Here is a 61,556-nt window from a genome sequence, read left to right as displayed (position 1 = left end):
GGCCCCCCCCCCCGCAAGGTCCGATTTAGACCCACCTCCCCAAAAATGAAAAATGTGTTGTTTTATTGCTAATCTCATGCTATTCTACACTATTTGCCATTTTGCCATGGCAACATGAGGTCGCCTAGGCAGAGAACTCCTGTACAGTACATTTTGTAAATATTTATTTTTATTATAATGTTTTGGGGGGGGGGGGGGGTAGCTAAGTGAGCATAGACTAAGTCTGGGTTCCATCTATTTGTTTGGGTTGGCGCCCCCCCCTTGGGTTGTGCCGTAGAGGAGATCTTCATGGGCTATGCTCGGCCTTGTCTCAGGATGGTAAGTTGGTGGTTGGAGATATCCCTCTAGTTGTGTGGGGGCTGTGCTTTGGCAAAGTGGGTGGGGTTATATCCTGCCTGTTTGGTCCTGTCCAGGGGTATCGTCAGATGGGGCCACAGTGTCTCCCGACTCCTCCTGTCTCAGCCTCCAGTATTTATGCTGCAATAGTTTGTGTCAGGGGGCTAGGGTCAGTCTGTTATTTCTGGAGTATTTCTCCTGTCTTATCTGGTGTCCTGTGTGAATTTAAGTATGCTCTCTCTAATTCTCTCTCTTTTTCTTTCTTTCTTACTTTCTTTCTTTCTCGGAGGACCTGAGCCCTAGGACCATGCCTCAGGACTACCTGGCCTGACTAGAGACAGCAGGAGCGGTAGAGCTACTCTGAATGATCGGCTATGAAAATCCAACTGACATTTACTCCTGATGTGGTGACCTGTTGCACCCTCTACAACCACTGTGATTATTTTTATTTGACCCTGCTGGTCATCTATGAACATTTGAACATCTTGGCCATGTTCTGTTATAATCTCCACCCGGCACAGCCAGAAGAGGACTGGCCACCCCTCATAGCCTGGTTCCTCTCTAGGTTTCTTCCTAGGTTCTGGCCTTTCTAGGGAGTTTTTCCTAGCCACCGTGCTTCTACACCTGCATTGCTTGCTGTTTGGGGTTTTAGGCTGGGTTTCTTTACATCACTTTGTGACATCAGCTGATGTAAGAAGGACTTTATAAATAAATTTGTTTCCTACCCGTGAATCTGATGGCGAATCAGAAAACAAGATGAGACACGGTCACCCTTTTTCTAGCTCCTAGCCAACTTTGTCGTATTTTTGGTTGTTGGAATTTCTTACATTAGTTGCTCAGAACATTTCTTGTATTATTACCTACATGTGCAAACTGGTAAACGCATATCCTGGGGCCGCATTTATTGTAGCTGAGAACTTACAGGAAATCTGAAAAAGCTAACGAAATTCTATCAACACATCTCCTTTGCTACACGTGCAAAATGGACCCTGGATCATTGCTACTCTCCCTTCTGGGACGAGTACAAGGCCCTCCCCCGCCCTCCCTTCAACAAGTCAGATCCCACCTCCTTTCTGCTCCTTCCCACCTATAAGTAGGAACTTAAACAGGAAGCTCCCGTGGTAAAGACTGTTCAACATTGGTCTGACCAATTGGAATCTATGTGTCAAGATTGTTTTGATCACGCAGACTGGGAAATGTTCCGACGTATAGATGTATACACTGACTCGGTGACTGGGTTCATCAGGAAGTGCATTGTTGATATTGTTCCCACTGTGAAGATTAGAACTTATTCAAACCAAAAACCGTGGATAGATGACAGCATTCGCACAAAACTGAAGGCATTTAACCATGGCAAGGTGACTGGGAACATGGACGTGTATATATAGACCAGCTATGACCTCCGTAAGGCAATCAAAGAGGCAAAACGACAGTACAGCGGCAAAGTGGAGTCGCAACTCAACGGTTCAGACAAGCGACGTATGTGGCAGGGACTCCAGACATTCACAGATTATAAAGGGAAAGACAGCCACGTCGCGGGACACCAAAGCCTCGTTCCCGGACGAGCTAAACACGTTATTTTCCCACTTAGAGGAAAACAACATTGAGTCGCCAATGCGGCCCCACGACGCTCATGAGGACTGTGTGCTCCCGATCTCCGTGGCCAACGTGAGTGTGTTAACCCTCGCAAGGCTGCCAGACCAGAAGGCATCCCAAACCACGTCTTCAGAGCATGTGCAGACCAGCTGGCTGGAGTGTTTACGGACATATTAAATCTCTCCATATCCCAGTCTGTTGTCCCCACTTGCTTCAAGATGTCCACCATTGTTTCTGTACACAAGAAAGCAAAGGCAACTGAACTAAATGACTATCGCCCCGTAGCACTCACATCTGTCATCATGAAGTGCTTTGAGAGGCTATATCATATCACCTCCACCTTACCAGACACCCTAGACCCACTACAATCCGCAACAGATCCACGAACGACGCAATCGCCATTGAACTGCACACTGCCCTATCCCACCTGGACAAGAGAAATACTTAAGTAAGAATGCTGTTCATCGACTACAGCTCAACCTTCAACACCATAGTGCCCTACAAGCTCATTACTAAGCTCAGGGCCCTGTGTCTGAACCCCTCCCAGTGCAACTGGACCAGGACTTTCTGATGGGCCGACCCCAAGTGGTAAAGGTAAGCAACAACACCTCTGCCATTCTGATCCTCAATACGGGGGCCCCACAGGGTGTGTACTCAGCCCCCTCCTGTACTCCCTGATCACCCATGACTGCATGGCCACGCACGTCTCCAACTCAATCATCTGGCTGTATCACCGCCTGGTACGGCAATTGCATCGTCCGCACCCACAAGGCACTCCAGAGGGTGGTGCGGTCAGCCCAACGCATCAGGGGCAGACACAATCACTCAATAATTTTTAGGGGGGGGTTGGTTCTTTCTGTAATGAAAAGTGCTATGGAAGCTGAATACATTTTTATTATTATTATTACGAGAGTGAGACTCAAAACAAAAATAATGTAAGCTAATTTCCTGTAATTACATTTTTTTTAGCATGGCTTATGATGTGTTCATATGCTATCTGGGGGGCCAGACCCCCGGGGGACCCCACCCATACTTAAAAAAAATGTTTTTGTTGGGGGGTTGGGGGCCCCAAATCCCACCTTGCAGCGGCTGTGGGGATGTGTGCTACGCCAGTGGGCATGTGTTCCTCTTGTAATCTTATAACATAATATGGTTGTTTTAAATTCAGACAAACAATGCATGCTGTTTGTATTTCCAATCAAGGGAACACTGTGGATAGTTTCTATGTATCATTTCCACATGAAACCCTTCCACACTTACAGACTGAAGCTGAGGTGTGCTTTACTACTAATCATAGAGATCCCTTATCTTGGAAGGGACTGATGGGATTAGGTGACCAATTAAATCAAATCAAATCAAATGTTATTTGTCACATGCCGAATACCTAGTGTAGACTTTAGCGTGAAATGCTTACTTACAAGCCCTTTCGCAACAATGCAGTTAAAAGCTTTACAAATAGATACAAATAAAATAGTAACACAATACAATAACGAGGCTATATACAGGCTATATACAAGGAGTACCGGTACTGAGTAAACTAACTATTGCAACCAGGGGTCAATTCGAATTGAAGGCAGTCAATTCAGGAAGTAAACTTAAATAACAATTCAATGTTTGAAAAAACGTTTTTTAAATGACTTCTCAATAAACTGAAGAGTAGAAGCTATTTATTTCCAAAGTTTAACATATTTTTATTAAAATCACTTCCTGATTGTACTACCCTCAATTTGAACCCAGCCCTGATTGCAACACATTATTTTCAAAGTATTTCTCCTCTTTATGAGGTGCGCACTCACAACGACAACAACAATGCACTACATGAATGTCATATGTGCTATTTAATGGATGAAATAGATACACCGTTAGGGCAGCACGTGTCTCATTAACACTGCAGTGTTTTGTGGCTGTGGGTTTTATGAGTGGAGGGGCTGTTCCTATGGGATGTTGGTACTGAAGACCGGCAGGTTGGTTAGGGGGGGTGGTAACTTTAACCTCAGTGCCTCCTGGGGGCATTGAAGTGGCCGCTTTGGATTAGGGCAAGTCACAGGTGGACGCTTGGCATGCTCGTAATGAGAACATTTAATGTGGGGCGGGCTTAAGGCAAGGACGTGGTGAGACAAAGTGAGAGACAGAATCTCCCAAACCCTGTACCTCCTAGACCCAAAACAGCTGCATCTGCATTTGCCCCATTTCTCACTGTGACTTTTAGGGGGGGAACAGTTCCCCAGCAACCAAAGTCACATTAAAGCTAAAAAATCAAAAACCAATGGTCGTAAAAGCATTCAGCAGAGGGGAAAGCCCTCACTAATCCAAAGTGACTGAGAGCAGAGTGTGTGTATGTGTGTGGTGTGTGGTGTGTGGTGTGTGTGTGTGTGTCTTGACTGTGGACATTACAGAAATTGCCTGCTATATTTATTGCCATTTCAGTTTCTCAGTCCTCCCTTACCTCTAAACCAGTACTCATGATGCTGGGAGACCTTGTTCCACTGTTGTCCACTACCCTTTAAATGACATAATCATTAATGGACCATACCGTGCACAATCATTCATATCCTGGGTATCCTGTAGAGTTATTGGAACAAAACGTCATGTAAACCAGGACTTCTTCATGGGGAAATAAGTTGCTCTGAGAGGGCAGGATAAGAAAGAGTGGATCTAAATATATGACATATGTGTGTGTACAAATGTATGCATGAGTCAGTTTGTGCACTGCAGGCATATGTGTCTGTTAGCATGTGTGGGCAGGATAATAAAAACAAGAAACAATGCTCAGAATATAATGCGTGTGTAAGCATGGTTATGTCTGTGAGAGTCAATGCGTCTGTGTCGTAGGCATGTATGTTTGTTAACGTGGGTGGGAAGATCAGCAGTGCTTCAGCTGCATTAGTAAAATAAGTCACTGCCAATAAACCCAAAACCTCTTCAATCAAAACCTTGCTTCTTAAAATTTCCAGTCATTCTTTCTTGCTAAGAATTAATAAAGGATCAAATTAAAGGCATCTGAAGTCTCGACACATGCAAGTGTTTACGAACATAGATTCCCTGGTAGCATGTGCACACACACACACACACACACACACACACACACACAGTGCATTATTACTTTGGCATGTGCCCAAGCGTTCCACAGGGGCCTTGGTTTGTCATCCTGCCTCATCTGGCCTCTATCACCGGCTGGCCTGACAGCTTAATCTGTGTCATTCATTCTCTCAGATCAAAGAACCTCAATTTCAACCCATTACACCCACACGTAAAGACACAGAGACATGCATAGTATACACACATAAAGATACAAACACACACACATGCGCGAGACAACATAAATGTGGAAATACACAGATATACACATTAGAGATACTGAGCAAACACTGAATTCAGATATGTGATGCAGCCCAGCCAGGACAGCAGGAATGATGAGATATTTCTTCTCTGTCTGGTCATGAGCGTCACCATGGAAGAGTATTTCCTTGAAAGAGTAACAGAGTAAACACTCACAAGAGGAGACCCTAAGGATAATGGACCACCATAAAACAGAACATAATTGTACCGGAACTAGACCTTTGGTTGGAAATTACTTCTAACCCAAACTTTAAGAGACTGATACTATTTTAGTGTCAGGTATGAAGAGAAACCCCATCTCTTGTTGTTGGTATACTGTATAGCCCACCTTGGTGAACTACCTCACTGCCTGGCTTGATGTCCACGGGTTTAGGGTGTACAGTAGGGTTTCACTCTGGTGCAGTGTTTTAAGTATCAAAGCATGATGATAATGAATGCACATGAACCTTTCTGACCAACCTTGGCTCTTGGTGACACCACGAGCAGTACCCATGTAAGAAAATTAGTCTAAGAGCCTTTGCACCAGATATCCACTATGTTTTGTTGGTTACCCATAGCCACACAGAACCGAAACATTTCAGCAAGATGATTGAACTCTGACATCAGTGGTCACCCAAGCACAGTCCACAACAACCATGGTCTTCAACGTTAGGCCAGGAGACATTATTATGTGACCACCCATCCAGGTTGCCCTCAACCCATAGGCCCTACTTCAAAATTTCAGACTTGATTTTCCCTTACAAAAAATGTATCAACACCTTACAAAAAATGTCCTTAATTATAATCCACATTTCCTGTTGCTGCAGGATTATTTTCCCGCTGTAGCAAACTGGCTCAAATTAAGATCCTGCATCTGTAAACGAGCAGCCAAATATAGGGTGGACTTACATTAGTAAAATATGTCTAGTAATAGCTCAATCTTCAACATCCGATTTATAACTTTCTGCTTACAATAGCCTTGAATATGGTGTGGCCAAAACCATATTCCTGCTTCATGTGTGAGTGCAGCTATTAGCATACTGTAAATAGCATAATATATAGACAAACAAAATAAGGACATCAATTCAAGCTATGTAGGAGCTTCTCATCTAAACAATATTGTACATAGTGTTGCGTACTTGATTAGTACAATGATTCACAAATGTATGGATATTTTAAAAGCCTTTAAATTTAAATTTTTCTAACAGAGCAAAAATGTGGTCTACTGGTATTAAGATAATTAAGGTAATTCTTGCAGGGACAAGTGTTGTGGGAGAGCCTTTGTCTTTACACGGTACCACTCAGAGAGGGGGTATGTGGTGTAGATGTCTCCAACACTACCTCCGGAAGTAGAGTGGGAGACATCTCAAAGAGAAATTTGAATCTTGCTCCGTCTCTTTACACTACACAAGAATGTCTCCTAGACCAAGTTTGTGTCTGTGAATGTAGTGTAAAGAGGCTCTATAGATGGCTTTTATAGTGCAGCTTTCAACATGGTTTATAGCTCTCTCACCTATCTGGATCCAAACCATTATTAGATTTACAACAAAACTAGCAGAATTCTGAACTAATTAATAAACAATCCACATTTGCCAAAACACATCCCAAAATATGTCTGGTGTCATAGCGATGTTTGTTTACATTGCAGTAACACCAAAAAAACAACCTAGTCTGATTAATTTGCATATTGCGTCCACTCTCCATTCTCATTCAATTTCTTGATCTGAATCCATATCTGTCCATATCATCCAATTTTGCACACAAAAACTGATTACAGATAGCACACACACACATGCGTGCCTTCAGAAAGTATTCCCTTGACTTAATCAAGATTTTGTTGTGTTACAGCCTGAATTCAAAATTGATTAAATATAATTTTTTCAACCTCACCCATATACACACACAATACCCCATAATGACAAAGTGAAAACACATTTTAAGAAATGTTTGCAAATGTATTGAAAATACAGAAATATCTAATTTACATAACTATTTACACCCCTGAGTCAATACCTTAGAATGACCTTTGGCAGCAATTACAGCTGTGAGTCTTTCTCTAACAGCTTTGCACACCTGGATTGTACAATATTTGCATATTATTATTTTTTAAATTCTTCAAGCTCTGTCAAGTTGGTTGTTGATCATTGCTAGACAGCCATTTTCAAGTCTTGCATTAGATTTTCAATCCGATTTAAGTCAAAACTGTAATTAGGCCACTCAGGAACATTCAATGTCATCTTGGTAAGCAACTCCAGTGTATATTTGGCCATTTGTTTTAGGTTATTGTCCTGCTGAAAGGTGAATTTGTCTCCCAGTGTCTGATTGGAAAGCAAAATGAACCAAGTTTTCCTCTAGGATTTAGCCTGTGCTTAGCTCTACTCCATTTCACAAGCACAGAGGCATTCGAAAAAACTCCTTAGTCCTTGCTGATGACAAGCATACCCATAACATGATGCAGCCACCACCATGCTTGAAAATATGAAGAGTGTGTCACGTTCCTGACCTTGTTTTCCTTTTGTATAGTTGTGTTTAGTGGGTCAGGACGTGAGCTGGGTGGGCAGTCTGTGTTGTTTGTTCTATGTTAAGTGTCAGGTTTAATTGACCTTGTATGGCTCTCAATCAGAGGCAGGTGTTTTACGTTTTCCTCTGATTGAGAACCATATATAGGTAGGTTGTTTCACATTGTTTGTGGTGGGTGGTTGTCTTCCGTGTCTGTATGTCTACCACACGGGACTGTTTCGTTTGTCGTTTCATATATGTAGTCTGTTCCTGTTCGTGCGTTCTTCGTAATTTGTAAGTTCTCAAGTTCAGGTCTGTCTACATCGTTTATTTGTTTTTTTAGTTTGTTGAAGTATTTTCGTGTTTTCGTCTTTACTTTAATAAACATCATTATGTCCACATTCCACGCTGCGCTTTGGTCCAATCCCTACTCCTCCTCTTCGGACGAAGAGGAGGAGGACAGCCGTTACAGAATCACCCACCAACCTAGGACCAAGCGGCGTGGGAGAGCGCAACAGCGATCGCAGGATTCATGGACATGGGAGGAAATATTGGACGGAAAAGGTCCATGGGCACAGCCAGGAGAATATCGCCGCCCTCGTGAAGAGCTGGAGGCAGCTAAAGCCGAGAGGCGGTGGTATGAGGAGGCAGCACGGAAGCGAGGCTGGAAACCGGAGAGTCAAGCCCAAAAATTTCTTGGGAGGGGGCTACAAGGGAGTGTGGCGAAGTCAGGTAGGAGACCTGCGCCAACTCCCCGAGCTTACCGTGGAGAGCGAGAGTACGGGCAGACACCGTGTTACACAGTAGAGCGCATGGTGTCTCCTGTACGTGTGCATAGCCCGGTGCGGGTTATTCCACCTCCCCGCACTGGCAGGGCTAGATTGAGTATTGAGCCAGGTGCCATGAAGCCGGCTCAACGCGTCTGGTCTCCAGTGCGTCTCCTCGGGCCGGCATACATGGCACCAGCCTTACGCATGGTGTCCCCGGTTCGCATACACAGCCCAGTGCGGGTTATTCCACCTCCCCGCATTGGGCGGGCTAAGGGGAGCATACAACCAGCTAAGGTTGGGCAGGCTCAGTGCTCAAGGGAGCCAGTACGCCTGCATGGTCCGGTATATCCGGCGCCACGTCCCCGCCCTAGCCCAGTACCACCAGTGCCGGCACCACGCACCAAGCCTCCTGTGCGTCTCCAGAGCCCTGTTCCTCCTCCACGCACTAGCCCTATGGTGCGTGTCTCCTGCCCATTACCACCAGTGCCTACACCACGCACTAAGCCTCCTGTGCGCCTCCAGAGTCCTGTGCGTCCTGTTGCTGCTCCCCGCACTAGCCTGAAGGTGCGTGTCCTTAGCCCGGTACCTCCAGTTCCGGCACCACGCACCAGGCCTACAGTGCGTATCAGCCGGCCAGAGTCTGCCGTCTGCCCAGCGGCGCTTGAACTGCCCGTCTGCCCAGCGGCGCCTGAACTGCCCGTCTGCCCAACGCCGTCTGAACTGCCCGTCTGCCCAACGGCGCCTGAACTGCCCGTCTGCCCAACGCCGTCTGAACTGCCCGTCTGCCCAACGGCGCCTGAGCCGCCCGTCTGTACTGAGCCTTCAAAGCCGCCCGTCTGTACTGAGCCTGCAAAGCCGCCCGTCTGCCATGAGCCTTCAGAGCCGTCCGCCAGACAGGAGCCGCTAGAGCCGTCCGCCAGACAGGAGCCGCTAGAGCCTTCCGCCAGACAGGATCAGCCAGAGCCTTCCGCCAGACAGGATCAGCCAGAGCCTTCCGCCAGACAGGATCAGCCAGAGCGTTCCGCCAGACAGGATCAGCCAGAGCCTTCCGCCAGACAGGATCAGCCAGAGCCTTCCGCCAGACAGGACCAGCCAGAGCCGTCCAGCCAGGACCAGCCAGAGCCGTCCAGCCAGGACCAGCCAGAGCCGTCCAGCCAGGACCAGCCAGAGCCGTCCAGCCAGGAGCTGCCAGAGCCGTCCAGCCAGGAGCCGCCAGAGCCGTCAGCCAGCCATGACCAGCCAGAGCCGTCAGCCAGCCATGACCAGCCAGAGCCGTCAGTCAGTCCGGAGCTGCCGTCCCTCAGTCCGGAGCTGCCGTCCCTCAGTCCGGAGCTGCCGTCCCTCAGCCCGGAGCTGCCGTCCCTCAGCCCGGAGCTGCCGTCCCTCAGCCCGGAGCTGCCGTCCCTCAGCCCGGAGCTGCCGTCCCTCAGCCCGGAGCTGCCGTCCCTCAGCCCGGAGCTGCTGCCCCTTATCCCGGTGATGCCCCTTAACCCGGTGATGCCCCTTAATTTAGGTGGGTTTAGTTGGAGGGTGGTCATTGGGAGGGGGATACGGAAGCGGGGAGTGACTATGGTGGTGTGGGGACAGCGTCCGGAGCCGGAGCCGCCACCGTGGACAGATGCCCACCCAAACCCTCCCCTTGAGGTTGAGTTTTGCGGCCGGAGTCCGCATCTTGGGGGGGGGGGGGTAATGTCACGTTCCTGACCTTGTTTTCCTTTTGTATAGTTGTGTTTAGTGGGTCAGGACGTGAGCTGGGTGGGCAGTCTGTGTTGTTTGTTCTATGTTAAGTGTCAGGTTTAATTGACCTTGTATGGCTCTCAATCAGAGGCAGGTGTTTTACGTTTTCCTCTGATTGAGAACCATATATAGGTAGGTTGTTTCACATTGTTTGTGGTGGGTGGTTGTCTTCCGTGTCTGTATGTCTACCACACGGGACTGTTTCGTTTGTCGTTTCATATATGTAGTCTGTTCCTGTTCGTGCGTTCTTCGTAATTTGTAAGTTCTCAAGTTCAGGTCTGTCTACATCGTTTATTTGTTTTTTTAGTTTGTTGAAGTATTTTCGTGTTTTCGTCTTTACTTTAATAAACATCATTATGTCCACATTCCACGCTGCGCTTTGGTCCAATCCCTACTCCTCCTCTTCGGACGAAGAGGAGGAGGACAGCCGTTACAGAGTGGTACTCAGAGATGTGTTGTATTGGATTTGCCCTAAGCATAATGCTTTGTAGTCAGGACATAAAGTTAATTTCTTTGCCAATTTTTTTTGCAGTTTTACTTTAGTGCCTTATAGCAAACAGGATGCATGTTTTGGAATATTTGTATTACGTACAGGCTTACTTCTTTTCACTCTGTCATTTCGGTTAGTATTGTGGAGTAACTACAATGTTGTTGATCCATCCTCAGTTTTCTCCTATCACTCCATTAAACTCTAACTGTTTTAAAGTCACAATTGGCCTCATGGTGAAATCCCTGAGCGGTTTCCTTCCTCTCCGGCAACTGAGTTAATAAGGACACATGTATCTTTGTAGTGACTAGGTGTATTGATATACCATCCAAATTGTAGTTAATAACTTCACCATGCTCAAAGGGATATTCAGTGTCTGCTTTTTTACATTTTTACCCATCTACCAATAGATGCCATTCTTTGCGAGACATTGGAAAACCTGCCTGAATCTGTGTTTGAAATCCATTGCTCGTCTAAGGGACCTTACAGATAATTGTATGTGTGTGGCACAGAGATGAGGTAGCCATTCAAAAATCATGTTAAACACTGTTATTGCACACAGAACGAGCACATTTTTACTCTTGAGCTTATTTAGGCTTTCCATAGCAAAGTGATTGAATACTTATTGACTTAAAAAAAAACATTAAAGGGCCTCCCGAGTGGCACGGCGGTCTAAGGCACTGCAGCGCAGTGCTAGAGCCGTCACTACAGATCCGGGTTCAATCCGCGGCTGTGTCGTAGCCGGCCGTGAGCTGGAGACCAATGAGGCAGCGCACAATTGGCCCAGCATAGTCTGGGTTAGGGGAGAGTTTGACCGGCCGAAATGTCCTTGTCCCATCACACTCTAGCAACTCCTGTGGTTGGCAGGGTGCATGCATGCTGACACGGTCTCCAGTTCCACCGACACATTGGTGCGGCTGGCTTTCGGGTTAAGCGAGCAGTGTGACAAGAAGCAGTGAGGCTTGGCAGGGTCGTGTTTCGGAGTACGCATGGCTCTCTACCTTCGCCTCTCCAGAGTCTGTACAGGAGTTGCAGCGATGGGACAGGGCTGTAACTACCAATTGAATATCACGAAATTGAAAATAAATTCGAATAAAAATACAAATGAAAACTTTGACATTATGGGGTATTGTGTGTATGCAAGTGACAAAACAATCTAAATTTAATCCATTTAAAATTCAGGCTTTAACACAACAAAATCTGGAAAAAGTTGAGGTGTGTAAATATTTTATGAAGGCACTGTACATACATACACACACACACACACTCTCTCTCTCTCTTTCTCACGCTCTGTGAGACAATCTGAATCTCTTTTTTTACAACATAAGCCTCTCTAATAGGCTGTCTAAAAACTGACAGTCTCTAAATCTTTCTTTAACAATGACACAATCATCCAGATCCTACATCTGTATGTCACTAATGTTAACAGCTAATCCCTCAATCAGGATGAATACATTCTCTCAAAGAGATATATATGACAAATACTGCAGCTTTGGAGAGGGACCAAAGGAGAAACAATGAGATGTTTGAAGATGAGAGAATTCAGCTTTTTACTGCCTGGAGGTCTGCCAGGCCCTAGAGTGGGTGTTAGAGTGGAGAGGAGGATGAGGATGAAGTGTGAGATTGAAAGAGTTGGGTGGAGGAAGAGAACACAAATGGAGAACAGCTAAAGCTAACTAAAAATCAGCATTCAACAAGAGAGGATGGCTTTCACTTCAGCAGTGATGAATTCATGAACTTCTTCAATGAATAGATAATGATCATTAGAAAGCAAATTACGGACTCCTCTTTGAACCTGTGTATTTTTCAAAAGCTCAGTTGTCCTGAGTCTGCACAGAACTGCCAGGACCAATGGAGACACTCTCGAGCTGCATACTGGACCCTATTTCAACTAAACTACTGAAAGAGCTACTTCCTGTGCTTGGCCCTCCAATGTTGAACATAATAAATGTCTCCCTGTCCCCCGGATGTGTACCAAACTCACTAGAAATGGCAGTAATAAAGCCAAACATTCACCCGGAAAATGTAAAAAATCTCCCATTTCTCTCTCAAAAAATTTTAAAAAGTCACTGCCTTCCTGAAGACAAATAATGTATATGAAATGCTTCAGTCTGGTTTTAGACCCCATCAACCCGGTGATGCCCCTTAATTTAGGTGGGTTTAGTTGGAGGGTGGTCATTGGGAGGGGGATACGGAAGCGGGGAGTGACTATGGCGGTGTGGGGACAGCGTCCGGAGCCGGAGCCGCCACCGTGGACAGATGCCCACCCAAACCCTCCCCTTGAGGTTGAGTTTTGCGGCCGGAGTCCGCATCTTGGGGGGGGGGGGTAATGTCACGTTCCTGACCTTGTTTTCCTTTTGTATAGTTGTGTTTAGTGGGTCAGGACGTGAGCTGGGTGGGCAGTCTGTGTTGTTTGTTCTATGTTAAGTGTCAGGTTTAATTGACCTTGTATGGCTCTCAATCAGAGGCAGGTGTTTTACGTTTTCCTCTGATTGAGAACCATATATAGGTAGGTTGTTTCACATTGTTTGTGGTGGGTGGTTGTCTTCCGTGTCTGTATGTCTACCACACGGGACTGTTTCGTTTGTCGTTTCATATATGTAGTCTGTTCCTGTTCGTGCGTTCTTCGTAATTTGTAAGTTCTCAAGTTCAGGTCTGTCTACATCGTTTATTTGTTTTTTTAGTTTGTTGAAGTATTTTCGTGTTTTCGTCTTTACTTTAATAAACATCATTATGTCCACATTCCACGCTGCGCTTTGGTCCAATCCCTACTCCTCCTCTTCGGACGAAGAGGAGGAGGACAGCCGTTACAGAGTGGTACTCAGAGATGTGTTGTATTGGATTTGCCCTAAGCATAATGCTTTGTAGTCAGGACATAAAGTTAATTTCTTTGCCAATTTTTTTTGCAGTTTTACTTTAGTGCCTTATAGCAAACAGGATGCATGTTTTGGAATATTTGTATTACGTACAGGCTTACTTCTTTTCACTCTGTCATTTCGGTTAGTATTGTGGAGTAACTACAATGTTGTTGATCCATCCTCAGTTTTCTCCTATCACTCCATTAAACTCTAACTGTTTTAAAGTCACAATTGGCCTCATGGTGAAATCCCTGAGCGGTTTCCTTCCTCTCCGGCAACTGAGTTAATAAGGACACATGTATCTTTGTAGTGACTAGGTGTATTGATATACCATCCAAATTGTAGTTAATAACTTCACCATGCTCAAAGGGATATTCAGTGTCTGCTTTTTTACATTTTTACCCATCTACCAATAGATGCCATTCTTTGCGAGACATTGGAAAACCTGCCTGAATCTGTGTTTGAAATCCATTGCTCGTCTAAGGGACCTTACAGATAATTGTATGTGTGTGGCACAGAGATGAGGTAGCCATTCAAAAATCATGTTAAACACTGTTATTGCACACAGAACGAGCACATTTTTACTCTTGAGCTTATTTAGGCTTTCCATAGCAAAGTGATTGAATACTTATTGACTTAAAAAAAAACATTAAAGGGCCTCCCGAGTGGCACGGCGGTCTAAGGCACTGCAGCGCAGTGCTAGAGCCGTCACTACAGATCCGGGTTCAATCCGCGGCTGTGTCGTAGCCGGCCGTGAGCTGGAGACCAATGAGGCAGCGCACAATTGGCCCAGCATAGTCTGGGTTAGGGGAGAGTTTGACCGGCCGAAATGTCCTTGTCCCATCACACTCTAGCAACTCCTGTGGTTGGCAGGGTGCATGCATGCTGACACGGTCTCCAGTTCCACCGACACATTGGTGCGGCTGGCTTTCGGGTTAAGCGAGCAGTGTGACAAGAAGCAGTGAGGCTTGGCAGGGTCGTGTTTCGGAGTACGCATGGCTCTCTACCTTCGCCTCTCCAGAGTCTGTACAGGAGTTGCAGCGATGGGACAGGGCTGTAACTACCAATTGAATATCACGAAATTGAAAATAAATTCGAATAAAAATACAAATGAAAACTTTGACATTATGGGGTATTGTGTGTATGCAAGTGACAAAACAATCTAAATTTAATCCATTTAAAATTCAGGCTTTAACACAACAAAATCTGGAAAAAGTTGAGGTGTGTAAATATTTTATGAAGGCACTGTACATACATACACACACACACACACTCTCTCTCTCTCTTTCTCACGCTCTGTGAGACAATCTGAATCTCTTTTTTTACAACATAAGCCTCTCTAATAGGCTGTCTAAAAACTGACAGTCTCTAAATCTTTCTTTAACAATGACACAATCATCCAGATCCTACATCTGTATGTCACTAATGTTAACAGCTAATCCCTCAATCAGGATGAATACATTCTCTCAAAGAGATATATATGACAAATACTGCAGCTTTGGAGAGGGACCAAAGGAGAAACAATGAGATGTTTGAAGATGAGAGAATTCAGCTTTTTACTGCCTGGAGGTCTGCCAGGCCCTAGAGTGGGTGTTAGAGTGGAGAGGAGGATGAGGATGAAGTGTGAGATTGAAAGAGTTGGGTGGAGGAAGAGAACACAAATGGAGAACAGCTAAAGCTAACTAAAAATCAGCATTCAACAAGAGAGGATGGCTTTCACTTCAGCAGTGATGAATTCATGAACTTCTTCAATGAATAGATAATGATCATTAGAAAGCAAATTACGGACTCCTCTTTGAACCTGTGTATTTTTCAAAAGCTCAGTTGTCCTGAGTCTGCACAGAACTGCCAGGACCAATGGAGACACTCTCGAGCTGCATACTGGACCCTATTTCAACTAAACTACTGAAAGAGCTACTTCCTGTGCTTGGCCCTCCAATGTTGAACATAATAAATGTCTCCCTGTCCCCCGGATGTGTACCAAACTCACTAGAAATGGCAGTAATAAAGCCAAACATTCACCCGGAAAATGTAAAAAATCTCCCATTTCTCTCTCAAAAAATTTTAAAAAGTCACTGCCTTCCTGAAGACAAATAATGTATATGAAATGCTTCAGTCTGGTTTTAGACCCCATCAAAGCACTGAGACTGCACATGTGAAGGTGGTAAATTACCTTTTAATGGCATCAGACCAAGTGCTCCTAGACCTTAGTCCTGCTTTTGACACCATCAATAACCACATTATTTTGGAGAGATTAGAAACTCTCTCTCTCGACCTCTGACATTTACTCCTGAGGTACTGACTTGTTGCACACTCTACAACCACTGTGATGATTATTTGACCCTGCTGGTCATCTATGAACATTTGAACATCTTGAAGAACAATCTGGCCTTAATGGCCATGTACTCTTATAATCTCCACCCGGCTCAACCAGAAGAGGACTGGCCAGCCCTCATAGCCTGGTTCCTCTCTACGTTTCATCCTAGATTCCTGCCTTTCTAGGGAGTTTTTCCTAGCCACCGTGCTTCTACTACTGCATTGCTTGCTGTTTGGGGTTTTAGGCTGGGTTTCTGTACAGTACTTTGTGAAATCTGCAGATGTAAAGAGGGCCTTATGAATAAATGTGATTGATTGATTGATAAAGAAATGGTGATGCAGCAACTACTCTTCCTGGGATCCACATAAAGCATACAGCTACATGACAAACTACAGAACAGTTATAGACAAGAACAACATATATTACATTAAGTAAAATAAAAAAAGTTATAGGCCTATTTGGAATGAAGAATTTGGGGAAAATTTGCTGTCTTTGAAAACCCAAAGTCATAACGAACCCATGCACTGCACATCCACTTTCCGAGGATTCCTCACGAAAATAGATTTTCACAAAATGTAATACATAGAAGGATCCTTTGGAGGAAGGATTGTTGACATATATTTTACATTTATATCTTAAAGCCTAATTGATAATTAATTGAAGTTAGAATATTTGTGACATTTTGACCTTACCCAGGCCTCCTTTAAGACTCCATGTTGTTTCATCTGTAGGGGCTACAAAGCAAAAATTGGTGTCATATGAAGCTTTACCGTTTGCTCTGTAATATGAGTAGTATTTTGATTTTAATAACAATTTTCTTACATTCATTTATGAATATTTAAAAATATAAACATACCATTTTAGATTTGGCAAATTTTTTAACACAATATAGTCTACGGGCATATCAAAGTTCAAGAGTGGGATCTTTGCTGGTTTTAGAGTTATGATCCAATGTGTAAGCATTACCAACAGAGTGAATATGAACATTTATTTAAAAAATGGTTGCCCTCTGTCAACAATCCTTTCTCCAAAGGACCCTTATATACATTACATTTCTTGAAACTGAAAATCCCCAACATGTTAGTATTTTTTTGTGAGGAATCACACTTGTCCACAGCAGCCTCAAAGGCTTGCATGTCATTGTATTAGTTGATTTCTCTCCAATTATGTCTGATTTCCTTCCACTACCCTCAATGATATAAAAAAATCATAGAGGTCCTTATGTACAGCTATTCTGTTTAATATAAATGTCATTATGCCATGCTGCTATTTTTTATACTTAAGAACCGGAATCCCCATCAAAAGCTAATAGCTAGTAGTCAGTTAGCCATTGCTAGGCCCATCTGCTAGGCCCATCTCCCGGCTAGCTGAGGAGGCTCATCAGCCACTCCTTGGGCTACAATACCTATTTTGCCAATTGGCCTGGACCCCCGCCGACCCATCACGACTGGACTACCGACGTAATTCCGCCCGAGAGTTTTTTTTCAACTGGCTCCTCCGTCGCGACGTCCCCTTGAATGCCCACCCGCTAGCCTGCTAGCCACGGCCGGCTAGCTGTCTAGAGCACATCGAACTGTTAGCTTAAGAGGCACATCGGACAAATTCTTTGGCCACTATACCTATTTTGCCAATTGGCCTGGTTTACCACACGGAGCTCTGCTGATCCGTCTGCTGACGTAACAGCACGAGGGGGCCACAACAGACTCTCTTCCATCGCGACATCCCTCAAAGGCCCTTCTGCTAGTCTGCTAGCTTGCTAGCCCCGGCCCGCTAGTTGCCTGAAGCCACTCACCGGACTCCTATGATCACTCGGCTACGCATGCCTCTCCCTAACGTCAATATGCCTTGTCCATTGCTGTTTTGGTGAGTAATTATTGCCTTATTTCACTATAGAGCCACTAGCCCTGCTAAATACGCCGTAATTAACACTTTAGTTCCACCTACCACACATGCGGTGACATCACCTGGTTTAAATGATATTTCTAGAGACAATATCTCTTTCATTGTCACTCTATGCACAGGTTTACCCCCATTGTATTCACATCCTACCATACCCTTGTCTGTACATTATGCCTTGAATCTATTCTACCATGCCAGCATCTACCAGCTCTGCACCCCTCACTGCAACTTGCCCAAGCTTCCCCCATTTCTCCTTCACCCAAATCCAGATAGCTGATGTTCTGAAAGAGCTGCAAAATCTGGACCCCTACAAATCAGCAGGGCTAGACAATCTGGACCCTCTCTTCCTAAAATTATCCGCCGAAATTGTTGCAACCCCTATTACTAGCTTGTTCAACCTCTCTTTCGTATCGTCTGAAATCCCCAAAGATTGGAAAGCTGCCGCGATCATCCCCCTCTTCAAAGGGGGAGACACTCTAGACCCAAACTGCTACAAACCTATATCTATCCTACCCTGCCTTTCTAAGGTCTTCGAAAGCCAAGTTAACAAACAGATCACCGACCATTTCGAATTCCACCATACCTTCTTCGCTATGCAATCTGGTTTCAGAGCTGGTCATGGGTGCACCTCAGCCACGCTCAAGGTCCTAAACGATATCATAACCGCCATCGATGAGAGACAATACTGTGCAGCTGTATTCATCGACCTGGCCAAGGCTTTCGACTCTGTCAATCACCACATTCTTATCTGCAGACTCAACAGCCTTGGTTTCTCAAATGACTGCCTCGCCTGGTTCACCAACTACTTCTCTGACAGAATTCAGTGTGTCAAATCGGAGGGCCTGTTGTCCGGACCTCTGGCAGTCTCTATGGGGGTGCCACAGGGTTCAATCCTCGGGCCGACTCTTTTCTCTGTATACATCAATGATGTCGCTCTTGCTGCTGTGATTCTCTGATCCACCTCTACGCATACGGCACCATTCTGTATACTTCTGGCCCTTCTTTGGACACTGTGTTAACAAACCTCCAGACGAGCTTCAATGCCATACAACTCTCCTTCCGTGGCCTCCAACTGCTCTTAAATGCAAGTTAAGCTAAATGCATGCTCTTCAACCGATCACTGCCCGCACCTGTGTAACAGTATAACTTTAGTACGTCCCCTCGCCCCGACCTCGGGCGCGAACCAGGGACCCTCTGCACACATCAACAACAGTCACCCACGAAGCGTCGTTACCCATCGCTCCACAAAAGCCGCGGCTCATGCAGAGCAAGGGGAAACCCTACTTCAAGTCTCAGAGCAAGTGACGTAACCGATTGAAACGCTATTAGCGCGTACCCGCTAACTAGCTAGCCATTTCACATCCGTTACACTCACCCCCCTTTCGACCTCCTCCTTTTCCGCAGCAACCAGTGATCCGGGTCAACAGCATCAATGTAACAGTATAACTTTACGTTGTCCCCTCACCCCGACACGGGCGCGAACCAGGGACCCTCTGCACACATCAACAACGGTCGCCCACGAAGCATCGTTACCCATCGCTCCACAAAGGCCACGGCCCATGCAGAGCAAGGGGAAACCCTACTTCAAGTCTCAGAGCAAGTGACGTAACCGATTGAAACGCTATTAGCGCGTACCCGCTAACTAGCTAGCCATTTCACATCCGTTACACTTGCACGCCCGTCCAGCATCACTACTCTGGATGGTTCTGACTTAGAATATGTGGACAACTACAAATACCTAGGTGTCTGGTTAGACTGTAAACTCTCCTTCCAGACTCACATTAAGCATCTCCAATCCAAAATTAAATCTACAATCAGCTTCCTATTTTGCAACAAACATACCCTCGTAAAACTGACTATCCTACCGATCCTTGACTTCAGTGATGTCATTTACAAAATAGCCTCCAACAAATTGGATGCAGCTGTAACGTTCGTCATATTCCTCCTCCTCGGACGAGGAGGAGCATGGATCGGACCAACACGCAGCGAGGTATGTAGACATAATGAATATTTATTAAAGCAAAGACGAACATACGAAGAACACTTGAATAGAAACAAAACAACAAAACGACGTAGACAGACCTGAACTTGAGAACTTACATAGACACGAAGAACGCACGAACAGGAAAGACTAGCCAAACGAACGAACAAACGAAACAGTCCCGTGTGGTAGACACAGACACAGGAACAATCACCCACAAACAAACAGTGAGAACAGCCTACCTTAATATGGTTCTCAATCAGAGGAAACGTCAAACACCTGCCCCTAATTGAGAACCATATCAGGCAACACATTTAACCCAACATAGAAACACATACCATAGACTACCCACCCAGCTCACGTCCTGACCAACTAAACAAAGTTAAAAAACAACGGAAAACAGGTCAGGAACGTGACAGAACCCCCCCCCCTCAAGGTGCGAACTCCGGGCGCACCCCTAAAACTCAAGGGGAGGGTCTGGGTGGGCATCTGTCCGCGGTGGCGGCTCCGGCGCAGGACGAGGACACCACTCCACCATTGTCTTTGTCCCCCTCCTTAGCGTCCCTTGAGTGGCGACCCTCGCCCCCGACCCTGGTCCAGGAACCTTCACCAAGGCCCCTCCTAAATAGAGGAGACAACTCAGGACAGAGAGGTAGCTCAGGACAGAGAGGTAGCTCAGGACAGAGAGGTAGCTCAGGACAGAGGGGTAGCTCAGGACAGAGGGGTAGCTCAGGACAGAGGGGTAGCTCAGGACAGAGGGGCAGCTCAGGACTGAGGGGCAGCTCAGGACTGAGGGGCAACTCCGGACAGAGAGGCAGCTCTGGACTGAATGGTTGCTTCGGACTAGATGCAGCTCCGGACTATATGGCAGCTCATGACTGGAGGGCAGCTCATGACTGGAGGGCAGCTCATGACTGGAGGGCAGCTCATGACTGAAGGGCAGCTCATGACTGAAGGGCAGCTCATGACTGGAGGGCAGCTCATGACTGGAGGGCAGCTCCTGACTGGCTGGCGGCTCTGGCAGCTCCTGACTGGCTGGCGGCTCTGGCAGCTCCTGACTGGCTGGCGGCTCTGGCAGCTCCTGACTGGCTGGCGGCTCTGGCAGCTCCTGACTGGCTGGCGGCTCTGGCAGCTCCTGACTGGCTGGCGTCTCTGGCAGCTCCTGACTGGCTGGCGGCTCTGGCAGCTCCTGACTGGCTGGCGGCTCTGGCAGCTACTGACTGGCTGGCAGCTCTGGCAGCTCCTGACTGGCTGGCGGCTCTGGCGGCTCCTGACTGACGGACGGCTCTAGTGGCTCCTGACTGACGGATGGCTCTAACGGCTCGGGACAGACGGGCGGCTCTGACGGCTCGGGACAGACAGACGGCTCAGATGGCGCTGGGCAGACGGATGGCTCAGACGGCGCTGGGCAGACGGATGGCTCAGATGGCGCTAGGCAGACGGATGGCTCAGATGGCACTGGGCAGACGAGCAGTGCAGGCGGCGTTGGGCAGACGGCCGACTCTGACCTGCTGAGGCGCACAGTAGGCCTGGTGCGTGGTGCCGGAACTGGTGGTACCGGACTGGAGACACGCACCTCAAGGCTAGTGCGGGGAGCAGGAACAGGGCACACTGGTTTCTCAAAGCGCACTATAGGCCTGGTGCGTGGTGCCGGAACTGGTGGTACCGGACTGAGGGCACGCACCTCAGGGCGAGTGCGGGGAGAAGGAACAGTGCGTACAGGGCTCTGGAGACGCACAGGAGGCTTGGTGCGTGGTGCCGGAACTGGTGGTACCGGGCTGGAGACACGCACCACAGGGAGAGTGCGTGGAGGAGGAACAGGGCTCTGGAGACGCACTGGAAGCCTGGTGCGTGGTGTAGGCACTGGTGGTACTGGGCTGGGGCGGGAAGGTGGCGCCGGATATACCGGACCATGCAGGCGTACTGGCTCCCTTGAGCACCGAGCCTGCCCAACCTTACCTGGTTGTATGCTCCCCGTAGCCCGACCAGTGCGGGGAGGTGGAATAACCCGCACTGGGCTGTGTAGGCGAACCGGGGACACCATGCGTAAGGCTGGTGCCATGTATGCCGGCCCGAGGAGACGCACTGGAGACCAGACGCGTTGAGCCGGCTTCATGGCACCTGGCTCAATACTCAATCTAGCCCTGCCAGTGCGGGGAGGTGGAATAACCCGCACCGGGCTATGCACACGTACAGGAGACACCATGCGCTCTACCGCGTAACACGGTGTCTGCCCGTACTCTCGCTCTCCACGGTAAGCTCGGGGAGTTGGCGCAGGTCTCCTACCTGACTTCGCCACACTCCCTTTTAGCCCCCCCCCCCCCCCCCCAAGAAATTTTTGGGCTTGACTCTCCGGCTTCCAGCCTCGCTTACGTGCTGCCTCCTCATACCACCGCTCCTGGGTTTTAGCTGCCTCCTTCTCCTCCCGAGAGCGGCGATTCTCTCCAACCTTAGCCCAGGGTCCTTTTCCCTCCAAAATGTCCTCCCATGTCCAGGAGTCCTGTGTAATGGGCCGCTGCTGTCGCTGCTGCCCGTTACCCCGCTGCTTGATCCTTTGTTGGTGGGTGATTCTGTAACGTTCGTCATATTCCTCCTCCTCGGACGAGGAGGAGCATGGATCGGACCAACACGCAGCGAGGTATGTAGACATAATGAATATTTATTAAAGCAAAGACGAACATACGAAGAACACTTGAATAGAAACAAAACAACAAAACGACGTAGACAGACCTGAACTTGAGAACTTACATAGACACGAAGAACGCACGAACAGGAAAGACTAGCCAAACGAACGAACAAACGAAACAGTCCCGTGTGGTAGACACAGACACAGGAACAATCACCCACAAACAAACAGTGAGAACAGCCTACCTTAATATGGTTCTCAATCAGAGGAAACGTCAAACACCTGCACCTAATTGAGAACCATACCAGGCAACACATTTAACCCAACATAGAAACACATAACATAGACTACCCACCCAGCTCACGTCCTGACCAACTAAACAAAGTTCAAAAACAACGGAAAACAGGTCAGGAACGTGACAGCAGCCTATCACAGTTTTGTCCCCAAAGCCCCATATACTACCCACCACTGTGACATGTATGCTCTCGTTGGCTGGCCCTCGCTTCATATTTGTCGCCAAACCCACTGGCTCCAGGCCATCTATATTTCTTTGCTAGGTAAAGCCCCGCCTTATCTCAGCTCACTGGTCACCATAGCAGCACCCACCCGTAGCACGCGCACCAGCAGGTATATTTCACTGGTCACCCCCAAAGCCACTTTGGCCGCCTTTCCTTCCAGTTCTCTGCTGCCAATGACTGGAATGAACTGCAAAAATCACTGAAGCTGGAGACTCATATCTCCCTCACTAGCTTTAAGCACCAGCTGTCAGAGCAGCTCACAGATCACTGCACCTGTACATAGCCAATCTGTAAATAGCCCATCCAACTACCTCATCACCATATTGTTATTTATTTTGCTCCTTTGCACCCCAGTATCTCTACTTGCACACTCATCTTCTGCACATCTATCACCCAGGTGTTTAATTTGCCATACTGTAATAATTTCACCACCATGTCCTATTTATTGCCTTACGCCCCTTATCCTTCCTCATTTGCACACACTGTATATAGACTTTCTCTATTGTATTATTGACTGTATGTTTGTTTATTCCATGTGTAACTGTGTTGTTGTTTGTGTCACACTGCTTTGCTTTATCTTGGCCAGGTCGCAGTTGTAAATGAGAACTTGTTCTCAACTAGCCTACCTGGTTAAATAAAGGTGAAAAATAAATAAATAAATAAATAAAATTGGTTCCAATTTGCCTGGAAATGCCATCAGTGTGGTCTGTAAATTTGCACCTTATTAAAGTAATTTATGCGAATAAAATCTAATTTTGTGGGACTATTCAACAATTCTAAGCCCCTTTCATTTACACTGAGCCACAATCCTAAAGAGACATGGTGTTTATTCCATCTACTGGGTCTGTGTGCCATATTGCCAGGGGTTAGGAATGCATCAACAAGTTCAGCATGGACTGTTCATTTCCTGACATAGGCCTACATGTGGTTGACACAGGGAATTTTGTAGAAGCACTGTGGTATATCAACACTTTGGAGGCCAAGTGTTTAATATCGAGCATCACTTTCTTGTATTAGGCCTATAGAAAGGATTCTGAGGCCAATCGACAAAATCAGACAGGCATGTGGTGAAGTGGATTGAGTAGCCTGCGTATTCAACCATGCATAAAGTCCTGAGAAGTTCTAGCCAACTTAACTCACCTCCACGATTTACGATGGAGTTGAGCAGTGACTAGTGTGGATGGACTGGACCTCCGACATTACATTAAAATATATTTTTATAAAAACGACGGATTTCAGCACCAAAAGAATATCCCTCATTTACACATGAAATCGATCTGTGTAAATGTCAGCTATTAGTTGGCAGCATTAATGAGGGCTATTCTTTGGGTGTTGAAATCTGTAGTTTTTGATAAAAACTATTTTAATGCCCTCACTAGTCGTCATACATCTTCATCATAACTCATGGAGTTGAGTTTAGTCAGCTAGAGCTGATTCCAATAACCAACTCATCATCAAGCTTTGATGATTTGAATCAACTGTGTAGTGCTAGCGCAAAAAAACAAAACGTGCACCCAGGGGGGCAGGAGCAAGTTTGGGAAACCTTATAGGCTAGTATCCACCGTGTGACAATGTGCTATCAAGGCAAGCCCTAAAAATTGAGTGCCCTGGGGCTATTTTCGTCAGCTCTTTTGTAATAGCTCAGGAGTCGGGACTGGGCATCGTCTGACTCTATCGTTGAGAGACATGGACCAGCCGCGTACGGGACACACTTCATTGACTAATGTTAATTGTTAATGCTGATGCTCTGAATGCGAAAACAATCATTTCCCTGTCGTCATTAATAAAGATGTCATACAAAGCATATGGCTGAATCAAACTGCGGCTCTATTGGACTTCAAGCGATAGATTGGGATGTAGGCTATGCGAAATTTTGCGGTTCTCATTGGAATGCGGTCATTTTTGGAATAAACAAACGCATGTGATGCTAAGGCGCATCTGCACTGCTGCCAAGAATAATAAGACTATTTGACTGTGGGGAGTTTTCTTGTCATTGGATTGCTAATAATCCATCCAGTGGGATTATCAAAAATATATGAAACGATTTGAAGGTCGCCTTCGATTTGAGATGCTGGCGATTAACTGCGCTTTAATTGTAGCGTTCATGCACAGCGGGACAGGTGAGTGGCCATCAATTAATTTGATATGATGGTTAGATTGCGGTTAGATTTTTGGCCATAGTATTACTGCCTCTGTTGGCGCTATTGTAACGACGCAGTGGATTATAGGAATGTATCATAACAAATTCCATTGTGGGATGAATTGGGCACACAGTGCCACCAGCTGCGATTCCGTTATCTGCCTTATCTTTACAGTTATGACTGGAAAAGATCGAAACTCGTTCTTGATAACTCAGTAGCCTATCGCCCGATTTTCTCTGATATTATTGGGTTACCTTGGAAGATGCAACCTGAGATACACGTGCGCACATTGCTCCCTTTCCTGCCGGACGATCTGAGTTCATTGACACCCTCCCATGGGAAAATAGCCAATACGCAGTTATGAGATCGCATATTTTATATTTATTCTGCATTAACTCTCTTCCTCCACCCCATCTTCAGCCTCCAGGTGTGTAGACCATGCCTGCAGTCCTCCCATGGGCAACCTGGCCAGTGGCAGGACCCTCACCACCCTCTCAGGCTGCTGTGGGAATGGGTCCCACCACTCCCCATGCCCCACTCCCCTCCACCCCTGTCCAGTTGACCTTCACCCGCCTGCCAACATGGTGGATGATCCCTTCCAGCACCCAGACACCTGGTGGGGCTCGGGCGTGGGCACTGACCAAGCGGAGGAGGTCCGTCTGGACCTGGAGACCCGTTTCTGTCTGACCCACGTGGTGCTGCTGTTCCACTCACCCAGGCCCGCTGCCATGGCCATGGAGCGCTCGCAGGACTTCGGCCGGACGTGGGAAACACTCAAGCTGTTTGCACAGAACTGCAGTCTGGCGTTTGGTCTTCCTGATGACACCAGTCAGCATGGCTCGCGGTGTACGTCCCGGTACTCCAGTGCCAAGCCGTGCAGCAGGGGAGAGGTAAAAGGACAGAGTGTCTCATGCACTTTGTGGGGTAAGACAAAAGCAGAGTTCTAGAAGCACAGTAGACATACAGTATATAGTAGACCCTTATGTTTCTCACAGGTGATATTTCGGACTCTGGGTCCTGGTGGATTAGTTGACCCCTACAGTCCAGAGGGCCTTTCCCAGCTGACCCTCACCAACCTCCGCCTCAGACTTCTCAAGGCTCAGACCTGCCCATTATCTGTGGCGCCTTCCACCACTTCTTCCTCCATCAGACTCTTCAAACCTCCAGCGGACCTGAATCTCCCCCTCCTCCCTTCCCCCCAGCCCAGCTCAGAGGCCCCTGCCTCAGCTCCATTTGCCATTTACACTCTCCTGGCTCGGGGGACCTGTCTCTGTCATGGCCATGCAGAACACTGCTTACCCCACAGAGGTGGACAGGACACACTGAAGGACATGGTGAGTGTGGTCTGCTCAGCCTGTGTGTATCTGTGTGCTTTAGAAACTCTTAAGTAGCTATGCTTGTCCTTTTATTGTGGATGTTTCAAATCAAATTGTATTTGTCACATGCGGCCAATAGACCTGATGTTTATTGCAGGTGGCTGGCAGGTGTGTGTGCACTCACCACACAGCAGGAGAACACTGTGAAAGGTGTGGCCCACTCTACAATGACCAGTCCTGGAAGCCAGCCAATGGCAGCAATGGGGAGCCACACCCGTGCCATAGTGAGTGCCCTACTAAAAGGGACCAGGCCCTGTTGGGTTGCCAGCTCAAATCAAGCTCATGTTGAGAGATTAGAGAAATACTTCAACATTGTTTATATTTCAGTTATTAAAGTTTCATTCAAACATGAACAAAATCTCCTGGAAAAGTTGTAGAACATGCAGGGAGGTCAAGGCTCCAAGCTAAACCAGGAGTGTTGGCAACCCTACCGTTGGGTGTCATTAAATAATCTCTTTCCTCCTTACTAACCGCTCCATCCTCTCCCCTGTCCGGTCGTTGTCTCCCTGTGCTCCAGAGTGTGAGTGTCATGGCCATGCAGAGAGCTGTCATTTCTCCAAGAGGGCGTGGCTGTCCTTGGGGGGCACCAGTGGGGGTGTCTGTGACGACTGCCAACACAATACAGCTGGGCGCAGGTGCCAGCGCTGTCGCCACGGTTACCACCGCCAACCAGCCATGCCTCTCAACTCCCCCCACGTCTGCACACGTAAGTCAGGACAACCTACAGACAAGTCAAGGAACGCTACTTGAAACTGAAAACATGTGTATATTAAAACAGTATCTCCCTCTAGTGGTATGATTTGTAACAACATGTGGGGATAGAGCGAGAGGAAACAAGGGAGAGGGTGTGTGTGTTCTTGCTAAGTCTGTGTGTCTCTGTTTCGCTCTTTCGCTAACAGGTTGTTGGTGTGACCCACTGGGCTCATTACCAGCCATCTCTGGGGAGGAGGGTCGATGGTGCCACCCCAGGAGTGGACAGTGCCATTGCAGACCTGGTGTGGGGGGAACAGGCTGCAACCACTGCCTCCCTGGATACTGGGGCTTTGGGGGAGAGGGGTGCAAACCCTGTGCTTGTCCCCAAAACTGTGACCCCCACACTGGGCTCTGCCTGGACAGGTAAGCCCTAAGCCCTATTTCTCACTACTAAATCTAACACTTCATATGTGGCTTTCTTTCCTATTTCCAGTTTCACTCCACAATAACATCTTACCTCTGTATTCTCGTTGTCACTTCATCAGCTATGCAAATAACCAGGTTTTAAATATACCTATGGGAGGCAAGATTCTTGCCATGGACCATGCCTTGACCAATGAGGGTGAGCCAGTGTGGTCAAAGCAACTGGCAGTCTCTGCCCTGCACTACACAGGTGAATAATATTGCACACTAGCATTAGAGTCATGCATCACCCACTACTTATTGCTTACCTTCATGGGTTTGAGTAAACATATTGTGCTGCTGACACTGTCTATGGCTCCTTCCAGGGAAATGCAGTTGTAAGGAGAGAAAGTTGAGGAGTGTCTCAGATCTCTGCAAGACCAAATATGCCTATGGTAAAATATTTCCCAAGGTTCTCACATACTGTACACATCCTACATTATTTTAAATGTACCCCTCACCTTTTCAGTGATGCATGTCTCCATGTGTGTCTGTGGCAGTGATCAAAGCCAGTGTGTTGTCAGCTTATGACAAGGGGAGCCACGCAGAGGTACAGGTCAAAGTTCGCAAGGTCCTGCGTTCAGGACAGGTCCCTCTCTCCCAGGGCACCCACAGTATCTACCCCCTCTCCTGGACTAGCCGGGGGTGCACCTGCCCCATTCTTAATCCAGGTAGCCCAATTTATACATCACTGAACTGAATATTGTGCGACTATATTCAGTAACATTCTAAATATCATCCCTATTTTCCCACAAGGTTGGTAGCTACTCTGTTCACTCTGATATATGTTCTTCTAAACAAGATGGAGGCTGAACCCTCTCCTCTCCCTCTTCTTCCAGGTGTGGAGTACCTGCTGGCGGGTCCAGAGGAGGTAGAGACAGAGCGGCTGCTGGTCACCATGCAGAGTGTGGTGGTTCCTTGGACCCCTCAACTGGGGACCCACATATCGGAGGGCCTAAGGCAGGGCTGCCCATAACAGAGCAATTTGAATGGAAATTGAGGGTTGTATCACTGGTTCAATAGATAATTCAGGAAAGGGACTGAAAGTCAGTGGAAAAGGCTTGACCGAGTGTCTTGACCAATGACTGCTATGGAAAATCTTGCCCAGAAAAGACTACAACCCTGCCATATGATGCAAAGAGGACTGACTGGAATCTTTTTAGACATTCTTGTGAAGATGATTTAACTTGGGGGAAATACCACACACAAACATAAAAAAAGCATCCTTCTGGAATCCAATGAATGTTTGGGTGGTCATATTTGAGCCATTCTTTTCTGCAAGCCAGTGTTAACTATCGGACACAACAAACCCTGGCATACAAGCTTTACAGACTTTGTGTATGTCAAAAGCCATGCCTTTTATAAATGATAACATCAAAATGCCTACTAGGTTCTATAACAATTTATTACATTCCAGTGCTGTCTCTGCTTTTAGTGTACTATATATTTATCAGTATCCAATTCCAATCATTTAGTGTTCCAATTAAAATGCTAAAAAATACACCTACTTACTTAAATATTGAGGCCCCACAAGAGAGTGCACTGCTCTATTCTGCAGCCTTCTTGGTGGGGGTTTCCCAGGTCAGGCCACACTCCATTTTCTTTTCTATTGTTCTTCTCCATGTTTCTCTTCAGCGTAGTGCAATTGCAGGGTGCAGGTCTGGTAGTAATCTAAGTCTACACGTCCCAGCCATCGGCATCTTTTTTCCCGCAACAAATAGGGCCTACAAAGTACATCAAAAGATAAACCTGAGAAACTTAAGTGTTACGAAAATGTAGCTAATATCTTAATCCAAGGCTGTGTGTGTGGTGCAGTTTTACCAAAGAATAAACTCAGGATCCCTAAGGAAGAATCACTTTCAAAGCATCATGGGCCAGTCGTATATATGAATACATAGCTTAATTTATGTTTGAAGTATTTAAACATAAGATTAGAAAGGTGTGAAAGGAAATGAGACATGGTTCAGTATGAACTTTAATCAGGAGAGGTTAAATGGGAGTAGCAGTCCATTAAGGTTTAAATGACATGTTTTAAAAGCAGGTGAAGGAAGTGCCTTCTTCACTGTGGATGGATACTCAAGCTTTGCACAATTTCATCATTGACTAAATCGTTTTTATACAATGATTGCCTAGCACCTGTCTAGATGCTACTGTATATACTCACCAGCCTTTCTTCATAAGAACAGGAGTTGTTGATAAAAGCAGCCAGCACCAAACATATTTGGCCTTTCAGGACCCTCTAACTAGAAAAGTCATACACTATATACACAAAAGTATGCGTACACCCATTCAAATTAGCGGATTATGCCATTTCAGTCATACCCTTTGCTGACAGGTGTATAAAATTGAGCACACAGCCATGCAATCTCCATAGACAAATATTGGAATTAGAATGGCCTTACTGAAGAGCTCAGTGACTTTCAATGTGGCACCGTCATAGGATGCCACCTTTCCAACAAGTCAGCTCGTCAAATTTCTACCCTGCTACAGCTGTCCCGGTCAACTGTAAGTGCTGTTATTGTGAAGTGGAAACATCTAGGAGCAACAACGGCTCAGCCATGAAGTGGTAGGCCACACAAGCTCACAGAACGGGACCGCCAAGTAATCCATCCTCGGTTGTAACACTCACTACCGAGTTCCAAACTGCCTCTGGAAGCAACGTCAGCAAAATAACTGTTCGTCGGGAGCTTCATGAAATGGTTTTCCATGGCCAAGCAGCCGCACACAAGCCTAAGATCACCATGTACTATGCTAAGAATCAGCTTGAGTGGTGTAAAGCTCGCCGCCATTGGACTCTGGAGCAGTGGAAACGCATTCTCAGTAGTGATGAGTCACACTTCACCTTTTGGCAGTCCGACGGACAAATCTGGGTTTGGCAGATGCCAGGAGATCGCTACCTGCCCCAATGCATAGCACCAACTGTAAAGTTTGGTGGAGGAGGAATAATGGTCTCAGGCTACTTTTCACAATTCGAGCTAGGCCCCTTAGTTCCAGTGAAGAGAAATCTTAACGCAACACCATATAATGACATTCTGGACGATTCTGTTTCCAACATTGTGGTAACAGTTTGGGGAAGTGCTTTCCTGTTTCAGCATGACAATGCACTATTTTGTTTTCTTTTACATTTAATTTAACTAGGCAAGTCAGTTATGAACAAATTCTTATTTTCAATGCCTTTTACTCCAGTGGGTTAAGTGCCTTGTTCAGGGGCAGAACGACAGATTTTTACCTTGTCAGCTCAGGGATTTGATCTTGAAACCTTTCGGTTACTAGTCCAACGCTCTAACCACTAGGCTACCTGCCGCCCCACAAAGCGAGTTCCATGCAGAAATGGTTTGTCGAGCTTGCTGTGGAAGAACTTGACTGGCCTGCACAGAGCCCTGACCACAACCCTATTGAACACCTTTGCCCATGATTTTGGAATAAGATGTTTTATGCGGTGTCCACATACTTTTGGTCATGTAGTGTATCTCAAAAGGCCCAAATCCTGAGATTTACACGCACACTGCATCTCAGATTTTCACATAAATCATGTATTAATGTCATTGTGATTTGCGTAAATGTATGCATTAAACACATCTCCATCTTCCATGGAAACTGCATTATGCACCACATAACAAAACCCCAGTTGGCTCGCAGTGTTTCATTCTCTCAGAGGAAATTATTGCATAGACACAATGGATTTCCACTTTCTTAGGGCGGTCATTTGATGGAAAAATCTATTATATAATAGTAAGGCAATGTAGGCTGTGCTAAAACTCAGATTTAACTGAAAAATACAGGTTGATGGAAAAACTTCCTGCCACCAGCGACGTTCAGGACTTTTGACAGAACTTAAGTGGGAAAAACAGACATGTCACATGATCTTCGACCAGCAACTGAGAACAAGAGTAATCAAGCTTTAATACTAGCTCAATTGCTTACTATGATCCGTCAAGCACAAACATGAAGTCAAGTAATCACAAACGACCAGTAACAGTAACATTGACAGTAGGTTACACACCTCCAGTGTAGCATTAACGTAGAATGGCACAACACATCTGATTTGAAGCTTGATAAGCAGAAAAATATGTTGGTTGCGAGTCTTAACTAAAGTCCCCTGCAGAAAACGACCCCCCCCCTCTCTACAAACTTGGCACTGTAGGAACCTCAGGAGCTCAACAACCACTACAATAAATCCTATGAAATGTATTTTGTATTGTCCTCCTCTCACAGCATTAACTGATATTCCCTGGAAGAGACATAACTCCTCTGCAGTACTAGGCCCCCTTTAAAGTCATTATCCTTTGTGATGAACGTTGAACCAAGAGATAAAGTCTGAGGCACCAGTGAACACACAGCTGATCTCCCATGAAAGTGGCCTGTGCTCAGCAGTGGTTTAAGAGAGACTGGGGGATGCTGGGTGATTTTAGCTGGCAGCCTGGCTGTCTGTGGGTGGTGTATTGTCGGATGACGGGGCAGATTCAGGTGTTGGTGGGGACGGGGTAGAGTTACTAGAGGGCACTGAGGCTGGGGAAGAGTCCTCGGTGGGCACAGGGGCAGTAGAATCAACGAGGGGAGGGGCAGCAGCGTCAGCTCCCTCGTTCTCATCCTCCTGGGGGTAGAGCTCGGGGTACTTCTGCATACACTCCTGCATAGCACGGAAGTTGTCGATACACTCTGAACCCTTCACCTCTTCATTGCTGTAGTGGAAGCAGGAGAAGGCCTCCTTGAACTGTGTCCCACAGGGCCCGCTAGCCATCCCTCCCAGGCATGGACAGTTCCAGTTGATCTCCCCACTGGGCAGGATCAGGCCTAGAGGAATAGGGATATAATCATGTATTGACATGGTTGTAATTGCGACCCTTCATCATTCTTCAGTATACACCTCTTTGGTATCTTTGTAATGACTACACTACTGATGAGTGTTTCATAATCCTTCCACATCCCCAACATGAATTCACAGAATCTACAGCCCACTGACCCTGATCTTCGTAGGGGTCATTGGGGTCATCTGCAATGAGCTCAGCGTTGCTGGGCGCTTCATGGTCTTCCTTGGTAACGAAAATAATGCGATCTTTACCTGGCAAGGAGAAAACATAGGTGAGGTCAGCATGAGAAGATGGCATCTCCAAGGAAACAACAGGCACAGAGTTGTAACCATGAGATACTAAATGCACTTCCCCTCCCCGGTTTCCAGGCTGGTTTTAAATCAAAGTGGGAGACCATAAAAGTTAATATTGTGTATATTGTCTGACCGACCCCCCAAAAACAACAGTGCATTTGTCTATTGGATCATTGCACACTGTAGACTATTAATGTTGGCCATAATAGCTGTTAAGTTACCAATTCAACAGCTGTTTTTCAACAGAGTTCTGCACACATAGTGTTAAGTCAACAGGGTCCTGATATAAAACAAACTGAACCGTCACCTGACATGACCTGCTCTTTGACAGCTCCGAAAGAAAGTCCTCAAGATTCTTTAGCTATCTGGCTCGTTCTACTAATAGCCTATCTAGCTAGCTACCTCTACAAATCGGATTAATACTGACATAATCTGATTGCCCTAGTTATAGACCGCGTTGAACCTATAACTGGCTATCTACATGGAATTACTGCACCAATAACGCAGGAATAAGCAACGCTGACATGCTACTAGTAGCTAGCCAACATGCTAGGCCAGTCAATGACATTGCACGAGCGAAATGAATGAAAATGTGAGGATGTGCGTCATTAACCTTACCCTCTTGCTTGCAGTACGACATGACTGCCAATGGTAATATCTGTCAATCCTCTACTTGTTTTACAAGTAACGACGGTTTATGTCCAACAATTAGCTACTGTGCAGACATTTAATGACCGCCCGGCTATCAGTGTCTTGACAGCAACACTAAAAAAGTACTACCAGGTCACAGAATTTCGAAATTATTCTAAATAAAAGTCCCCCACATGAAAAGCGTAAATGTGGGTTTTAAAACATGTTCCAATGTCAAATAAATGTCCCCAATGTGAATCACTGGATATGAAATATACACTACCGTTCAAAAGTTTGTGGTCACTTAGAAATGTCCTTGTTTATGAAAGAAAACCTTTTTTTTTGTCCATTAAAATAACATCAAATTGATCCGAAATACAGTGTAGACATTGTTGATGTTGTAAATGACTACTGTAGCTGGAAACGGCTGATTTTTTAATGGAATATCTACATAGGTGTACAGAGGCCCATTATCAGCAACCACCACTCCTGTGTTCCAATGGCACGTTGTGTTAGCTAATCCAAGTTTATCAGTTTTAAAAGGCTAACTGATCATTAGAAAACACTTTTGCAATTATGTTAGCACAGCTGAAAACTGTTGTGTTGATTAAAGAAGCAATAAAACTGGCCTTCTTTAGACTAGTTGAGTATCTGGAGCATCCGCATTTGCGGGTTTGATTACAGGCTCAAAATGGCCAGAAACAAAGACTTTCTTCTGAAACTCGTCAGTCTATTCTTGTTCTGAGAAATGAATGGTATTCCATGCGAGAAGTTGCCAAGAAACTGAAGATCTCGTACAACGCTGTGTACTACTCCCTTCACAGAACAGCGCAAACTGGCTCTATCCAGAAGAGAAAGAGGAGTGAGAGGCCCGGTGCGCAACTGAGCAAGAGGACAAGTACATTAGTGTCTAGTTTGAGAAACAGACGCATCACAAGTCCTCAATTGGCAGCTTCATTAAGTAGAACCCGCAAAACACCAGTCTCAACATCAACAGTGAAGAGGCGACTCCGGGTTGCTGGCCTTCTAGGCAGAGTTCCTCTGTCCAGTATCTGTGTTATTTTGCCTTAAGAAAAAAATATCTTAATCTTTTTATTGGCCAGATATGGGATATTTCTTCGCCTCTTCACTGTTGACGTTGAGACTGGTGTTTTGCGGATACAGCAAAGGACCTTGTGAAGATGCTGGAGGAAACAGGTACAAAAGTATCTACATCCACAGTAAAACAAGTCCTATATCGACATAACCTGAAAGGCCGATCAGCAAGGAAGATGCCACTGCTCCAAAACCGCCATAAAAAAGCCAGACTACGGTTCGCAACTGCACATGGGGACAAAGATTGTACTTTTTTGAGAAATGTCCTCTTGTCTGATCAAATAGAACTGTTTGGCCATAATGACCATCGTTATGTTTGGAGGAAAAAGGGGGAGGCTTGCAAGCCGAAGCACACCATCCCAACCGTGAAGGACACCATCCCAACCGTGAAGCACAGGGGTGGCAGCATCATGTTGTGGGGGTGCTTTGCTGCAGGAGGGACTGGTGCACTTCCCAAAATAGATGGCATCATGAGGTAAGAAAATTATGTGGATATATTGAAGCAACATCTCAAGACATCAGTCAGGAAGTTAAAGCTTGGTCGCAAATGGGTCTTCCAAATGGACAATGACCCCAAGCATACTTCCAAAGTTGTGGCAAAATGGCTTACGAACAACAAGTCAAGGTATTGGAGAGGCCATCACAAAGCCCTGACCTCAAACCTATAGAACATTTGTAGGCAGAACTGAAAAAGCGTGTGCGAGCAAGCAGGCCTACAAACCTGACTCAGTTACACCAGCTCTGTCAGGAGGAATGAGCCAAAATTCACCCAACTTACTGTGGGAAGCTTGTGGAAGGCTCCCTGAAATGTTTGACCCAAGTTAAACAATTTAAAGGCAATGCTACCAAATACTTATTGAGTGTATGGTAACTTCTGACCCACTGGGAATGTGATGAAAGAAATAAAAGCTGAAATAAATCATTCTCTCTACTATTATTCTGACATTTCACATTATTAAAATGGATTAAATGTCAGGAATTGTGAAAAACTGAGTTTAAATGTATTTGGCTAAGGTGTATGTAAACTTCCTGACTTCGACAGTATGGTGTCATTTCATGGAGCTCTGAATAATACGGAGTGTTGCTTGCCTTTTACTCCACCCATTCCATTGGCCACAATGGGAATCACTGTATATGGAAAATATATTGACTTATAGAGCAAACACTATTCTAGGTGTGCAGTAAAAGTATTTTAGGGAATAATCATTAGGGTCTGTATAATAAATATATGCTGTCATTTCATGCGGCTCTGAATAACAGAGAGTTTAAATTAAGGATTGTCAACTGCTCAGAGAAGACCTCAGAGTGCCAACGTAACATGCAAAATGTACACACTTAAGTATAAATAACTTGCTTCTTTTAATAATTCTCTAGTTTAGAACTTTAAAAAAATTGCTTTTATTCAGGCAAGTCAGTTAAGAACAAATTCTTATTTACAATGACGGTCTACCCCGTCCAAACCCTTACCCGGGCGACGCTGGGCCAATTGTGCGCCGCCCTATGGGACACCCAATCACGGCCGGTTGTGATACAGCCTGGAATCGAACCAAGGTATGTAGTGACGCCTCTAGCACTGAGATGTAGTGCCTTAGACCACTGCGCCTCTCGGGAGCCCAAAGAAACTTCAAAAGTTCTTGACATTTTCTGGATTGACTGACCTTCATGTCTTCAAGTAATGATGGACTGTCATTTCTCTTTGCTTATTTGAGCTGTTCCTGCCATAATATGGACTTGGATCTTTTACCAAATAGGGCTATCTTCTGTATACCACCCCTACCATGTCACAACACAACTGATTGGCTGAAACGCATTAAGAAGGAAAGAAATTCCACAAATTAACTTTTAACAAGGCACACCTGTTAACTGAAATGCATTCCTGTGCAAAGCTGTCATCAAGGCAAACGGTGGCTAATTTGAAGAATCTCAAATCTCAAATATATTTGTTTAACTCTTTTTTTGGATACTACATAATTCCATATGTGTTATTTCATAGTTTTGATGTCTTCACTATTATTCTAGTGTAGATAATAGTACAAATAAAGAAAAACCCTTTAATGACTAGGCGTGTCCAAACCTTTGACTGGTAATGTATTGTAATGAAACAGCAGGGAGCAGGTCTCGAACCCTCGACCTCCGCGCTATCGACTGTGCCGCAAAAGCATGCTCGAGCGGCAGAGTCGATTTCCGCGCTTATAAACCCAGGGTCGTTACAGTATATATATTTCTTATATTATGCACTACGCAAAGCTGCAAAAAAAATTGATTTCGTATCATAGTGTTTTATATCGGACTTTTAGTTTGAAGACCAAATACAAAAACCGGAAGTCTTCGTGTAGATAGGATCCAGCGAGTGTTGCTATCATGACGCTAATCCCCCTGGCTTCTGTTGCAGTTACATTTGACCGCTCTATCCTTCGACTCTTGGACGCATACTAATGACGTCGTCTGGGCGCAGCTTGAGGTATGTACTCTTATTTATTTTTATTTTTTATTCAACCTTTATTTAACTAGACAAGTTTAACTAAGCAACTCTCTTATAGAAAGTTCTTAGAAACATATAACTTCCCAATACATTATAAAAAATTTAATTCTTTCTGTAAAGCAATACCTTCAGTACTTACTGAATTAATGAAATCTCATTTGTGTTTTGGAGAACGTGTCAAGATGCACAACCTATGTTAGAAGGTTGCCCCCAGCTGGATAAGAAATGTAATAATACATTCATAAAATAACAACACCAAGAAACAAGATCTCGCCTTGAGTGAAATTCTTCTGGAATGCATATATTACTGAAATTTAATGGAAGAAAGCTTGGTTGCTCCCTCACAAATTTTGTAGATGAAATAAAGTAAAAGAAATTCACTTTAAAATCTTGCACAAAATCTATCCTTGCAATAACTTGTCTAAATTCATGGACAATGCCTTTTCTGTGATAAAGAAGAGGAAACTATAATATACATTTTTTGTGTGACTCTGTGAAGTTATTTTGGAGCGAGTTAAGAATTACAATTTTTTATTTCATCAACAAGACCCATGTATATACAATGAAAGATGTAATATGTTACTATTCAAATGAAAACAAAACTACTGAATTAGTCGTTAATTTCTTAATTCTCTCTGCTAAATTGTATATACACAAAAACAAATATTTGAAATCTGTTCCCAAATGCAATATATTTTTACTTGAAATACAATATTTTATAAAATCTCTAAAATTAGACAATAAAATAAAAAACACTGTATTCTTAAAACTCTATCCTAAATTTGTATAACTTATTTTAGGTACTTTAACTTTTGAAAGTAAATTCTTGTGATTTTAATTTTTATACTTTTAATGTTATTTTATCTTTCTTCAGAGAAAATATACATGTTGTGATGTCCTGTTTGTATTGTATTGTAATTAGACATTTTATATTAAATAAATCAAATTTTATTAATCACATGCGCCGAATACAACAGGTGTAGACCTAACAGTGAAATGCTTACTTACGAGCCCCTAACCAACAGTGCAGTTTAAAAAAATACAGATAAGAATAAGAAATAAAAGTAACAAGTAATTAAAAATAAAATAACAATATATACAGGGGGGTGCCGGTACAGAGTCAATGTGCGGGGGCACCGGTTAGTTGAGGAAGTATGTACATGTAGGTAGAGTTAATTAAAGTGACTATAAATAGAGAGTGGCAGTAGTGTGGAGAGGGGAGGGGGGCAATGCAAGTAGTCTGGGTAGCCATTTGACTAGATGTTCAAGGAGTCTTATGGCTTGGTGGAAGAAGCTGTTTAGAAGCCTCTAGAACCTAGACTTGGCGCACCGGTACTGCTTGCCGTGTGGTAGCAGAGAGAACAGTCTATGACTAAGGTGACTGGAGTCTTTGACAATTTTTAGGGCCTTCCTCTGACACTGCCTGGTCTAGAGGTCCTGGATGGCAGGAAGCTTGGCCCTAGTGATGTACTGGGCCGTTCGCACTACTCTCTGTAGTGCCTTGCGGTTGGAGGCTGAGCATTTGCCATACCAGGCGGTGATGCAACCAGTCAGGATGCTCTCGATGGTGCAGCTGTAAAACCTTTCGATGATCTGAGGACCCATGCCAAATCTTGTCAGTCTCCTGAGGGGGAATAGGTTTTGTCGTGCCCGCTTCAAGACTGTCATGGTGTGCTTGGACCATGTTAGTTTGTTGGTGATGTGAACATCAAGGAACTTGAAGCTCTCAACCTGCTCCAGTACAGCCCCATCGATGAGAATGGGTGCATGCTCGGTCCTCTTTTTCCTGTAGTCCACAATCATCTCCTTTGTCTTGATCACGTTGAGGGAGAGGTCGTTGTCCTGGCACCACACAGCCAGGTCTCTGACCTCCCTATAGGCTGTCTCATCGTTGTCGGTGATCAGGCCTACCACTGTTGTGTCATCAGCAAATTTAATGATGGTGTTGGAGTTGTGCCTGGTCGTGTAGTCATGAGTGAACAGGGAGTACAGGAGGGAGTTGAGCACACACCCCTGAGGGGCCCGTGTTGAGGATCGGCGTGGCGGATGTATTGTTACCTACCCTTACCACCTGGGGGCGGCCCGTCAGGAAGTCCAGGACCAGTTGCAGAGGGAGGTGTTTAGTCCCAGGGTCCTTAGCTTATTGATGAGCTTTGAGGGCACTATTGTGTTGAATGCTGAGCTGTAGTCAATGAATAGCATTCTCACATAGGTGTTCCTTTTGTCCAGGTGGGAAAGGGCAGTGTAGAGTGCAACAGAGACTGCATAATCTGTGGATCTGTTGGGGCGATATGCAAATTGGAGTGGGTCTAGGGTTTCTGGGATGATGGTGTTGATGTGAGCCGTGACCAGCCTTTCAAAGCACATCATGGCTACAGACGTGAGTGCTACGGGTCGGTAGTCATTTAGGCAGGTTACCTTTGTGTTCTTGGGCACAGGCACTATGGTGGTCTGCTTAAAACATGTTGGTATTACAGACTCGGACAGTGAGAGGTTGAAAATGTCAGTGAAGACACTTGCTAGTTGGTCAGCGCATGCTCGCAGTACACGTCCTGTTAATCCGTCTAAAGTCTTACTCACATCGGCTGCGGAGAGCGTGATCACACAGTCTTCCGGTACAGCTGCTGCTCTCATGCATGTTTCAGTGTTATTTGCCTCGAAGCGAGCATAGAAGTAGTTTAGCTCATCTGATAGGCTCGTGAGGAAGATCTAGGATTTTAAAAATCGTATCAAATTTTATTGGTCACATACACGTGTTTAGCTGATGTTATTGCGAGTGTAGCGAAATGGATCAGATTACACATCCCCTTGAAGATAAAATAGCAATCAGACCCTGGAGCAGTGGATAGGGGCAACGCCTACCAACCCCTGTGGAGTACCAGAAAATTATTTTCATTTGTATTTATTATGGATCCCCATTAGCTGCTGCTTTGGCAGCAGCTACTTTTCCTGGGGTCCAGCAAAATTAAGGCAGTTTATACAATTTTAAAACATTACAATACATTCACAGATTGCACAACACACTGTGTGCCCTCAGGCCCCTACTCCACCATTACCACATATCTACAGTACTAAATCCATGTGTGTGTGTGTGTGTGTGTGTGTGTGTGTCTGTGCCAATGTTTGTGTTGCTTCACAGTCCCCGCTGTTCCATAAGGTGTTTTTTTATCTGTTTTTTAAATCAAATTTTACTGCTTGCATCAGTCACTTGATGTGGAATAGAGTTCCATGTCATCATGGCCATGTGTAGGACTGTGTGCCTCCCATAGTCTGTTCTGGACTTAGGGACTGTGAAGAGACCTCTTGTGGCATGTCTAGTGGGGTATGCATGGGTGTCCGAGCTGTGTGCCAGTAGTTTAGACAGACAGCTCGGTGCATTCAACATGTCAATACCTCTAATAAATAAAAGTAGTGATATAGTCAATCTCTCCTCCACTTTCAGCCAGGAGAGATTGACATGCATATTATTAATATTAGCTCTCTGTGTACATCCAAGGGCCAGCCGTGCAGCCCTGTTCTGAGCCAATTGCAATTTTCCTAAGTCCTTTTTTGTGGCATTTGACCATACGACTGAACAGTAGTCAAGGTGCGACAAAACTAGGGCCTGTAGGACCTGCCTTGTTGATAGTGTTGTTAAGAAGGCAGAGCATCGCTTTATTATAGACAGACTTCTCCCCATCTTAGCTACTACTGCATCAATATGTTTTGACCATGACAGTTTACAATCTAGTGTTACTCCAAGCAGTTTAGTCATCTCAACTTGCTCAATTTCCACATAATTTTTTACAAGATTTGGTTGAGGTTTTAGTGAGTGTTTTGTCCCAAATACAATGCTTTCAGTTTTAGAAATATTTAGGGCAAACTTATTCCTTGCCACCCACTCTGAAACAAACTCTTTGTTGAGTGTTGCAGTCATTTCAGTCACTGTAGTAGCTGACGTGTATAGTGTTGAGTCATCCGCATATATAGAAACTGGCTTTACTCAAAGTCAGTGGCATGTCGTTAGTAAAATTGAAAAAAGCAAGGGGCCTAAGCAGCTACCCTGGGGAATTCCTGATTCTAACTGGATTATATTTGATAGGCTTCCATTAAAGAACACCCTCTGTGTTCTGTTAGACAAGTAACTCTTTATCCACATTATAGCAGGGGGTGTAAAGCCATAACACATACGTTTTTCCAGCAGCAGACTATGATCAATAATGTTAAAAGCTGCACTGAAGTCTAACAAGACAGCCCCCACAATCATTTTATCATCAATTTCTCTCAGCCAATCATCAGTCATTTGTGTAAGTGCTGTGCTTGTTGAGTGTCCTTCCCTATAAGCATGCCAAACTTCTGTTGTCAATTTGTTCACTGTGAAATAGCATTGTATCTGGTCAAACACAATTTTTTCCAAAAGTTTACTAAGGGTTGGTAACAGGCTGATTGGTCGGCAATTTGAGCCAGTAAAGGGGGCTTTACTATTCTTAGGTAGCGGAATGACTTTAGCTTCCCTCCAAGCCTGAGGGCACACACTTTCTAGTAGGCTTCAATTGAAGATGTGGCAAATAGGAGTGGCAATATTGTCCACTATTATCCTCAGTATTTTTCCATCCAAGTTGTCAAACCCCGGTGGCTTGTCACTGTTGATAGACAACAATCCATTTTTTTCACCTCTTCCACACTAACTTTACGGAATTTAAGATTACAATTCTTGTCTTTCATAATTGGGTCCGATATACTTGGATGTGTAGTGTCAGCGTTTGTTGCTGGCATGTCATCCCTAAGTTTGCTTATCTTGCCAATAAAAAGTAATTAAAGTAGTTTGCAATATCAGTGGGCTTTGTGATGAATGAGCCATCTGATTCAATGAATGAAGGAGCCGAGTTGGCTTTTTTTCCCAAAATGTAATTTAAGGTGCCCCAAAGCTTTTTACTATCATTCTTTATATAATTTATCTTTGTTTCATAATGTAGTTTATTTTTCTTTAGTTTAGTCACATGATTTCTTTATTTGCAGTATGTTTGCCAATCAGTTGGGCTGCCAGACTTAATTGCCATACATTTTGCCTCATCCCTCTCAACTATACCATTTTTAAATTCCTCATCAATCCAAGGGGATTTAACAGTTTTCCAGTCATTTTCTTAATGCGTGCGTGCTTATTAGTAACTGGAATAAGTAGTTTCATAAATGCGTCAAGTGCAGCGTCTGGTTGCTCCTCATTACACACCACAGACCAGCAAATATTCTTTACATCATCAACATTTGAATCCCTACAAAACTTATTGTATGACCTATTATACACTATATTAGGCCCAGCCTTCGGAACTTTGGTTTTCCTAGATATGGCTATTATATTGTGATCACTACATCCTATAGATTTGGATACTGCTTTAAAGCAAATATCTGCATCGTTAGTAAAAATGTGTTCAATACATGTTGATGAATTCATTCCTGTGCTGTTTGTAACTACCCCGGGAGGTTGACTGACAACCTGATCCAGGTTGCAGGCACTGGTTACAGTTTGAAGTTTTTTCCTGAGTGGGCATCTTGATGATAGCCAGTCAATATTTAAATCACCCAGAAAATAAACTTCTCTGTTGATATCACATACATTATCAAGCATTTCACACATATTATCCAGATACTGACTGTTAGCACTTGGTGGTGTATAGCAGCTTCCCACAAGAATGGGCTTTAGGTGAGGCAGATGAACCTGAAGCCATATTACTTCCACAGTATTTAACATAAGATCGTCTCTAAACTTTACAGGAATGTGGTTCTGAATATAGACCGTAATTTGGCAGTACTGTACCAAAGAGAAGTGAAACCTGACTGTACTGAGCTCTGTTGGCAGCAGTGGCAACCCGTCATTTGAGCCCCACAATTGGGGGGGGGGGGGGGGGGGGGGGGGTGCTTGCCTGTTTTGCATGTTATTTTGGCATTAATACGTGTCGGTATATCAGTTTGCAAACAATGTAAAATATATATGTATCATTGAGTTGATAAAGTTAGTCTTGAGTAAGGCAGCTTCAAAATGCAGGTGTTTCAGCCTAGCTCAGTGCTTTCTGTGGTGGTGGGGCAAGCCAACAGAAAATACGGAGAGTTGAGCCGTGATTGGCTCAGTGTTCTGTCACTCATGGGGACACTACTGTACGTCACTGCCAAGTCTAAGGGGAGAGCTAGAACATTCAAACCCCTTGGGTGCTGTCATAGAGTTACATTAGAAGTGCCCATCCAAGAGGTCTCAAGGTCATTAGCCACAGATAAAATTACGTCAAATCACATTATATGTACAGTAGCTTTGATTGGACTGATCATGTCAACATCATACTTTCAAAATCTTAATCCTTGTCATCTGGAGAGAGGACCTGAGCCCTAGGACCATGCCTCAGGACTACCTGGCCTGATGACTCCTTGCTGTCCCCAGTCCACCTGGTCATGCTGCTGCTCCAGTTTCAACTGTTCTGCCTGCGGCTATGGAACCCTGACCTGTTCACCAGACGTGCTATCTTGTCGCAGACCTGCTGTTTTCAACTCTCTAAATACAGCAGGAGCGGTAGAGATACTCTGAATGATCGGCTATGAAAAGCCAACTGACATTTACTCCTGAGGTGCTGACCTGTTTACTCCTGAGGTGCTGACCCCCTGCTGGTCATCTATGAACATTTGAACATCTTGGCCATGTTCTGTTACAACCAGAAAATGACTGGCCACCCCTCATAGCCTGGATCCTCTCTAGGTTTCTTCCTAGGTTCCAGCGTTTCTATGGAGTTTTTCCTAGCCACCGTGCTTCTACACCTGCATTGCTTGCTGTTTGGGGTTTTAGGATGGGTTTCTGTACAGCACTTTGTGCCATCAGCTGATGTAAGAAGGGCTTTATAAATACATTTGATTGACTGATTGATTCAAGAGAAATTATAAAGCGTATCGGTGCTCATCGGGCATAAACATTACACAAGTTGGAAATCGCAAATTCAACAATGAGTGGTTTGGAAGGAATCAGTGACAGTGGCTAACGTTAACTGCAAGCATGGCAAAGAAATCACTAGCTTGCAATTCAGTGGAGTGGCTGTGTGGTCCCACATCTAAGATTAAGGAGCTCTTTTCCAAGTTTAAAATTATAAACATTCAACATTGGCCATGCTGTCAATGAAGCATGATTTGTGCCCCGCTCAAAACAACTGTTAACTGGGAATGGCGAAAACTTGACTTCGGTGAGTTCCAGACAACTGGGAAGTCGGGATTAAACGAGCTCCAACTGGGAAAATACATTTTGAACGGTCATCAAACTGAATTGTAAATCCGGCCTCTTTCTAGAGCTACGACCTGAAGATCAATGACATGATTTAACCTTGTTTTTTTTCAGTTCCCAGTTGTTTTGAAAGCACCATAAATCCAGAGAATGCCAGACTTTGATGATAAAATTTGCACACGAAGGACCACTGCACCACCTTCCTGTTCAAGTGAACACAGCACAAGGTGAGTCCAAAAAACGTATTGTATGCTGCTGCATAAATGATGTAGTATGGCAGGGAGATATGTATAGTGTAGCTAAGAAAGTAATACTAAGTGTATGTTGTGTAGTAAGATGTTAGTAGCCCATGTGCCTCACCCTAATAATTTGGCCTATTAACCCCTCTTAATTTCCCCTACTGTTCTGACTTGGCGGTGCACATGTAGCCTATAACCTTTTTTAGAGAAATGTAGTCATATTGTAAGAGCTTTCATTGTCTGCTTATATGCCCCCTTTATTTATCCTACGGTTCTGACTTGGTGTACAAGGAGAACACTAAGAACTGCCCATGTTCTGAATTCTGTCGCTGTACATTTCAAAAGTGCTAAACAAATAGTTTTGACTACATACATCCTAGCTCACTCCTGTTTTAGTCTAAATTACGGATTGCCTCTTAGCCGCTAGTCATCCCCTTATGCTACAGTTTGAACATCTCAAGTGTCATTGACAATTTTTGTTTAACTTCTTATGGGCAGGTGGGACGATAGCGTCCCACCTGGCCAACATCCGGTGAAATTGTAGAGCGCGAAATTCAAACTACAGAATTATCAATATTTAACTTTCATAAAATCACAAGTGTAAATCATCAAAATAAAGTTTAACTTCTTGTTAATCCAGCCGCTGTGTCAGATTTCAAAAAGGCTTTACGGCAAAAGCACACCATGCGATTATCTGAGGACAGCTCCCCGCATACAAAACCATGAAAACCTATTTCAACCAGGCAGGTGCAACACGAAAGTCAGAAATAACGATATAACAAATGCCTTACCTTTGAAGATCTTCTGTTGGCACTCCAAAAGGTCCCAGTTACATCACAAATGGTCCTTTTGTTCGATAATGTCCTTTATATCCATAAAAACTCAGTTTAGCTGGCGCGCTTCAGTCAATAATCCACCCAGTTTCACTCCATCAAAATGCATACAAAATGAATCCCATACGTTACTAATAAACTTTTCCAAACAAGTCAAACCTTTATAATCAAACCTTAGGTACCCTAATACGTAAATAAACGCTATAATTTAAGACGGAGAATCGTTGTCTTTACCGGAGAAAAATAACAAAGGCGCTCTCTTCCACGTGCTTGGAAACACTACAGCCAAAATGGGAGCCACCTAGAGAAACTACAATTTCTGGCTAATTTTTCCAAAAACCAGCCCGAAACGCTTTCTAAAGACTGTTGACATCTAGTGGAAGCCTTAAGAACTGCAATCTGGGAGGACTTCGCCTTATAAACGTGACAGCCATTGAAAATAGTGGTAGGCTGAATTTTTTTTGGGGGGGGATGGTTTGTCCTCAGGGTTTCGCCTGCCATATCAGTTCTGTTATACTCACATTATTTTAAGTTTTAGAAACTAGTGTTTTATATCCAAATCTACCAATTATATGCATATCCTAGCTTCTGGGCCTGAGTAACAGGCAGTTTACTTTGGGCACGCTTTTCATCCGGATGTGAAAAATACTGCACCCTACCCAAGAGGTTAAACAAGTCAGCCATGTTTTTTTAAAGGCAGTAAATGAGGCTGAATGGACTGTTTCACTGCCAGACAAGGCTCCACTGATAGCCAGGTGTAGCAGTGGTAAGATGTTGGGACAGGTTTACGTAGGCACTTTGCAGGCACCGTTTGTCACCATTCATGTGTAGTGGCTTTGTTGGCATGCATCCCACTTTTTATTCATTTTTTTGCCCCAAGATTTACATGGTAAAATCACCACTGGTTGGGAGTACATACCACAGAATTATACACTGCTCAAAAAAATTAAGGGAACACTTAAACAACACAATGTAACTCCAAGTCAATCACACTTCTGTGAAATCAAACTGTCCACTTAGGAAGCAACACTGATTGACAATAAATTGCACATGCTGTTGTGCAAATGGAATAGACAAAAGGTGGAAATTATAGGCAATTAGCAAGACACCCCCAATAAAGGAGTGGTTCTGCAGGTGGTGACCACAGACCACTTCTCAGTTCCTATGCTTCCTGGCTGATGTTTTGGTCACTTTTAAATGCTGGCGGTGCTCTCACTCTAGTGGTAACATGAGACGGAGTCTACAACCCACACAAGTGGCTCAGGTAGTGCAGCTCATCCAGGATGGCACATCAATGCGAGCTGTGGCAAGAAGGTTTGCCGTGTCTGTCAGCGTAGTGTCCAGAGCATGGAGGCGCTACCAGGAGACAGGCCAGTACATCAGGAGACGTGGAGGAGGCCGTAGGAGGGCAACAACCCAGCAGCAGGACCGCTACCTCCGCCTTTGTGCAAGGAGTAGCACTGCCAGAGCCCTGCAAAATGACCTCCAGCAGGCCACAAATGTGCATGTGTCAGCATATGGTCTCACAAGGGCTCTGAGGATCTCATCTCGGTACCTAATGGCAGTCAGGCTACCTCTGGCGAGCACATGGAGGGCTGTGCGGCCCCACAAAGAAATGCCACCCCACACCATGACTGACCCACCGCCAAACCGGTCATGCTGGAGGATGTTGCAGGCAGCAGAACGTTCTCCACGGCGTCTCCAGACTCTGTCACGTCTGTCGCATGTGCTCAGTGTGAACCTGCTTTCATCTGTGAAGAGCACAGGGCGCCAGTGGCGAATTTGCCAATATTGGTGTTCTCTGGCAAATGCCAAACGTCCTGCACGGTGTTGGGCTGTAAGCACAACCCCCACCTGTGGACGTCGGGCCCTCATACCACCCTCATGGAGTCTGTTTCTGACTGTTTGAGCAGACACATGCACATTTGTGGCCTGCTGGAGGTCATTTTGCAGGGCTCTGGCAGTGCTACTCCTTGCACAAAGGCGGAGGTAGCGGTCCTGCTGCTGGGTTGTTGCCCTCCTACGGCCTCCTCCACGTCTCCTGATGTACTGGCCTGTCTCCTGGTAGCGCCTCCATGCTCTGGACACTACGCTGACAGACACGGCAAACCTTCTTGCCACAGCTCGCATTGATGTGCCATCCTGGATGAGCTGCACTACCTGAGCCATTTGTGTGGGTTGTAGACTCCGTCTCATGTTACCACTAGAGTGAGAGCACCGCCAGCATTTAAAAGTGACCAAAACATCAGCCAGGAAGCATAGGAACTGAGAAGTGGTCTGTGGTCACCACCTGCAGAACCACTCCTTTATTGGGGGTGTCTTGCTAATTGCCTATAATTTCCACCTTTTGTCTATTCCATTTGCACAACAGCATGTGCAATTTATTGTCAGTGTTGCTTCCTAAGTGGACAGTTTGATTTCACAGAAGTGTGATTGACTTGGAGTTACATTGTGTTGTTTAAGTGTTCCCTTTATTTTTTTGAGCAGTGTATATTGGTTTTGTACCCAGTTTGATGCACATTGTAGTGATTCATCCTGACCTGTGAATGTTCAACGCAGAATTATATGCTTTTCAGCTTCATTTGAAACATCTTGGCCTACACAAAGACCCTATCCATAATAGCATTTTATTTGGGGTCACTGCAATGGTTTCTCTGTGGGTGGCATGGTGCATGACATTCTGAAAGAAAATTTTTAGTTGGGATTTTTTTCATTTAATTTTTAATACAATTATGTCCAATACATAAAGTAAAAACCAAAACAACTCATCCCCTTTCCCTCCCAAACCCACCCAACCACGTATAGGCAGTATCTGCAGCGATTCAGTCTGGGAATAGAAGACCACGACAGACAAACCCTTCCCTTAAGGACCCAGAGACAAAAAAGGACAAACATATGCCCTTGCTAAGACCAGCACGAATACAAATATTCCATGATTTTAAAAAATATATATAAAATGACAACACTTGTTAAATTCCCAGAGCCATTTAAGGAATACAATACATGTACAAGTATATTTATATTTTTTTCACCCCAATATGTGGCTCTTCAAACTCCATGCCCAGCTTGCGATGACCTGAAATGAACATGACATGGCTTTCTTTCCACTCTCCAAAAATGTCCAGGTGTAGTGCTTGTGTTGGTTTAAGCACAGACTCCTTTAGATGGTGTCTCAGCCTTCAATTTCCTTGAGCACGCTTCAGCCAACCTCACTTGATGTCAGTCAACAACATCATGTGAAACCTTTGTCTTATCTCCTATAGACAGGTTAAAAGCACAGTCAGCAGAGTATCCTGGCTGGTCAGATCAAGAGAGGACGGTAATGGTATTGAAAGAAAGAACAGGCACAATTCCATGCTGAACACTGGGACAAATGCTGCCTTTCTTTCCCGGATGAGATCCAGTCTGCATGAGCCCTCAAGAGCTACTGGGAACACAAAGAAGCATCCCAGAGGCAAAATGTACTGATTTGTGCGCATTAGATACAATGCAAAATAAAAAGTAAGAATTTGTGGAGGCTGCATCTGTCTGTGGTATGTGTTGGAGGAAGGGGGGTTTCTAGAATAGCAGCGCGCCCATGCTGCCCATTTCACTCTGCTCCTTGACGAAGATCTCAAAGTACTGGTAGATGATGGTGACGGCCAATAGGATTCCAGTACCCGAACCGATGGCACCCAGGAAGTCAGCCATGACAGACAGCCCACCTATGCATAGGCCACCGAAGGCTGCAGCCGTGGGGATGTACCTTCACACAGAACACAAGATCTTAGAAATATGTAGCAAGGTATACACACCAATAATTCTTGACACTTGGGCCAGAGTGCAACCAAAGGTGCATATGTTTTTACCTGTTGAGCTCATGCACCATGGAGGTCTCTCTGTGTCCCCTCATCACCATCTGCTGTTCCTTCAGCTGCTTAGCCACCTGTTGGACATACAGACCTGAGTTAGCAACTACCACACAACTCACTGTACATAACCTAAGTGAATCTGTAACATATGGAACAAATATATCTGGTGCATCAAGTGACTCACATCTTTGGCAGAGGATCCTGAAACCTCGATCCATGTTTTGGAGAAGAAGGCACAGGAGCCCAGCATGAAGACGATGTAGATGGCAGCATGGATGGGGTCATCCAGAACAGAACCAAAGGACTCCGGGGGAGAGAGGAAGTAGCAGAGACCTCCAACCGGGTAGGCACGAGCTGGTCCTCCAGTGGAAGTATCCTATACACAAACAACCACACATACAAATAATCTATACATCGTGAATTAATTGTAAGCATAGCTCAATCAAGGCTGTTTGAGTAAAACCTGCCAAAGGCTACTCTTACACAGGCTTGCTGAAATGAAATAATTAATTATGTCAACCCTCCCAGTGTTCTTACATGGTAGTCCAAAACATGTGATCATAACCACATTATGGCTTCAAATAGAATCTGTTGTTTACGGTCACCCATTACTAGACGTCACAGAAGTATTCAGTACTGTTGAACTCATGAAGGTTTAAATGGGATAAAATAACCAAGTGTATGTGCATTTTAAATAGTACTGGTGTAATGAAAGTTGGTAAGGTACGTCTACTGCTGTATGATTGACTAAAGCAGCACTAAGGTCATTCTGATAGGTACTTACAGACCAGGTTCCCAGCAGGTTAACCAGGAAGTTGCCGCTGAATCGCGTGGAGAGCATCTGAGAGATCACGTACAGGTTGGACACAAGGGCAGACTGGAGGATGATGGGAATGTTTGAGGTGTAGAAGAGCTTGATGGGATAGGTGTTGTACTGGCCACGGTAACGGGCAGACTTGATGGGCAGGTCCACCCTGAAGCCCTGGAAGGAGGAGGCGAGAAGTGTTCAAGACCTTTCAAACAACTACTGAGATTTAATGGTATTCAAAAACCTGAATGATTAAACATCAGCTTTGGTCTGACCATTTGTTCACTTTGTCAGATCCAATGGTCATATCATAGGTCACTTAAAGCTGAAATCCGTAAAGGGGCAAACTGCCACATCTGTTTGTGATATTACAACAAAGAAGTTACTTCAAAACACTTTCTTTCCCTCAGACATCATTGCACTCGTGATAGAACACCAGAATATGTACAGCAACTTCCTTACCACGCTGCTGGACACTCCTCTCCTCCGTTTCATCAACAAAACAAAAGTACTGAAGCAAACAGTGGCGTAGTTTCCCCATTTACAGATTACAGCTTTAAGCAATGAATTGAAAGCAATTTGTAAAACCAATCAAAAAACAGCCAAGACGATATAGGCTACAACTATAGAGGGGGTTGTCTGTCCACTGACCTGGAAGTATATCACTACAGCAAAGACGAAGACAGTGGCGATGAGGTTCAAGAGGTTAGGCAGGTTCTGGCGGTAAAATGCCTCTCTCAGGGCACGCACCTTGTCTGTGCGGGTGGCCAACAGGTGGAACAGGGCAATGATGGCACCTTCAAACTCCGTTCCTGAGACACAAGACAAGGTTACTCAACCAACCACAGCAGAGGGACCAACCCTGACTGAAAAACAAAAGAAGGAGTACATTGTCAATACAATTACAGGTGGCAGTAAGGCCAGTATAAATACCTCTGCCAGTGTTGACAGTAGTGGGGCTGAAAGCCTTCCAGACGATGGTCTCACAGATGTTAGTGGCGATGAACAGGGAGATACCAGAGCCCAGCCCATAGCCCTTCTGCAGCAGCTCATCCAGCAGCAGCACAATCAGACCTGCCACAAAAAGCTGTGGAAGAAAGAGGGACAGAGCTTCAAATACAGTCTGACCAGGCAGATGAAAGCTGAGCATCGCTGATTGAAAGATTAGAGAAATGGCAGCCAGGGGTTTAAGTAATGAAAGGTCTCTGTACTTAATGGGTCAAATTAATGAACTGTCCATTATCACTTGGGTTTCAGCCATTACAGAGAGCAGTGTAGTGGTGATGGGGGGGGGGTCTAACTAACCTGAATGATGATGAGCAGGCAGATCCCAGCACCCATCTCTGAGGGGTCTCCGTACATGCCTGTCATCACATACACGATGGACTGTCCAATGGTGATGATCATTCCAAACACTGCAGAGGACAAAGGGAGCTGGGTTGCATTCAATATCCTTGGGACAGCTATGAGTTGCTAGACGATGAAAAACTGAATACACCACAGCTTTATGACAGGCTATAGACCCTTATTCAACTACCCATCACATACAAGCCCACAACTCAGAAAACAGTTGTCAGGTGGTTAAATAACCATCCCTTCACATGATTAATCCCATTCCATGGTAAAAACTTTGTAGGGCAGACATACGTTTCTGCGCTCCGTTGAAGAGTGCTCTGTCCTTGGGGGTGTCTCCAACCTCAATGATCTTTGCTCCAGCCAGCAGCTGCATGATGAGACCGGAGGTAACGATTGGTGAGATACCCAGCTCCATCAGAGTACCTGTAGAATGGTGGGATCACAGTACTGTTTTCAGTCAACTATTATTATGAACCAACACTGTTGTAATGGGAAAGAGGATTATACCAAGGCAAAGCTCTGAATACAGCGACAAATCAGCCAAAGAAAGTCAGCTCGTCAAGAGATAAGACCTGAAAACATCACAGGGAATAATTAATTCTCCATGTTAGAGGTACGAACCAAACAGCAAAAATGTAATAGGGATGTGTGTTCAAACAAGATCAGGAGCCAAGATTGAGAGCCATTTATCAATATGACTGATGAGAAGATACAGGCAAGCATTCAAACTAAGCAGAACCAGACTGTTGGTTTCTCACCTCTGTTGGAGGCCAGGATTACTCTCATCCAGTAGAAGGGATCTGCGGAGTCTGAGGACATGATGCCGAAGAGCGGAATCTTGAGAACAGAAGACAGAATGAATCAATACAATGAACCCACAAGAGCTACAACTGCACCCATTGAGTCATCATTACCTGTGGCCTTAACTATATGTTCAGCTGGTGAGAGATTATGTCCATTTATTCCTCCTGGTATTGATTTTTATTTTCTCTCTGCATTGTTGGGAAGGGCCCATAAGTAAGCATTTCACTGTTAGTCTACACCGGTTGTTTACAAAGCATGTGACAAATGAAATGTGATGTGGGCTGCAGGATTTCTCTGCAAGCGCCATACAATAGATAGAATTACACTGAGAAAGATTTTCAGGCCCGGCAGATACTAACCTGGCAGCACACCAGGAAGATGAAGAGAGTGATGGCAGTCCATAGTACTTTTTCTCTGAACTGAATCTGTAGAAGGAAAAGAGGGACATTTTAGAGAGACATCACTAGAGCTAAGATTGTTAAAAAAGCTAGTGAAGAGAAATTGCAGTATACTATACCTTTCTCTCTGGTTTCTGAATCTCAGGTAAGACCGCACAAAACGGCTTTATGACTTCCAAAAATTTGACTGGAAAAAACAAGAGGACATTGGACAAAAACGACATTATACATTAGTGATTTAACATACACAGTAAAATAAAGTATTAACCAGAGAATTACATTATACAGAACAGTGAGGTAGGTCTACATACAGTTGAAGTCAGAAGTTTACATGCACTTAGGTTGGAGTCATTAAAACTCATTTTTCAACCACTCCACAAATTTCTTGTTAACAAACTATAGTTTTGGCAAGTCGGTTAGGACATCTACTTTGTGCGTGACAAGTAATTTTCCCAACAATTGTTAACAGACAGCTTATTTCACTGTATCACAATTCCATTGGGTCAGAAGTTTAAGTTGCCTGTGCCTTTAAACAGCTTGGAAAATCCCAGAAAATTATGTCATGGCTTTAGACACTTCTGATAAATGATGTCAATCGGCCTGAGTTGGTCCATTGGACTCCATCTTTGCTTGACATCATGGGAAAAAACAAAAGAAATCAGCCAAGACCTCAGGATTTTTTTTGTAGACCTCCACAAGTCTGGTTCATCCTTGGAAGCAATTTCCAAACGCTTGCAGGTACTATGTTCATCTGTACAAACAATAGTACGCAAGTATAAACACCATGGGACCACGCAGCCGTCATACTGCTCAGGAAGGAGACACGTTCTGTCTCTATATGAACGTACTTTGGTGCGAAAAGTGCAAATCAATCCCAGAAAGGCAAAGGACCGTGTGAAGATTCTGGAGGAAACATGTACAAAAGTATCTATATCCACAGTAAAACGAGTCCTATAATCGACATAACCTGAAAGGCCGATCAGCAAGGAAGAAGCCACTGCTCCAAACCACCATAAAAAACCCAGACTACGGTTTGCAACTGCACATGGGGACACAGATTGTACTTTAGAGAAATGTTCTCTGGTCTGATTAAACAAAAATAGAACTATTTGGCCATAATGACCATCGTTATGTTTGGAGGAGAAAGGGTGAGTCTTGCAAACAGAAGAACACCATCCCAACCGTGAAGCACGGGGGTGGCAGCATCATGTTGTTGGGGTGCTTTACTGCAGGAGGGACTGGTGCAGTAGATGGCATCACGAGGAAGGAAAATTATGTGGATATAGTGAAGCAATATCTCAAGACATCAGTCAGGCAGTTAAAGCTTGGTTGCAAATGGGTCTTCCAAATGGACAATGACCCCAAGCATATTTCCAAAGTTATGGCAAAATGGCTTAAGGACAACAATGTCAAGGTATTGGAGTGGCCATCACAAAGCCCTGACCTCAATCCTATAGACAATTTGTGGGCAGAACTGAAAAAGCGTGTGCGAGCAAGGAGGCCTACAAACCTGACTCAGTTACACCAGCTCTGTCAGGAGGAATGGGACAAAATTCACCCAACTTATTGTGGGAAGCTTGTGGAAGGCTACCCGAAACATTTGACCCAAGTTAAACAATTTAAATGCAATGCTACCAAATACTAATTGAGTGTATGTAAACTTCTGACCCACAGGGAATGTGATGAAAGAAATAAAAGATGAAATAAATAATTCTCTACTATTATTCTGACATTTCACATTAAAATAATGTGATGATCCTAACTTACATCAGACTAGGAATTTTTACTAGGATTAAATGTCAGGGCTTGTGATTTTTTTTTGGCTAAGGTGTATGTAAACTTCCGACTTCAACTGTACATAGGTAGGCGGATACTTCTGAAGTAAGAAGAAACAGTGGGATGTACTTTGTGGGGAGCTAAAAAATAAAAAAAATCCCAGAGTCCCAATAGAGAGAATCTGCAGACAGCGGAGATGACATCGAGATGCCTGCTCTTGGACATGCTGACCTAACCACCGCCTCTGATGACCATCTAGTTATGATCTTCCAGATCACCTCATGACCGAGTCTGCCCAAGCACTCAAACGGACTTGACCTAGCTAGTTACTGTTCTAGACTATGTATTTTTTAATTACCCTTGTTTATTTTTGGTAAACAAGCACTTTGAGATTCTGTCTAATGAAAAGCGCTATAAAATGTATTACTACATGATTCTACAGCTGATACTCAAACTATGTCAGGATGAAACGTCATCACTCCCACGCATGCAAAAAGTTGGTTCCACTCACTAACAAGGTCAAGAAGCTAGTATAGCTAGCTAGTTATATTGCATGTGGGGACAAACTTAGTGTTCTTATAGATAATTATTAGTATATTAAAAGAGGCAATGGAAATACAGTTAACTACTGTTACTGTAGATTACTAGGCTCAAAGAAATTGACATTCATTGGCAATGGCTTATTCAATCAATGTTATCGCGCTAGAAGCAAACCACAGTCATGATAAGTCACGGTCACATTCATTGCAAAGACGGTGCTACATTTCCTATAAGGATGACATCAGCAAGACTGTAGAGGGTAGATCATGTGGTAATGTTGTAGGTGCACACAGCAATCTGAATGCCCCGAACAAGAGCCAACAGCAACAATTTATGGGCCCTCGAGTCTGGCTAACTAACGTTACCGAGTCCTGCCTTGGCTTTACCGTTAGCTGCCAATTCCGTTAATATGGTAACTCACATTAACTACATCACATGGGATATTTTACTAGCTTTATTTAACAGTTCATTGATAAGTAAATGGTGTTGTATGTAACCCAGATTAGCAAATGTTAGCTAAGGACGCACAATAACTAGCTAACGTAACTAGTTAGCCAGCTAGAGTCACAACGTTAGCTACGGCTTATGTTAGCATTACACTATAGTAGCTTGCTAACTACATGCCCATTCCTAGTCAAGTCAAATATTTCTAAGATAAATGTCATATGCAGTTCACAGGTACATGGACATACATAGAAGTAGGAAAAAAAAAATCACTCACTGCCCATGGTGTCCTTGATCCGATTCCTGTTGTGTAAAATTGGTGCCACTTGAAGGATCAGCACAATTCGCGTGGCACCATCTAGCCTCTCCCCACTGAAAAGAAAGCTCTGTAAAGACACGTCACCAATTAAGCGCCTAGTACCTTTAGTACCATGTGCCGTGTTCATGTTTTAGTCGGAACAAGGAAACTCTGAAATGTCCGACTTGCTAGCCGGTTGTAGTTATGCACGAGCCGCGTTCAACTAGTTAGCAAGTGGGAAATTTCAGCGTTTCTAGTTCCGACTAGCACATGAACGCGGCATTTGACATTAAAACTGCCTACTACATGTCAGATCTTTGAGTATTTTTCATCCCACACATTTCTGGAGTAACGTAGCTGAATGATCACCTTAGCTACTGTAGTTCACATTGGGGGATATGCTCTGAAATAGATGTTTGATTGAACAGAAATGATAGATACCAACTACGTTAGTTTTATTATTGACTGTTTATGTTTGAGAAATCTTGACACTTCACAGAAAAAAATATGCCTTGATTCAGGTTTGATTATGATAAACAATATTGCTCTTGCAGGAAATGCAAAACTTCTCAAATTATGACACGAGACTGATAAATCAGTAGTCTAATTTACCTTCAGTTATATTAAAATGCATGATCATGATTTTTATTTATTTATTTGTCTTCAATGATTTCTGAATCGAGAAAATATTGGGCCCTGTGTGACCAAAATCCTATTTGTCTAGGGGTCTCTTGTGCCGCTGCCCGTTTAAAAAAAAATCTGAATATAAAATACTTTCTGTGTAACTATTAAGTACCTTACTGTGACTGTTTTCAAACCATAACAATTGAATAAAAAAAAATATATATATATCTTCATAGCAAGTGCAATTTCTCAAGCAAGAATTTTGCTAGAACTGGTAGAGTTCGTTTTATATAAAGAAACAACAATGGCTTCTTAGCGAGTGGTCGAGATTTACAAAAGTATTACCTGAAGGAAAATGTGGGAGGGTCATGCTTTTACAATTTCAGTCAGGGGGAGGGTTTAGTCTATTTAAAATTTTGTCCAGGGGAGGGTAATGTAATTTGTAATTGATTAAATTTCATATTGCTAAGGGTTGACAATGAGTTGGTTATTATAGTAGCCAGATGTGTGCCCAATGATGCCCCTCATCCCTGATGCTAAATTGTAATTATTTTGCCTCTATGGCCTATTTATTGCCTTATCTCCCCACTCTTACTACATTTGCACACATTGTACATAGATTTTTTCTATTGTGTTATTGACTGTACGTTTGTTTATGTGTAACTCTGTGTTGTTGTTTTTGTCGCACTACTTGCTTTATCTTGGCCAGGTCGCAGTTGTAAATGATAACTTGTTCTAAACTGGCCTACCTGGTTAAATAAAGGTATAATAAAAAATAAAAATGATCTGCTGGGTGCACACTTTCAAGTGCGCCGAGTGTGGTTTGAATAAAATTATCTTTGGCTATACTATAGGCTTTAGGTGTCACAACTTCTGCCGAAGTCGATGCCTCTCCTTGTTCGGGTGGTGCTAGGCGGTCGACGTCACCGGTCTTCTAGCCATCATTGATCCATTTTTCATTTTCCATTGGTTTTGTCTCATCTTTCTACACACCTGGTTTCAACCCCATTCATTACCTGTTGTGTATTTAACCCTCTGTTTCCCATCATGTCTTTGTCAGAGATTGTTTTATGTTCAGTGTCGTGTTGTTTGTATTTGGTGTGCGACGGGTCTTCGTACTAATTTGTTTCATTTGTATTTATGGTTTTGGAGTTATGTTTTGTTTTATTAAATTACTCCATTTTACCAAGTTGAATTCTCCTGTGCCTGACTTGACTTCCCTGCCACCTATACACATGAATTGTGACAGAATCTCTGACCAACAATGAAGTCAGCAGGAGAAGGTACCCCGGCCATGGAGGTGGAGGAGCGCGTCATGGAACATACAGAGATGATTTACAAGCTGAGCACTGCCATGGATCGCGTTGTCCAGAATATGGACTGCTGGGAGACACAGGGAGTTTTCCCAGCGCCTCCACCAGCACAACCGGGGTCTCCCCTGAACGCCCTTTTGCCACCTGAACCTAGCAGGATCCAGCTATCCATGCCACGGGGATACGACGGAGATGCTGCCGCCTGCTAGGGGTTCCTCCAACTAAGCCTGTACCTGGCCACGGTCCACCCAGCTCCATCGAACCGTGAGAAGAGTTTCGCCTTCGTCTCGTGCCTCACCGGGAAAGCCCTGGAGTGGGCCAGCGCTGTGTGGAGGGGGAGATGCCGCGTTGGACGATTTTGAGGAGTTCACCCGCTGTTTCCGGACAGTATTCGACCACCCACCTGAGGGCAGAGTGGCGGGTGAGCGCCTCTACCATCTAAGGCAGGAGGCGAGGAGCGCCCAGGAGTTTGCACTGGAGTTTAGGACCCTGGCTGCCGGAGCTGGATGGAGCAACCGGGCCTTGATCGACTATTACTACTGTAGTCTACGTGAGGACGTCCGTCGGGAGCTGGCTTGCAGAGACACCACCCTCACTTTTGACCAGCTGGTGGACCTGTCCATCCGGCTGGACAACCTGCTGGCTACTCGCGGACGTCCAGATCGGAGTTTGGTTGTTCCATCCTCCCGCACACCCTCTCCGATACCTATGGAGCTGGGAGGTGCGGTGCACAGGGAGAACGGAGGGGGTTCCCGCTCGTGCACCATATGTGGCCACAGAGGTCACACTGCTGGTCGGTGCCGGGTTGGTTCCTCTGGGTATCGAGGTGGCAGGCAGGGCACTCTGGCGTCACCCCAGGTGAGTAGGCACCATTCTCATCCAGAGCCATCTGTTGCACATATGTTTGTCTCTATTACCTTTCCTGAATTTTCCCCGCGTTCCCAGCATAAGGCGCTAGTAAATTCAGGCGCGGCTGGGAATTTCATTAACAAAGGATTAGCTCATAGTTTAGGGATCCCCATTGTTCCTGTGAATATGCCTTTCCCCGTTCATGCTTTAGATAGTCGACCATTAGGGTCAGGGTTTATCAGGGAGGCCAACGCTCCTTTGAGTATGGTAACGCAGGGGGGTCACAAGGAAAAGATTAGTCTTTTTCTTATTGATTCTCCTGCGTATTCCGTGGTGCTGGGCCTACCCTGGTTAGCTTGTCATAACCCTACTGTTTCGTAGCCAGAGGGCTCTCATGGGGTGGTCGCGAGAGTGTTCAGGTAGGTGTTTAGGGGTTTCCGTTGGTGCTACTACGGTGGAAAGTCCAGATCAGGTCTCCACCGTGCGCATTCCCCCAGAATATGCCGATTTGGCTCTGAAGGCGACTCAATTACCACCCCATCGACGGGGGGATTGTGCGATAGATCTCCTGGTAGACGCTGCACTTCCCAGGAGTCACGTGTATCCCCTGTCGTAAGCGGAGACGGTGGCTATGGAGACATATGTCTCTGAATCCCTGCGTCAGGGGTACATTCAGCCCTCCATTTCACCCGTCTCCTCGAGTTTCTTTTTTGTGAAGAAGGATGGAGGTTTGCGCCCGTGCATTGATTATCGAGGTCTCAATAAAATCACAGTGAGGTATAGTTACCCGCTACCTCTTATCGCTACGGCGATTGAGTCAATGCACGGGGCGCGCTTCTTCACTAAACTGGATCTCAGGAGTGCGTACAATCTGGTGCGTATTAAGAAGGGAGACGAGTGGAAGACGGCATTTAGTACCACCTTAGGGCATTATGAGTACCTAGTCATGCCGTATGGGTTGATGACTGCTCCATCAGTTTTCCAATCATTTGTGGACGAGATTTTCAGAGACCTGCACGGGCAGGGTGTAGTGGTCTATATCGATGACATTCTGATATACTCCGCTACACTCGCCGAGCATGTGTCCCTGGTGCGCAAAGTGCTTGGTCGCCTGTTGGAGCATGACCTGTACGTCAAGGCTGAGAAATGCTTGTTCTTCCAACAGTCCGTCTCCTTCCTAGGGCATCGGATTTCCATGTCAGGGGTGGAGATGGAGAGTGATCGCATTGCAGCCGTGCGTAATTGGCCGACTCCCACCACGGTAAAGGAGGTGCAGCGATTCTTAGGGTTTGCCAACTACTACCGGAGATTTATCCGGGGTTTTGGTCAGGTTGCTGCTCCCATTACCTCACTGCTAAAGGGGGACCCGGTGCGCTTGCAGTGGTCAGCTGAGGCGAACAGGGCTTTTAGGCACCTGAAGGCTCTGTTTACCTCGGTTCCTGTGTTGGCTCATCTGGATCCCTCTTCGCCTTTCATAGTGGAGGTGGACGCATCCGAAGCTGGGATAGGTGCAGTGCTCTCTCAGCGCTCGGGTACGCCACTGAAGCTCCGCCCATGTGCTTTCTTTTCGAAGAAGCTCAGCCCGGCGGAGCGAAACTATGATGTGGGGGACCGGGAGCTGTTGGCTGTCATCAAGGCTTTGAAGGCGTGGAGACATTGGCTTGAGGGGGCTAAACACCCTTTTCTCATCTGGACTGACCATCGCAATCTGGAGTACATCCGGGAAGCGAGGAGACTGAATCCTCTTCAGGCAAGGTGGGCCATGTTTTTCACCCGTTTTGTGTTTACCCTCTCTTACAGACCAGGCTCCCAGAACGTGAAGGCAGACGCACTGTCCCGGCTGTATGACACAGAGGAGCGGTCCATTGATCCCACTCCCATACTCCCAGCCTCTTGTTTGGTGGCGCCGGTGGTGTGGGAGCTGGACGCGGACATTGAGCGGGCGTCACGTGCAGAGCCCCCAGTGTCCATCTGGGCGTCTGTACGTTCCGTCTGCTGTTCGTGACCGACTGATCTATTGGGCCCACACGTCAACCTCTGGTCATCCTGGGATAGGTCGGACGGTGCGCTGTCTTGATGGGAGGTACTGGTGGCCCATTTTAGCTAAGGACGTGAGGATTTGTTTCCTCCTGCTCAGTGTGCGCCCAGAGCAAGGCTCCTAGAAACCTGCCCAGAGGTAAGTTACAACCCTTACCCGTTCCACAATGGCCGTGGTCGCACCTGTCGGTGGATTTCTTAACTGATCTTCCACCTTCACAGGGTAACACCACGATCCTGGTCGTTGTGGATCGTTTTTCTAAGTCCTGTCGTCTCCTCCCTTTGCCCGGTCTCCCTACGGCCTTACAAACTGCGGAGGCTCTGTTTACACACGTCTTCCGGCACTATGGGGTGCCTGAGGATATAGTGTCTGATCGGGGTCCCCAGTTCACGTCAAGGGTCTGGAAGGCGTTCATGGAACGTCTGGGGGTCTCGGTCAGTCTTACCTCAGGTTTTCACACCGAGAGTAATGGGCAGGTGGAGAGTTAACCAGGATGTGGGTAGGTTTCTGCGGTCTTATTGCCAGGACCGGCCGGAGGAGTGGGCGAAATTCGTGCCCTGGGCAGAGATGGCCCAGAACTCACTACGCCACTCCTCCACTAACCTTTCTCCCTTTCAATGTGTATTAGGGTATGAGCCGCTTCTGGCTCCATGGCATCAGAGTCAGACTGAAGCTCCTGCGGTGGACAATTGGTTCCAGCGCGCGGAGGAAACCTGGGATCCCGGCGTACTCCGTTCGATCCATTTAGGATTCGAGACGTCGGGCGAGGGGTCTTCAGTACCTCGTGGACTGGGAGGGGTACGGTCCGGAGGAGAGAAGCTTGGTTCCGGTGTCGAGAATGTGTTAGATCCTTCCGTGCTGCGAGAATTCCACCGTCTCCATCCGGATCGCCCTGCGCCTCGCCCTCCAGGTCGTCCCCGAGGCCGGTGTCGACGCGCAGCTGGAGCCGCGCGTCAGGGGGGGTACTGTCACGACTTCTGCCTAAGTCGATGCCTCTCTTTGTTCGGGTGGGGCTCGGCGGTCGACGTCACCGGTCTTCTAGCCATCATTGATCCATTTTTAATTTTCCATTGGTTTTGTCTCGTCTTCCTACACACCTGGTTTCAATCCCATTCATTACCTGTTGTGTATTTAACCCTCTGTTTCCCATGTCTTTGTCAGAGATTGTTTTATGTTCAGTGTCGTGTTTGTATTTGGTGCGCGACGGGTCTTCGTGCCCAATTTGT

The 61,556-nt window shown here is 45.3% G+C and overlaps 3 protein-coding genes across 3 annotated transcripts; 1 reads left to right on the top strand and 2 right to left on the bottom strand.

Moving 5' to 3' along the window:
* Positions 1-25,046: 25,046 nt before the first annotated feature.
* Positions 25,047-28,590, top strand: LOC120020814 (netrin-4-like). The gene is made up of 10 exons (XM_038964507.1): positions 25,047-25,062; positions 25,504-25,973; positions 26,079-26,423; positions 26,557-26,683; positions 26,977-27,165; positions 27,359-27,575; positions 27,698-27,825; positions 27,941-28,009; positions 28,115-28,285; positions 28,454-28,590. Exons 1-10 carry the CDS (start codon positions 25,047-25,049, stop codon positions 28,588-28,590), a joined length of 1,869 nt encoding a protein of 622 aa, XP_038820435.1.
* A 2,424-nt stretch (positions 28,591-31,014) lies between these two features.
* LOC120024999 (mitochondrial intermembrane space import and assembly protein 40-like) lies at positions 31,015-33,466 on the bottom strand. Its single transcript, XM_038969416.1, has 3 exons — positions 33,337-33,466; positions 32,578-32,676; positions 31,015-32,408 (listed from the first exon to the last, which is right to left on the bottom strand). The coding sequence occupies exons 1-3, from the start codon at positions 33,356-33,358 to the stop codon at positions 32,023-32,025; spliced, it is 507 nt and encodes a 168-aa protein (XP_038825344.1). The 5' UTR covers positions 33,359-33,466; the 3' UTR covers positions 31,015-32,022.
* A 14,373-nt stretch (positions 33,467-47,839) lies between these two features.
* On the bottom strand, positions 47,840-55,614 carry LOC120060462 (protein transport protein Sec61 subunit alpha). The gene is made up of 12 exons (XM_039009800.1): positions 55,486-55,614; positions 52,568-52,635; positions 52,410-52,475; positions 52,005-52,083; positions 51,538-51,669; positions 51,196-51,305; positions 50,824-50,977; positions 50,542-50,702; positions 49,867-50,064; positions 49,267-49,458; positions 49,080-49,156; positions 47,840-48,976 (listed from the first exon to the last, which is right to left on the bottom strand). Exons 1-12 carry the CDS (start codon positions 55,490-55,492, stop codon positions 48,790-48,792), a joined length of 1,431 nt encoding a protein of 476 aa, XP_038865728.1. The 5' UTR covers positions 55,493-55,614; the 3' UTR covers positions 47,840-48,789.
* Positions 55,615-61,556: the final 5,942 nt, after the last annotated feature.

This window comes from Salvelinus namaycush, chromosome 2 (genome assembly GCF_016432855.1).
Source record: "Salvelinus namaycush isolate Seneca chromosome 2, SaNama_1.0, whole genome shotgun sequence".
NCBI classification, from domain to species: Eukaryota; Metazoa; Chordata; class Actinopteri; order Salmoniformes; family Salmonidae; genus Salvelinus; species Salvelinus namaycush.
The sequence above is the reverse complement of the archived record's forward strand: the minus strand, read 5'-3'. Positions and strand labels throughout refer to the sequence as shown.

Coding starts and splice junctions, on each gene's coding strand:
- LOC120020814 (XM_038964507.1), top strand. Junction 26,684..26,976: donor GGAGCCACACCCGTGCCATA/GTGAGTGCCCTA, acceptor CCTGTGCTCCAG/AGTGTGAGTGTCATGGCCAT. Junction 28,010..28,114: donor CAAGACCAAATATGCCTATG/GTAAAATATTTC, acceptor TGTCTGTGGCAG/TGATCAAAGCCAGTGTGTTG.
- LOC120024999 (XM_038969416.1), bottom strand. CDS start 33,358: ATGTCGTACTGCAAGCAAGAGG. Junction 32,677..33,336: donor GTCGTACTGCAAGCAAGAGG/GTAAGGTTAATG, acceptor TCTCCTTGCCAG/GTAAAGATCGCATTATTTTC. Junction 32,409..32,577: donor TGACCCCTACGAAGATCAGG/GTCAGTGGGCTG, acceptor CTATTCCTCTAG/GCCTGATCCTGCCCAGTGGG.
- LOC120060462 (XM_039009800.1), bottom strand. Junction 52,476..52,567: donor TTCAGAAACCAGAGAGAAAG/GTATAGTATACT, acceptor TTCCTTCTACAG/ATTCAGTTCAGAGAAAAAGT. Junction 50,978..51,195: donor GCCTGCTCATCATCATTCAG/GTTAGTTAGACC, acceptor TTTCTTCCACAG/CTTTTTGTGGCAGGTCTGAT.